The following is a 68,881-nucleotide window of genomic DNA, read 5'->3' on the forward strand; positions in this document are numbered from 1 at the left end:
CACAGCACGTGTCTTACCTCCGCAGCTCTGAGATGATAAATCTGCCCTGTGTGACGCCATTAGGTATGTGGTCATTTGAAATAGAAAACAAACACAGGAGCATGAAAGGAGGACTGGGCACAAGATGGGAAGAAATCCGAATGGTCTAAGGCCAGTGCACGGGACCTTGAGAACATTATGCTAAGTGAAATAAGTCAGACAGAAAATGCTAAGAACCATATGATTTCACTCATATGTGGGATATAAAATTGAAACTTAAGAACACAAACAGTATTGTGGTGGTTGCCAGGGGGAGAGGGGTGGGGGAAGAAAGGGGTCCTAATATGAGGTGGTAGAAGATTTGACTTTCGGTGGTGGGCACATGGTGTTATACACAGACTTTGTAACTTAGAAATCCACACATGGAACCTATATGTTCATGTTGACCAATGTCACGCCAATAAAATCTATAATAATAAAAGCGTAATATGCAAATCGACCGAACCACAAACAGTGGAACGACCATCCGGATGACTATGCTGTGACACCCACTGGCGCCAGGCCAGCCAAGGCGGTTGCGATGTGATTGGTTGGGGGCCTAGTCATCACCCCATGATTGCCCTGCGGAGGGAAGCCCAGGCCACAGGCCGGCGGGCTGGGGCCTCCCTCTGCAGGGGTGATCCATCACGGAGCTCTGACTGGGTGAGTGGGGCCTACCTCTTTGGGGCAATCCATCACAGGGCTCCTGGACTGTGAGAGGGCACAGGCTGGGCAGAGGGACAGCCCCCACCATCAGTGCATGAATTTCATGCACTGGGCCTCTAGTTTAATAATAATAATAATAATAAAAAGAGCATGAGGACAGAAATAGTTGCTGGAGGTTCCTTCTACAATGTGCTGTTCGTGAAACACAGGAGGGCATGTGTTTATGTTTAACAATTGTCCGGGAATGAACAAAAGGATTCAGAAGCCACGAGGATGAGCTCCCAATATTACTGCACTCGAGCAGGTGGTGATAGCTGAGAGGACCCACCTGACACCAACAGCAGCAGTTCGGATCAGGACATCACTGTCGTGGTAAACCACAGTATCAAAGGGTTAAATATATTGCTGATTCTTTCTTTCTGTGATTAGTGCATGTGCTGACAATTATTTATGAATAAAAGAATAATGGACACGATCTAAGTGTCATCATTTGGCTCTCTGTCTATCACTGTTAACACTATCTCCCCTTCGCCCTCCCCCCCCCCCCCCCGCCCCCACGCAGCACCTCTTGATGTAAATGCCAGGAAAAAAAATACAACTCACCATATAGTAGCACAAAACATCTAACTAGCTTAAATTGCTCCAAAAATTGTGTGATCTAGAAAGAATAACTTGGCTATAAAAACCCAGTCACTTCCTGCCAGAATTCCTCGTATTTAGAGCATCAATGCATTGTACAACACATCAGATGGAAATTCTTATGTATTTAGCATGATCCACAAAGGTCCATAAAAACATTGCCCTGAGTTTTCTTGATGAAAATATTCTCAAGCCAGTTAACACAACTCAAAACTCTGAAAATCATGTAGCTCCTCCCTGCCCCCCAGCGCCCCCAACCCGACCCTCCACCCTCACCCCCACTCCCCCCCCCCCAATGCTTACAAATTCTCTGGCAGTAACACTGAAAACAAACAAAAAAGAATTAAGTCTAATAACGTGGGAAGTAACTCCTACTTGCAAAGAGGGAGCAGAAAGTTCCATTTCTTTCCATTTCTCCAATAGCCTATTAGCTAATATATGCCACTTGGTCCAAATATGCTTTAGTCATGGGGTAAAAATGAGAAGGGAAAAAAAAAAGTCTTAGTTCTCCAACGAATTAGTTAGCATTACAATAGAAACTACTCAGATGATTTGACAAATCAAAACGAGTCATTAATAACTTACTGCACTTAATAGTTTCCACCCAAATGTTTGGCATTTCCCGTTGGAAGTCGTAGGTGGTATTTCCATAGGCAACACCACCACAGGGTTCGAGGTTCACTTACTCGCAGGAAATCTGGAATGATCGTCCAGACACGGTGCATCCACGGGGCTCGGCAGTTCCTGGAGAAGCGCTCACATTCCTTCTGGGTCACTAGTACATCATGCTTTTAATTTCATGTTTATTGTGAAGAGTTCCGTTGTAGACTGATTTCCGAAAAGGATTGTGGTCTTAATTCAGCCGGGCTACTGCCAAGAGCTCTCTGCTCACATCACCGGGGCGACTCCTTCACTGTTTTCCATTGCTTTGTCTCCAGGCCAGTTCCTCAGCAGGGAGTGTGGAGTTGCAGATGGCTGGCTGGACAGAACAAAACATTAGGTACTATCAGACCCAAAAGGTTTTAGCCTTTCTCCATTAGCTTTTTTCATACAAGGCCCTAATGGGATTTCCACCTCCCTTCTCCCCCAGCCTCCAATCTTTTAAAGAAACATTAGAGACAGTGCAGAGCAGAGCAGAAAGAAGTAGGGGGCAAGGGGTGGGGGAGATTTTAAAAAATAGCTAGAAATATACCAATCAAGTCAGAAAGTAGCTCCAAACCTTCCTCTGAAATTTGGGACCTAGAACTATGGCAATGAAGCCAAGTGATTTCTTTTTTCAGGGTAACAAAATGAACTCATTCATGCATGAGACTGTCAAACATTAAAACACATTTCTGATTGTTTCTGTATGTCCGCTGTCTTCTGCAGAAAGTACAAAATGATCACGTTTAATAACCTCACCCGCATTTTGTACACAGAGAATATAGTTTAGTAGCTTTGCATGCCTGCTAACCGCAGCATCTTTCTCCGAGTGCAAAATAGGAGGGACTTAGAGCCATGTCATAAAAATAAAATAAGAACTGCACTCCATACGCTGACTACTTTTGCAACAAGTCCCAGAAAACAAACTACTTCCTCTATAAGCAACTATAGATTTTTAGTATGTCCTCGTTTCCATATTGTTTACCAATCATTTTTAACAGGTAGGAGCTGCCATTCTGCCTTTTTTTTTTTTTTTTTTTTTTGCAACTCATGTAACTTGAAGAGAAGGCCCTTCCAAAGCTTCTTAGAATTCGTGAAGTTTGTCTTTAGCTGAAGAAGAAAGGAGAAAAAGCAAGGACCGCTACCTTTCTGCTCGCAGGCAGTAAGTCTAAGTTCTTCTGGGCTGCAATTACTTCCTAAGTACACAGCTGAAGGCGAAGCAAAGTGCTAGGCATGCAATTCTCAGGGCGACAGACTCATCTGGGTCCCCTCGTCCATGCAAATCACATGAAGTCTTCCTTACCGATTGCCCCTCAATATGTAATCTATTATGTTTACCCTTCCGTTAATTCCACGAGTTCAGAAATTGCTCAGCAAGCAGAGTAGAAGCAGGTTGAACTCATTAATGCAGGAGACTGTCAGACATTAAAAAACACACAACCCTCACCGTTTCTGATGGTTTCTGTATGTCTGCTGTCTTCTGTAGAAAATACAGAATGATCACATTTAATAACATCGCCCGCATTTTGTGCTCGGAGAACATAATTTAGGAAATGGTTCTCAGTAACTTTTTTCCCCCTAGGACTTGGATTCTTGGATGGAGCTTTGTGTGTTCTGGACCTGGCTGGCTTCTGGACTCTATTCTTTCCCTTCAGTGTGGTGCCCTCATTCTTCACGAGCAACCTCTGCAGAACTGGGGCACAGCAAGCTCACCCTCATTAAACTTCATTGTCAATGTTGTCTTGATCAAGTCATATGTCTTCACTCTTCTAAATAAGCTTCAGTATTAGCTTGCCAATTTAAAAAGAAGAGTCTTGCTCAGCTGGTGTGGCCGAACAAGACTTATGAACCAGGAGGTCACAGTTCAGTTCCCGGTTAGGGGTTAGGGCACATGCTGGGCTGTGGGCTCGATCCCCAGTAGGGGGCATGTAGGAGGCAGCCCATCAGTGATTCTCTCTCATCATTGATGTTTCTGTTTCTCTCTCCCTATACCTTCTTCTCCGAAGTCAATAAAAAATAAAAGAAAAAAGAAAAAGTGTTAGGATTTCAAAAGTGGAATGGCACTTAATTTATACCCTAATGCAATCACACATGGCATTTTCTATGTGCAAAACACACTTAATCAAGATAATAATCTCATGTGGTAGGCATTATTATAATCACCCCCACTTCACAGATAAGAAAAGTGAGGCCCAGAGAGTTGAAATTATTTGCCTGAATTCACAAAACTGGTAACAGAACCTTGGTTAGAACCCAGATCATCCTGTCTGTGAGCTCAAGTAAATGCTACGCTGCTTCACTATTCTCCAGTGCCAGAAGCCATATAGATTTCATGTGAGGGGCTTTGCATCAGGCTAAAACATTCGGCTGGGATTGAGAATAACTGTTACCGTGGGACCTGGTGCAGCCCTCAACACTGTGTGCAAATGAAGAAATACCTGAAGAATGAATTGGTCCAGCAGCCTGATAAAGAGACTGGTTAAATTTATTCCTAGGTGGTTTTTAAAATGTTTATTATTATTATTAATTATTATTATTATTTCAGAGAGGAAAGGAGAGGGAGAGAGAGAAAAACATCAATGATGAGAGAAAATCATTGATTGGATGCCTCCTGCACACTCCGCACTGGGGATCAAGCCTGCAACCTGGGCATGTGCTCTGAACGGGAATTGAATCATGACTTTCTGGTTCATAGGCTGAAGCTCAATCACTGAGCCACACCGGCCAGGCCCTAGGTTTGTTTTTTAAGCAATTGTGAATGGGATTGTTTTCTTAGTTTCCCTTTATAATAGTTCATTGGTGTATAAAAAATGCAATTGATTTCTGGATATTTATTTTGTAACCTGATACCTTACTGAATTCATTGATCAGTTCTAGTAGTTTTTTGGTGGAATCTTTAGGGTTCTCTGTATACTGTGTCATGTCATCTGCAAATAATGGCAGTTTTACTTCTTCCTTTTCAGTTTGGATGTCTTTTATTTCTTCTTCTTGTCTGATTGCTGTAGCTAAATTTCCAGAACTGTGTTGAATAAGAGTGGTGAAAGCAGACATCCCTGTCTTGCTCCCGATCTTAAGGGGAAAGCTTATAGTTTTTGCCCACTGACTATGATGTTGGCTGTGGGTTGGTCATATGTGGCCTTTATTATGTTGAAGTACGCTCCTTCTATTGGAAGCATCCCGTTTATACAATGGAATACTACTGGGCCGTAAAAAATAAGGAAATTGTACCCTTTGCGACAGCATGGATGGACCTGGAGAGCATTGTAAGTGAAATAAGCTAGCCAGAGAAAAACAAGTACCATATGATTTCACTAATATGTGGAATTTAATGAGCAAAATAAACTAACAAGTAAAAGAGAAACAGACTTATAGATACAGTGAACAGACTGACATCAGTCAGAGGGGAAGAGGGTTGGAGACTGGGTACAAAAGGTGAGAGATTAAGCAAACCTCACCCCAAACTCATAGATACAGATAACAGTGTGGCAATTACCAGAGGAAATGGGGGTTGGGGGATGGAGAAGAGGGTATGCGGAGATAAATGGTGATGGAAGGAGACTTGACTTGGGGTGGTGAACGCATAATACAATATACAGATGATGTATTATTGAATTGTACACTTGAAACTATAAAAATTCATTAACCAATGCCACCCCAATAAGTTCAATTAAAAAAAAAAAGAGTTCAGTGCCCCTGACTAGTCATGCATTGCATGCTTTAAAAATCATTGCTTTAAAGGACACCTCCATGAATAGGAAACCCAAAACAAACCAAAACAAACAAAAAAAACCAATTCATTTGAAGGAATATTTGCTGGTATGTATCTTCTTTTTATATGCCTACATGAGCTGCTGGCTCCAATTAATTTTTCTTAATATAAGCATACTCCCTAGCAGTCATTATTATTAATTGTTAGTTAAAGCTTAAAAGTTTAATGTGGCTAACGTATTTTTCATAACACCTATGACAATATACACAAAACATAGAAAATAAATGTCTCCAAATGTCTCCAAATAAATTCTATAAGTAAAATGCGGCCCCTCCACCCCTTCCAATAAGGCATGATCACTGTAAACAGTGCCCGCAGAAGACAAGAAAAAGGTTTCTTCTACAACAATGTAAATTACTTTTTTTTTTTTCATCTTAAAACACCCGGTAAAGTAACATTATATTCTCAATTTTGCAGTAAACTAAGCAATGGGTCACATCTGTTACTTAAGTTAAAATAAACAGGCAATGAGAGAGAGAGAGGGAGGGAAGGAGGGAGGGAGGGAGGGAGGGAGGGAGGAGGGGGGAGGAGGGGAGGAGAGAGAGAGAGAGAGAGAGAGAGAGAGAGAGAGAGAGAGAGAGAGAACGAGAACTAATTTCCCAGAGACTTTTCTGTTCTTGCTTTTCATCCTTCCTCAGATCCATCTGCACCTCCTGGGTTTTGGCAGATACTTTCCAAAAATTTCTCTTTGTTTCTTAAAAATACAGTAACCAGATTCTACTCGGTCCTATTTGTGCCTTCTTTTATAAGGGGTAGCCCAGAAAGATCCTTTGCATGATATTCATTTTTTACGTGCAGTTGCACTTCTCAGATATATTTTTGGCCTGCTTTCATGATCTGTTAATAGGACGTCACTGGAAACAGGATACGTTTCTTTTTCTTTTCACCCAGCCTGCACATCTGTCACTTCCATGAGGGAAGAAGGTAGGTCCCTAGGATAACCCATCCATTTCATCTAGTCATCTGATTTCATAGTTTCTAAGTTAAGCTTTCCTGTGGTTTTCCAGTTCTCCATTTCTACTTGGACCATGTTTTTTCTGTTCCTTTTTTAAGGTTCCCCTAGCCCTGTTCTTCTGCTCCCATCTGGAAAGTCAGAGTGAGGGCTTTCTGTTATTTGATTCTACCAGTGATCATCCTTAAATGTTGATAAACATATTTGGACATACATTACCCTGACATTGTCAAAAACAATCAGCCTTTTTTTTTTTTTGTCTATCTTCCCCCAGGACCTGCTATATATGTGCCCCCATCATACCCCTTCCAGGTTAGGCCCTTTAGCATATTTGACCTTGAAACCTTAGGTCTGCTTTCTGCTAGCTCTGCAATGCCAGGCAAGTGACCTCTCTCGAAAGCCTGCTTCCTCACCCGTAAGATACAGTCTCCAACAGGGTCATTTAGGATTTTAAATGTAAGATTTGGGGATAGGGTAGGGATTAAAGAAAAAACACATGCTAAGTATTTATCACAGTACCTAATGTTGAGTGAGCACTCTATAAATCCTAGTGATCAGACCCTCCAGAGCCTTGCCGAGCCTGGAAATTATAGGTGTTTTAATTACTAATCTGATTTTAAAAAATCCTACCTCCTTGATTACCTAACATGCATTTTTTAAATTACTTGTGATGTAAGCATAATTTAATATAATTTTTGGTCATTTGTAAATTATCTGAAAAAAAAAAAAAAAACTGTCCGATTTTTCAAGTTCTGTTACTTTGTCATTCCGGATTTTTGGTTTGCGTTTTTGATTTTGACCCTGGCTGAAATGTCTTAAATCATTCACTTTAAAAATAATATGTTTTTGATTTTGACCATGGCTGAAATGTCTTAAATCATTCACTTTAAAAATAATATGTTAACACCCGGAAATAACAATAATATGTTAACATCCCTGTGGAATTGGGCCTAAACTGGCAGTCGGACATCTAATCCGGGACCGCTGGCTCCTAACCGCCTGATCACCCCTAACCATTCTGCCTGCCAGCCAGCTCACCCCCAACTGCCCCACCCCACCGCTCAGTGGTTGAGCGTTGACCTATGAACCAGGAGATCACGGTTCAATTCCTGGTCAGGGCACATGCCTAGCTTTGCAGGCTCAATCCCCAGTAGGGGATGTACAGAAGGCAGCCGATCAATGATTCTCATCATTGATGTTTCTCTCTCTATATTCACTCCCTTTCTTTCTGAAATCAATAAAAATATATTTAAAATAATATTACCATATGATTTTACTTATATGTGGAATCTAATGAACAAAATAGACTGATGAACAAGATAGATCCAGACCCATAGATAGATGGAACAGACTGATAGATCTCAGAGGGGAAGGGGCTGTGAGGGACTGGAAGAGATTAGTCAAAGAACATACATGCATATATGTATAGCCCATGGTTAAAGACAATAATGTGGTGAAAGCTGGGGGAAGAGGGGGCTGATGGAGGGGGTAACGGGGATGATAGGGGACATCTGTAACAGTGTCAACAATAAAAGAAATAATTACGTTACTGCCTCTTCACATCTAGTTTTGCTGAGAATGCTTACATATCATTGAACCCCCATTAACTTCAGCTACTGTCTTTCTCCCATTAGGCTATTTTAGGATGTTCTCTTCAACCACAAGTGTATGAAATGTGGTGACAATGTGCTCAGGTATAGCTTTTGTTTTTGTCTTTTCCCCTTTGTCCTGCATGGCACTTTGTGGTCACTTGTAATCCAAGAACCTGTGTCTTAATTTTTTTTCTAAGTTCTGGGAAATTTTCAGCTAATACTTTGGTCGAATATTACCTTCATTTTTTTTTTCTTTTTAGTCTTTCTATTCTTTTTCCCTGGAAGTTAATTAGGTATTTACCATCTATAGTCCTTGTGTTATCTTTTGCCTATGTACCATCTTAAAATTGGAAAGCCATCCATGTTCACACCACATGGAAACAATCCTTCCAACATGTAATGTTGATTATGTCTCTCTCATAGCTACCTCCACAGTTTTCTGGTTTCTCTGCAGAAAAATATAAGACTTTTGACTATCTGATCCCTGCTTCTCTCTCCAGACTTCCCTTGCCTGAGCCTTTCCTCCAACTCCAGTCATCTATATATATTTAAATATATTTTTATTGATTTCAGAGAGGAAGGCAGAGATAGAAACATCAATGATGAGACTCATTGATTGGCTGCCTCCTGCACACCCCACACTAGGGATTGTGCCCTGACTGGGAATTGAACCATGACTTCTTTGAGCCACACCAGCTGGGCATGATCACTCATTTTAAATGAATGTACCACGCTCTCATTTACATCTATTTGCTCTCCTGGAATGAACCCCTCCTCCTCAACTGGCTTTCTCATGACTCCATCTATCTGCCCAATTTTTACTTGTCCTGCAGGTCTTGGCTATGACCTCTTCTCCCCAGTGAGCCTTCCAGGGTCTCCTGTAGCACACCAGAGTCACTACTGTTGTAGTATGTACCTCACCCCATTTTAAACTAATGACCATCTCTCTCCAACTACGGACTGGAAACTGCTGAGGGGCCGCTACAGAATCTCCTTTGCTATAGCATCACAGAGTCTGGGACCTAAAAGTTGCTCAATACCTATATTTTGATTATTTTGATTTTTAAACATTGAATGTGAGGCAGGGAAGCAAACTAAACCAAACTAAACTATCACTTACTGTTTTTGGAAGCCTGGTTTTGAAAGAAAGATCTTGGTTGGGTAAGTAGCCAAAATGAGTTGTTCTGATCAAGAGTACATTTTTTTTTTAAATGTGTTTTTTAGAAGAGAAAGGAAAAGGGAAATAACAAAAACAGGAGAAATTAAGTAACAGATGGAACATTACTTTTTTTTTTTTTTGCGGGGGGGGGGGGGGGGAAGGGGAGATAAGCAGGGAGTGGATCAGAACCAATACGAGAGGTCAGCCTGAAAAAGGAGAAGGAGAGGATCTTCGTTACAAGAAAAAAGGGAGGTGAAAGTGAGAACTGAGAGAATTTTTAAATATGACAAAGTGAATAAAATAAACCAATAATTATACTTTTAAAAAATGTACTTCACCCCTGAGAGTTGAGACATTTTTCTGTCAAGTAGAAAGCAAATTCTAAGAACAGACCAACAGATGTGCCTGGCAACTGAGGACAGTGTTCGGAGTCTTGAAATAGCCATCAGGGGAAAGTCTGCCTTACACACGTGAGGACTCTCAAATCCTGCTGACAGCCCTACCTAGGTAGGTAGTTCTTAAAACAAAAGGAAAATTTGTGACATTCTCCTCTGAACAAATGGCTCACAATAACATCTGATCAACTTTATCACAAAAATGACATTGAACAAAACGATGTTAATGGAGAACCATGAAAAGCAGGCAAAAATAAAATATTATGTAAAACCAACACAATTTTTTTTTTAATTGGGAGTACAACAGGTGTTTGTGTGTATGTGTGTGTGTGTGTGTGTGTGTGTGTGTGTGTGTGTGGTGTACACGCTTGTGCATACACTTATATAGGATAAAAATCATTTTAAAATAATAGTAAATACCCAAAAAACTGCTGATGAGGTGAAGAGGGAAATCAGCACTCACACAACCATAATACACTCAACAATTTCAAAATCGCAACCAATGCTGCGGTGATTCCCATTTTCAACAGGTAGGTTTGAACTGCTTTTCCAATGCAGGTGCTTGTTCCTTTGTGAGCTGAGGGGCTCCTAACCCTGTGGATTTCAAAACAATCCCTGAAAAGGTTTCAGAGGAAGCTTCTTGGGTCGTCCTTGGGTATTAAAGCAAACTCAGAACCCGGATGTATCATAACCTGGTGTGCAGCAATCACGGCGCCTCTAGCTGTGGATTACATCCCTCACATAGTTCAGCAAGATAACTTTTTAGTGAATGTCATATTTCAAAAAAAGTCACGCTTCAAAAAATCCCAAGTTTGTAGTTTTATTTATTTAAAACCCAGTGCCTGGTTCTTCAGATAACTTCATTAAAACTTTGTATTGCTTTTATCGCCAATTTTCTATTGTCCCTAAATTTGAGGGGAAGAATAATTTTACAATGTATTCATTTATTAACTAAATGTACAAAGTGTACCTAATATCGATGTTGACAATTTTTAAAAATTATATAAAATGCAAATTATCACATATAACAGAAGCTTATAGGACATCAGCAAGGCATGACCGGGCTTCGGGTTTCATGGGTCATCTGAGTGAGAGATGAGTTTCCATCTCATGGTTGTATCAACCTCTTCATCAAAATTTCCCACCTTCTGCTCCTTAGAAAGCTCTACCAATATCTAAATAAGAAACAAACAAGAAGAAAAAAGAATTATCAAGTCGTTGACTATCTTACAGACAGGAACAATGTGTGTTACTGTCACGTGCAATTTACAAAGACCACACAAAATTGTCAAAGTTGGCTCACCTTTTCCAACGTGCACTGAGAGAGGCTGTATTCCTCCAGGTTAAAATTACGTTTCACTGGGGGGAAAAAAGACTAGCAGTAGACGCTTATAACTTATTACCAATAATTTTTTTAAAGTCACATGAAATAAAAATGCAAACCATTCATATAAATGGACTACAGAGCTGAACAAACAAATGCTTGGTGAGAGAAAGAAATAATGAAAAGTCAGAATACAAATACACATCGAATAAATCTTGATATTAGAATCTTACCTTATAATAGACAAATATGCAAATTGACCGCACCTTCGCTACACCCAAGCCACACCCACCCACCAAGCCACGCCCATCAACCACGCCCACCAGGAAACTGTTGCAGGGAAGCTGGAGTGTGGCGGAGCCCAAGGCCGGGAAAGCCGCCTGAGGCTTTCCCGGCCTTGGGCGCCAGCTGGGTGCCTGCGCCGATCTCAGGGAAGCTGGGGTGTGGCGGAGCCCAAGGCCGGGAAAGCCGCCTGAGGCTTTCCTGGCCTTGGGTGCCAGCGGGGTGCCTGCGATCGGGTCGCAGGGACGCTGGGGTTGAGGCGGAGCCCAAGGCCGGGAAAGCCGCCTGAGGCTTTCCTGGCATTGGGCACCAGTGGGGTGCCTGCGCCGATCGCAAGAGCGAGCAGACCTGGGAAATCTGCATGAGAGTGGTCACCAGATTTACATATTCATGTGTTTACAGTTCGTCATTTATACACTGAGAACCTTCCATGAGTGGGAGCCACCCTTAGGTGCCAGGGATAGAGCTGTAAATGAAACAGGTAAAACAAAAACTCCTGCCTTTGTGTAGTATGCATTCTAGTGGGAGGAATATGGGCATTAGGTAAATAAGCAATATATAATAAACATATTAATTTACATAAGTATAATAAAGTAAATGATAGCTACTATTGAAAAAAAATAAATCAAGTGAAATAAATAGGAAATGGAGGGCACTCTTTATAGATAGCTAGGAAGGGCCACAATAACAAGATCATAACTGAGCAGGAACCTGAAAGAAGTGAGGAAGCAGCTTGGAAATTTAGGAAGCAGAATTCCAGAAAGCAGGATTAGCAAGTGCAGAGTCCTGAGGCAGGAAGTCAGGGTGTCTAGAGTGGGAGGAGCAAACCAGAGGTTTATATCATGTCAAGCACTGTTGGTGAGCCAGGCATTGTTCTAGGCTCTTCACAAATGAGCTCACTTAATCCTCCCAACAACCCTGCCATGTGGCACTGATGCTATCCCCCATTTTAGAGATGAGCCATCCAGATGCGGGGATTAAGCAACTTTGTCCAGTGTCTCCTAGCTCGTAAGCAGACACAGGGAAGTTTCCTGTTGCCTTTATTTTATGAGTGAAATATAAAGCAAGGACATCAACTGCGCCAGAAAAGCAGGAAGGAGACAGGTATGCAAGGGGAGGGGGAATGAAGTAAGAATTCAGGACACTTGGTATGAATGGATTGTGTACATGTAAACAAAGCAGACAGGACTAAAGGGTTTTCTGAGTTTAATGTTATGAATTCACATTAAACCAACCAAGCACAACTGTGTGTTTTCTGCAGCTTCCATCTGCACTGGAAATTAACCTCTTTTCAGAGGCTTGGGTTAACCAAAACTGGGGTTAAATCCCAACCATTATGTACCATTAGGATTCTTAAGATCATACATATCCTACAGGACCTGTTTTTTAAAATGTATTACACAATTATCTCCTATTAAATTACTATCCAAGCCTGAATTAATTCTTCAAAAGTTTTCTTGTAAAAATGGTCACTCTTACCTGCTTCTAATTTGTAGAAGGCCTGAGATAGAGGGTAAACATCCGCCATGGGCAGTTTATAGGCCAAGAAGGTGGAATATCTGGAAATAGGAAAATGTCATATTTGACCTTGAGCTTCAAGGAGAAAAAAAATGACCATCAAAATAAATATTGATATTATCAGCAATTTCCTTTTTGAAATATAAACAATGCAAATTAGACCTGGCCAGCTGGCTCAGTAGGTTAGAGTGTCATCCTGTGCACCAAAAGGTTTTGGGTTCAATTCCCAGTCAGGGCACATTACCTGGTTTGGGGGTTCAATCCCTGGTTGGGGGTTCAATTCCTGGTTAGGGCACTTACAGAAGGTAACCAATGGATGTTTCTCTCTCACACTGATGTTTCTCTCTCTCCTTCTCCCTTTTTCTAAAACTCAATAAACATATCCTTGGGTAGCCAAAACCGGTTTGGCTCAGTGGATAGAGCGTCGGCCTGCGGATTCAAGGGTCCCAGGTTCAATTCTGGTCAAGAGCATGTATCTTGGTTGCGGGCACATCCCCAGTAGGGGGTGTGCAAGAGGCAGCTGATCGATGTTTCTAACTCTCTATCTCTCTCTCTTCCTCTCTGTAAAAAATCAATAAAATATATTTTAAAAAAACAACAACAACAAAAAAACATATCCTTGGGTAAAGATTTAAAAAGTAATAATGCAAACCAATGTAGTTCACATATGAAATAAATAATATAATTTATCAATGGACATTTCTTAAAATGAGTTTGGTAGTTGGCTGTTGGAGATAATTCTCCTAGAAATAATCCAGCATAATTATACTTATTCTCAGTTTATACAAACCTTTTTCTTGTTGAACATCGCTATTCTGAACTAATCCCTTTGGTAAATTCAAATTAGGCTGGAATCAATCTCAACTCGATATTTCATCCTTGTCACCAGAAATCTAAGAGAGATATGAGGTTGGGAAAGAGGGGCATAATAGTGGATGGGGTTCAAAAGGTTTTTAACTAAAAACGTCCCTGACCTCTGAGGAAAGAAGAGCCGGGACTGATGTTTGGCATCTTGCTTCCACATGCTACTTCTGGCAGTGTGACCTCATGCCTCATTCTCAGCCCCTTCCTAAACGGAAGTCTGGTGCTCCCAGGTAGCTCCAAAGCTGCCCAGACTTCCAGGACTGGCCCTCTTCATCCCAGACGCTGCCCTTCTAGCCTTACCCTTTGTGATCTTCCCACCTACATCAAAACTTCTCAGGTTTGTGACACCAAAGGTCTAGGAATAGGACTGTTACATGCCCAGCCATAGACCTCAGATAGTGCCATTATATTTACACTGTGCTAAAATGGAAACAGCAGTTATGTTCTGCTTCTCTGGGGTGATTATCTCTCCAAAAAATTTCAAATTCTGGGTGTTCCATTTCCTTGCCCGCCTCCCCACCTATAACACACACACACACACACACACACACACACACACACACACACACACACACCTATCCCCCATTTTGAGTCATGAAAACTTCATTAATGGAAAACTCTTTGATTATCTCAGTTGCTATTTGTTCACTATGAAGGGAACTTACTCTAAATAGTTACATCTTTTAAATTATAAATATTAACATCTTTTGAATATTTACAGGGAGGCCCAAGGAGGATGCCATGAGCCTGACTGTGGCCCTGTGTGGGTTTTAATAATCAGAAATCCCCCCAATTTTTCCAAGTCTTCCGCCAGAGCTGGGGATCAGCCCTGGATGGCAGAGGAGACCCACGAAGGCTGTCCCCAGGCTTCCCTGGGGGATACAGCTACCTGGGTAGCTCCCAAATTTCATAATCTGTAAGACTCAACAAGCACATTTTTGAGGCCCCAACTTTCATTATAAAGTCACCCTGAAGTTCTCTCAGAGCAGAAAAGGAACCACCGAATGGGTGAAAACAACAGGTTTCTCCATAATCAGAAGCTCCATTCACCTTTCCTGCAGGGCAGCCTGTGGGAAAAGCTTCAGAATCTCAGTGTGGACCACTTGAGAAGCTTCTTGCACTTTTAGTTCTAGAATGTAATCCTTGCCAAGTTTGCTTTTCAGGTGTTGGATGGAGCCAATGCATCTATGAACAAGAAGGAAAACATGTTGGAATGAATATTGGCTCTGAAATTTTTTACATCATTCCTAAATTTCAAATATAAGGGAAAGGGCATCACTGAGGGAGCTGAAAAGAACTCTATCTGGTGATTGTCCCTTTTCATAGGGAATCTCGTTTTGGGGGTCAAGTGAAGGCTGTGGAAAGACACCCACCTCAGCCTTCCAGACACCATGATGGCGATGCGGTCACAAAGGGTCTCGGCCTCCGCCAGGTTTTGGGTGGTCAGGAGGGCCCCCTTCTCTGTGTTTTTAATGGTTGACTGAATCATTTGCCTGAAGTAAACCAATAAAATCAACACCATTAAAACAAAGAGCATGAGATGGTGGGGGTGGGTGGGTAATGAGATAAAGGGGAAATTTTATAGGCAAAATACAGTTTATGAATCATAGTTAGATCCTAATTTAAAAAAAAACAACAGAGAAATGTGACTACTGATTAGGTTTTTATAGCATAAAGAAAAGTTTTTAAATATTTTTATTATTAAATTATTTATTACCATTTAGAAGTGATTCTTGTTAAGTTAAAGAAAAATTCCAGCCCAGCTGGCATAGCTCAGTGGTTGAGCATTGACTTATGAACCAGGAGGTCACAGTTCAATTCCCAGTCAGGGAACACGTCTGGGTTGCGGGCTCGATCCCCAGTAGGGAGCATGCAGAAAGCAGCTGATCAATGATTCTCTCTCATCATTGATGTTTCTATCTCTCTCTCCCTCTTCCTTCCTCTCTGTAATCAATAAAAATATATTTAAAAAAAGAGAAAAACTATCTTTTGTAGAAACTAACTGAAATATTTATCAATAAAGGACCTGCTGCCTAGTATTTGCTTCAAAATAATTGGGGAGTGGGGAAATGAAGTGGGTGAAGGTATAGATGAAGAAATATTGACTTTGTATGGATAACTGTTGAAACTGGGTGATGGGTAAAATGTGTTCATAAATGATTCTCTTTACATTTGTATAACAATGTCCATAATAAAGTTCATTTTAGAGGTCGAACAGTCACAAATATAAAAATGAATTGGAAAATTTTATTAGTCTAAATGAAAAGTCTCAGATAGGAAACTAAAAAGAATTTAAAAACTAACAAGTTATATAAACAAACTTGACAGATTAGGTAACGGGGAGGGGGGGGGACAGAAATGGGAAAATTATGTCACTAACTTAATAGTTTCTAAGGAAACAGTTACAGACATCTCAATGAGTAAAAGACAAAATCAAAATACACTCCAAATTGCAATACCTAAAACTCCAACAAAGTCCTTAGAGGGCGTTTGTTTTGCTGTTCTTAAAAAAAGGTGAATACCACATGAGTACACTACATTAGCGAATCTAGAAGGGTTGAGCGGGTGCGGGGGCAGGGTAAGAGATCAACCAAATGACTTGTAAGCATGCATATAAGCATAACCTATGGACACAGACACTAGGGGGGTGGGGCATGTGCTGTGAGAGGGGATAAAGGAGGCTGGGGGGAGGTCAATAGGGGAAAAAGGAGACATATGTTCTACTATGTGTAATGCTTTAAACAATAAAAATAAAAAATTAAAAAAATGTGAATACCACATGAATATGCTACGTTAGCGAATCTATTTGTTCAATATTTGTTTTCATAATAATATGGAGTATCTCCACTGAACTGGGAACCCGTGGATTTGCTTTGCTACGACCAGTTTAAGGATGCAATGTATACATGAGGTTTCTACTGCTGGCTCTGAGGGGGACAGTTCTCACCACATCTGCTGCTGTCCTGTAGGATCCATGCCTGTAGATGGTTCATCCAGGATCAGGATGGGCGAATTTCCCAGGATGCTCAGCACGAAACACAACTGAAATCCAGAGAAACACCTCTATCTGATGCCAGCCCCACATCCGCCCTCGGGATAGCAGCACACACCACACGTACCTTTCTGGTGGCTCCTGCGGTTAATTTCTGCACCGGGACATTCAGCTCTTGGTGCAGTTTGAAGGCATCCACCAATCTGATGGGAAACAGGAAGAGAATGGGGAAAAGGTCATCACACGGAAGAGGAACAGCCTTCAGGGGAAGCTGGGTGCTATTGTTCTCATTAACTCTAGTGACCAAGGGAAAGGACAGTTTATTTCAGAATGGGAAAGATCTTCACCTCGTAAACAGGTTTTAAGAGTAGCTAGAATTCTGTTAGGAACGGAAATGGATGATCATTCATTCACTGTCAAAAACAGCCTTTGTTGCCTGGCTGGTGTGGCTCAGTGGTTGAGCGTTGGCCTATGAACCAGGAGGTCCTGGTTCCATTCCTGGTCAGGGGCACATGCCTGGGGTTGCAGGCTTGATCCCCACTGTGGTGCATGCAGGAGGCAGCTGATCGATGATTCTCTCTCATCATTGATGTTTCTATCTCTCTCTCTCTCTCTCCCCACTCCCTTCCTCTCTCTCTAAATAAATAAAAACGTATCTTGAAAAAAAAAAAAGAAAGTACTGGTGCTGCCAATTCAGCATCAGAGTACAGAGGAAAAGAGTATTTAAAAAAACAAAAAAAACAAAAACACAGGAAAAATAAAACACCACACAGCCCTTGTCTGACATCCCTGCTCTCCCCCTCTAAGAAGGGGGAGATGTCCTTTCTACTCTCCACTCTTTATTAGTGGATTCATCATCAATGGACAGCCTTCCTGCCTCTTGACACAAGGGGGATCACATGACTGTACCGTGTGATGGCGACTGCGGCGTCCGCTTTCCTCAGCCCTTTCACTGCAGCAAACAGGTCCAGGTGCACCCTCACCGTCAGGTTGGGCCACAGAGCGTTCACCTGAGGGCAGTACCCCAGGAACTTGACCGAGCCATCTCCCCAAACTGAACTCCATCCTTTCAGTTCCACCTATGAAAGTAAACTGGTTTTACAAATACATGCAGCCTTTTCTCCAATCACATAATCACTCAAGAAACTGACATGTAGCTAATAAATGTCTACATTTTTTTGAGCATCAAAGAAATATTTCTAGAAATCACTTCCTAGGTTTATGACTAAAAACTTTTTTAATGATTCAAATCATAGCCATACAAAACTATGGTCTATATTTATTGTGAGATTTCTATTCTTGGAATGGATACTGTTTCTTCATTTTTTACTACCTCTCCAGCCGTTGGCTTTGTGACCCCAGATATCAATCTCAGAGATGAACTTTTACCAGCACCACTGGGTCCCAGCAATCCCAGTATTTCACCTGAAAGAGGACCATTGATTATTGGAAGTAAAATAATCAAAACATAAACAGGACATAAATCAGAAATAATCAGAAAATAAACAGACATAAAACTGTTTCTCCAATAACCTTCTTGAATAACCCCTCAGTGCCATTTTGAAATTTATAACATATATGTAATCCATGTCACCAAAACATGTTCTTCAACTCCTATAATTATTTAAGGTATTTGTGAAAAGCTTATGAATTTGATGTCAATACCACTGTTCTTTTTAAAAAAACATTTTTAGTGAAAAATGTGCCCAGATTGTTTCCTAGAACAGGTGATTGATGTGCTGAGTAGATGGGTTAGTGGTTCCTAAACTTGGGAATTCAGGGACATTTTCTCCACCCCAAAGTCCACCGCCTGTGTTCAAGCCATCTTTCATTGGAACTGACACAAAGGCTCTTAACCTGTCCATGACACAAATTTATGAGCAAACAATAGCGTGTTGTTTTGTTTTTTAAAACACAAATTGTGACAAACGCTGGCTGAAAACTCTCCCGTAGCATTCCAATAACTTGATGTAAAACTTGAATTCTGGGCTAGATCTCACAAAGCTTCACCTCATCTGGTCCTGCCCGCCTCTTTGATTTCACCCCTTCCACCCACCAATGCAGCCACTGGCCTCTTTGTATGTGTCTCGACCACGCCAAAGGCATCCCCATGCCTGAGTCCCTGCCTGCGCTGTTTCTTCTGTCTGGGGTGCCCTCCTCCCTTCGTGCTTAACACAGCTGGCACCTTCTCATAACCCAGGGTGTGGCTTAAATGTGGCTGTTCAAGGAAGGTCCTTCCAAACCCTAAGTGAAGGCCACACGTATCATTCCGCATTTTTGCATATTGTACACAGACCTTGCCTATGTGACCTTTGACATTTTTCTTTTTCTTTTTTTTCTTTGACATTTTTCTTAATAGGTTATTTTTTCAAAATATGTTCAGAACAGGTCCAGGTGCACCCTCACCGTTCAGAACATATTTTGAAAAAATAAAGAAAGTACTGGTGCTGCCAATTCAGCCTCAGAGTACAGAGAAAAAGAGGGCTTTAAAAAAACAAAATGGGGCAGAGGGGAAACAGCCCTTAATCCATGAGGACAGAACTTGCCTATTTCCTTCATAATTATATTTTCAGAGCCTAAAAACAATCTTTGGAACACTCAAAAAATAGAGGGTGTCCCCAAAAAGGTATACTCACACTTTAAACAATTATGAAGGCAGTGCTTATTAAAATACATTTCACTTAAAAAATTGGGCCATCCACTGTCACAGTGTTTATGCATTTTTTTTGGGACACCCTATATAAGTTAAATGAACGAATGCTTCAGCAGGTACAGTGGTGTCTACAACAGAGATGTTCACTGGGTATTTCTAAAAATGATGGTGAATTAAAAAAAAAGGGTTCTTCCAAACCTTTTTTAACACAGAAGGAGATATTTCTTATGGCTACCTTCTTCTTCTTCTTTGAAAAGCAATTTTTCTTCGGGCCGGCGTATTCTTTGTGTAGACAGCTAGCAATGATGACAGGTTGCTGGAATAGATGACCATGTGATTTTCCTCTGAACCTTCAGAGACTTTGTGCTCCCATGTTCTCCCTAATGGAGCCCTTCACGCCTTATGCCATGAACCAAATCAGATGCTGAGTTGAGGGTGGTCCTGCTGCTTGTTTCAAATGCAACATGCAGCCTGACTGGCATGGCTCAGTGGTTAAGCATCGACTTATGAACCAGGAGGTCACGGTTCGATTCCCAGCAGGGCACATACCCAGGTTGTGGGCTCCATCCCCAATGGGGGGCACGCAGGAGGCAGCCAGTCAATGATTCTCTCTCATCACTGATGTTTCTATCTCTCCCTCTCCCTTCCTCTCTGAAATCAATAGATATTAAAACACACACACACACACACACACACACACACACAACAACCCAAACAAATGCAACATGTACTCATTAACATTTCGTGCTCCTGAATAGGCTGAGAAAAGCAGCATCATTTCATGGAAGCTGGCTCACTGCCTTCCCAGAACCTCATGGGAATATCCTGGCATCTAAGTCAAAGAAATGAATGACGCTTAAAATTTCAATCTCTATGTAGGATTCTAAAACAAATGTCACTCAGGTAAATTCCTCAACTCATGAAGTTTTTGGTTTTGAAAATGAACGAAATCCATTTTTATCAAAAGAAGAACAGAGCCACTTGCTTTATACACTTCTTGGAGCTTCTAGGACACCCTCAAGAAGTGGGAGTGTTGAGAATGGTTAAGAATCATGAAAATGCACCAAACGCTCAACTTTCAAAGTGAAAACCAGCACATCGACCTCTACTATGGGTAGTTTTTGGATAGTGCCATTAGCATGCCCTCTGTCCCATGGTTTTCTACCTCCTGTATGCTGGAAGTGATCATCAGGGCTGTTGCTGTTCTCATTCTTTCTGCTTGAACATCTTCATCTTCATCGATAGGTTCCTCTGGATTTGGCCGGGCCTCTCTTCTTTGGGGAGAAATTCTGCGGACAAAAGGAAACATATATGCCATGTGATTTTTCCAGTTGTCAAAGGTGGATCGTGAATCAGCCCCCGGTGATATGACCACTGCCCCTTTCTTTCAATAAACTGGTGATGACCATGGCACTGTGCATACGACCTCTGCTTTTGCCCAAAATCCCCATCCTGGTAACCAGAATCCCTTTGTCCGTGTGGTTCCCATTCTTTCAGTTAGCATCGCTGACCCTTTCCAATGTGTTAAAAATCATGTCACCTACATTTTCTCTGTTTACTCTGAGCTCATCTAATCAGCCCAACATTTGCCTTAGCATCTCTTATTGTTCACCCTTTCTGGAGTTCACACACACACACACACACACACTTGTAAAGCACTAGCACTACGTTGTTCAACCAGTTCCATCTCATCTCCTCTGTTCAAGGATGTGTACCCATCCTGGACAGCAGAATGACATACTTGAGGACTCATTAAATTTTGGAGGGTCTGGACGCGCCCTCAGCTGGTTTGTGCTGGAACTCCGCCTGGGAGCCCTGTTTCCTGGCAGTAAGCCAGCAATCTGCTGATCCTAGTGCAAATCAGCATGCTGTTTACATTGCAAAGATAACCCTGTAGTAGCAGGCCGACAGTGCGGCCACTATCTAGGAATATTAAAATACAACATCAAGCATGAAAGGAAGCTTTCCTCCACCTGAAAACAGGATCCTTTCGCATTACTGTCTGCCCACACTTTATTTCCAGGCATCTTAGAACAAAAGCGAACAGCAAAGCCTGAAAGTAAGGCTAGGAGCAAAAACAAACAAACAAAAAACAGTTATATTTAGGTATTTTGTTCACAAATATGATTTAAACATTTGAATTAAGTTGTTGACCTTTGGTCTTCAGGTAAAAGAGATGTGAATCATCTTACACACCGGGGAGAAATCCAGCTGCACAGTGACAATTCAGCTTAGTGGAACCCGACTCTCTTCTTCTCACAACCCACACCAAGTCTGCCAGCAAATGCTGCTGTTTTACCTTCAAAATTACCCAGCATCCAACTAACTACTTCTCACCCATGTCTGTGCTACCCCCACCCAGGCCCAGGTCCTTATCATTTCTCTTTATTATCATTATTATTATTTTTTTAAAAGAACCCTGGAGGTGTGGCTCAGTTGGATGGAATGTCATCCCATACATCAGAAGGTGGTGGGTTCGATTCCAGGTCAGGGCATATACCCAGGTTTCGGCTTCCAACCCTGGTAGGGGACGTGCCAGAGGCATCTACTGCTGTGTTTCTCACACATGGATGTTTTTTTCTCTCTCTCCAATCAATTAAAAAAAAAAAATTACAATACCTTTCTACCTGGTCTCCCTCTTCTCCCCTTGCTCCAAACATCTATTCTTAACACAGCCACTAGAGCTACTCTTTTGAAACATATCCTTTACTTAAAACCTTCCAGTGACTCCTCAGTTACTCAAACTAGGTCAAAGTCCTTATGGTGACCGAGAACACTGTAACCTCTTCAATCCGCCTGCACGTGTCCCTGTGGCTTCTGTGACCTTCTCTCGTATCACTCCCCTTCAGGTCACTCTGCCACAAGCACACTGGCCTCCTGCCTGACCCTGAAACAAGCCAGGTGACTCTCGCCCCTCTACTGGAATGCTCTTGCCCAAGCTCTCTCTACAGCTTGCTCCCTGCCTCCCTCAGATCATTATTTCTCAGCCAGGCCTTTCCTGACCACCTATCTGACATGGTATATATTATCTATTTCATTTATTATCTGTCTCCTTTCACTAAAAAATAAACTCCATGAAGGCAGGGACTTATGTCTATATGTGCTTCTATGCCTAGAAAAGTACTGATACATTATATTCAAAGACAATGCCTTTCTTCAGCCTAAATACATCAACATAATAATTATTTCCCTTTCATTTTTATTAAACTTTTGCTTTTTTATCTCTAATTCAAAGGACTTAAAAGTTATATTCCATCTGTATTTTTAACACGCTCTCTCAAATTTGGAGGGGGCAGTATACATGCTAAATAAACATGAAAAATTAATTTTATATTGAATTCTGGATGTATACCATCCATTCATGCATATAAAAAGTAACTCTAGGGTTTAGAATCATGTTGGAATGTAATTACTTATTCTGAGACTATAATTAAAACATCTTTGAAATTGGTACACTTTAGGCAAGATTGAGTAGTTGTTATAGTAAACTAAACAATAACTATAAAAAATAAATGGTGAGTTGAAAAAAACCTTCTTACTATTAGGCATACTAGAAAATCAGTTCCACTCAGGTCATAATTTAGGTCTTCATTTTGTTTTTCGTACTCATAGATTCTCTGTAAAAGCAAAGACAAACAAACACACAAAAAATGCTAAATGAAAATTCATCAGCTTTACAATTTCCATTTAAGTAAGAAGGAATTGCACATACTGAATGCTTTTCTTAAGCTTGAGTCCCCTATATGCATGGGTGATAAGCAATTCCCTGAAGAGACGTGAGGGGACCCCTACTCAACTCTGAATGTCTCTTTACGAGCAGGTATAATCTATGTTGTCTTCTCCAGTTCCTCTCTTTTCTTTAATATTTTGGTTTAATGTTTGCTGAAAGCATAACAGAGATGCCTTCATCCCGATACATTCTATGGGTCAACAATATTTGTCCTAAAGAGCCATCACAAGCCTTTTCAGGGTCCCTTCCTAGTCCCACAATGGTGACTTGTTTCCACCTCCATAATTAGTCCTATTGTATTATTCTTTCTTCATCAATCAATGCACTCAAAAGAGTGACTCATGACACCTAAATAATGTGTGACAGGTGTAGATCAATGTATTCCATTTTGCAGGTCTACTTCTATTTCAGGAGAAAAATGCTTTACAGAGGAATACATTTTCCATGGAAATCCCAGGCATTGCTCAGCCAATGGAAAAGTGTTCTTACAGGCTCCAAGAACACAAGCTTGGGGAAGCCTTCGCTACCTTGTTCAAAGCTGCTTCATTCAGGATGAGGCAGGGCCCCCGAAATTATGTTCCTGACTGAGCTCTTCTGCCCCCCTCATTGTACATTTCTTTCCATTTGAATCTCATTCAGTTTATTTGATGATTTCTGGTCTTTTCTGCTTCGATGCTTTTGCTTCCTTCTACAGAACATGCTTATTACCTCCCACCCCACTTTCCCTCTATTTAATTCTTTAGGACTGTGTTTAAACATTGCTTCCCCTTAGAAGAATTCTCTGACTCTCCAGAGCACTTTGGCTGTGCTTACAACTCTGCCCTTCTCCTTTGCAACCTTGAAGTCCCTTGCATTGACTACCCTGAGGTTGGCCTTTGTCTCCACTAAGCTCTGTCAAAGGTACAACTGTGTTATCTTGTCCATCAGATGTCGCCAATGACTAGCACAGTGCCTGCCACAGAATAGTGTTTGATATATATTTTGAATGAATGAGTGATATCGCCCATGAGTGTATTCCTACAATGGATAATGAACACCCATTGAATGAGGCAACGTTTTTCAATCTGGAGTTTGTTTAGAATAAGTGTATGTTTTGCAAAGTGCATATGGCAAAGCTTTTTTTAACAGCTTTATTGAGGTTACATTTTCATGTCCTAAAATCTGCCCATTTTAAGTGTGTAAATCAAGGATTTTTAGTAAATGTACTGAGTTGTGAGAGCAACACCACAATTTAAGAATATTTCCATCATATACATTTGCTGTCACTCCCCATTGCCATCCCCTATCCTCTAGCCCCAGAAAACCTGTAGCCTACTTTCATCTATATAGATTTGGGCAAAGCATTTTAACAGGTTGCATATTCATAATTAGTGACACAGTTGATAATATAACTTACCTCTATCATAAAAATAAGAAATCCATTCAAGGCGAATGAGGGAACGAACACCATGGTCAAAAGCGAGGCAGATGACAGGGACTGACTTATTATAACCATGTCTACCAAGCTGGTTGAGGTCTACAAGGCAAGTTGAAATATATTACATGTCAGACATACTCAGTCCATTGATATTTGAGAAAACATTTAAGATGTAGATATTCTTATCCTACATATCAGAATTTTCCTATATGCAGACACACGCCTTTCGGAAGGAAGAGGGAAAGGATATGCTTTTATTAATGAGAATATATATGGCCTTATGAAAAATCCATATTGCCTATCACTTAGACTGAAATTTTCAAATTGTCATATACCTTCTCCATTAATTCACCATTCCAAGTAAATGATTTTTTGGAGATGGTGTATTTTGACTGTAATATACTCATTTTCTTTTAGATTACTGGTAAATGTTGGGGTGGAGATTAAAAATAATACTTTGTTTTTGTTTTAAGGATCAGTTTATCAGTCAATAAGTATGTTTTGAACACTTTATTGAACCTTTGCTGGGTCTTATTAATGTATTAATTATAATAAAACTGGTAAGAATCATAACTACTCGATTCATTGTATATTACACAAATGGCCTGGCATTAAGAAGTGAGCATGCACTGTTTGCTTTAATCCTCACAATGACTCTGCCATGTATTCTTCTCATCCCTCCCCTTTTATATATGGGAAGGCTAGGGTCCAGAGATATTAAATAACATCCCCAAGATGACACAGTTAGTGAGGGACAAAGCTGGAATACAAAACTCTGGGTGGGTGTAATGATTGCTAAGTCTTTATGTCAGAAAATTATACTGTTTTGAGGCATTGTTACGTATATAAAAGGGAATGTTGTCTTTGCTACTAAGTGAATTTAAAGTTTTGGGGAAATGTGTAATCTACCTTACCAAAAACAATTGGGGAAAAACCCAAAAACATATAATCAAGTATTCAGTAAGAAGGGCACAATAAGCATTTTGGATAGCCAACCCAAAAGACTTCTCTCATTTTACAACCGCCACGATCTCCTTGCAAAGGTATTGCACAACTGTCCATGTTTACACATTTCTCTTCTTTTAGTTTCCAGGACATCACACTTCTCTATTTTTTCTCCTAGCTCCTTATTTTTGATAACTATGAGTCCTTTAGTCCACTTAGCTGACTCCGCTTATTCTATGAGGACTCCAAGTTTCTGCTTTTGTGACCCGTTCTTTTCTTCCTTTCTCACCCACTAGAACAAGAGAAGATGCCAAAGTGCGTCAAAGGAAATGGCCCAGTGTACTAAGATGTGCGACTCCACCTCTACCATTGGGCTGAAGTATGGGCTGACAGGGTGCTTCCTCCTTGGTCAAGGGCCTAAGGTACCCATAAAGTGCCACACCCTTGGGGGTACAGGAGTGCATTGGACTCTAGAAACTAACTGTTGACTGTGGCTTCACTTAGTGATGGGAGACATTGCCTATACTGTCCTTCTAAGTAAGCCCAAGGTCACTGAAGGACAACTGTACTGCCCCTCAGCATATGACACATTTCTATATATGATCCGGGGTGTAATAAAAAATTACCTCAGTCCTAAGACTGGCAATGGTTTAAAGTTATACTCACTGTGTGATGAAAGATCAATTATCACAGTAATTAGCCTCAATACCTATTTTGAATGAAATTCTAAGTTCTTTGTAGCAGACATAAATTATTATAAACTGCATGAGGTTTCTGTGAAGATGTATTTTGGCTTACTAAAATCAAGATGTTGATCAATACAAACTTTACATCAGTATTGTCCACCATGTTACTAGCTCATATTTTTTTGACTTGAAGAATAACATAAGGTCTGAGATCTCAGGTTTCTTCACGAGTCTATCACTATTTTTTGTGTGACCTTAAACAAGTGGCTTAATTATTTTCATTCTAAAAATATGAGAAGAATTAAATTAGATAATCTTGAATTTTTTTCAAACCTGACATCTCAATATCCCATTAACATGTAGCTTCTTTTAAACTGTATAAATATAAAATAGACAAGTGCACTAAGATAGATAAATATGAAAAAGAAAAAATCAGAAATTATGTAATTCTTTTACATTTTGAACAAAAATCCTTGTTTTAAAAAGTTGACTTTGCCTCTGCAATACTGCCTTATTTTAATACATAATAATTCAAAAATAGTTGGCAGCAAAGGAAAAAATGGTATTCAATCATCCCATATAATAAAAGGATAATATGCAAATTGACCCTAATGGAGGAACGACTGGGAATGACTGGTTGCTATGACATGCACTGACCACCAGGGGGCAGACACAACACAGGAGCTGCCCCCTGGTGGTCAGTGCGCAACCACAGGGGGAACATTGATCAGGCACAAACCAGATGATGGCTGTGCTAAGGACATCTGAAGCTGGCAGGCGGACATCCTCTGAGGGGTCCTGGACTGCAAGAGGCCACAGGCCGGGCTGAGGGTCCCCCCACCAGTGCATGAATTTTCATGCACCGGGCCTCTAGTGTATAAATATAATTCTGTTTGAAAAATAGTGTTTCAGAGTCTCATGTTCAACTCTCTGCTGTGGTCCTTTATTTGCTATAGTTTGTTCCCATCACAGTGAGAACATCTTAATCCACAAACATTTGTCTACAAACCTAATAGAAAAGGTGTTCTGCATTATCATGACTTTCCCTAGAAACGACGTCAGATTTCTTCACTTGCGCATTTAGGCACTTGCAGCTGGGGAATTATGCAAGAGGAACTCATTACATGAGAATGCAGAACCTATTTTGCCTTCTACCAGGTATTGAAGGAACTTGGCCTCGTTAGACTTTTGCCCCTGATTATATATATATATCAACTATTAGGCAAAATGGTCTCTACTCTATAAGCCAAGAGATGAAAGCTATTGTTCTGGAAGATCATGGTGTTTCAAGTTCTGAAAGAAGGGCCTTCTCTGAGAAAATTCCATCCACAGTTTTGTCCAACCCAAAACATCACTATGGAGCCTGCATCTGTGAGAAGAGGTCCCACTGAAGGCTGAAGAATAAGGGGTGGAGGCATGGTTTGCCTTTTGATGCAAGTGCTCCCCTACCTGAGATGTTGTCAAATCTATACAAACCATGATGAATTGTGAGTATAAGGTAAACCAGGGGCTGATTTTTCACTTGACACAAAGCAAAAAATATATGCATATAGACTTGTATTAGTCCCAGTCTGGAATGGCTTCTATTTAAGGAGAACCAACACAAGAATGGGAAAGACAAAGAAAAAGGAACAATGACTTGAGGCTGCCAGTTGCTTAGGACTGAAGGGACAATAAATTTAAAGAGTGTCTATGAGGGAACTCACTAGGAGATTTCGAGCCTTAGGCTGGCAGTAACAGACATGTCAACAGTCATATTGGCCAATAACCCTGACATTGCTGGAACATCAGCTCTGAAAAAGACTTTCATTCAGAGTTGAAATGACTAGAAAACACAAAGTATGGACACAGATTCCTTGTTAAACTTTGCTGGACATAGAAGAGCGCTGGTGGAAAAGAAATCAACTATTAGACTCTCTTCTGCTAACATCTGTGCTGTCTACCCAACACCTGGGTTTACATTGGACAAAGGCAGTAAATCTGTTGACTGAACAAAACGTTCCCATGCAAAGTATAAAAGCAAAGATGTTTGGCGCATCAGATCTTCATGCCTGCCTCAAAGCCAGTCTTCTGAGTGAGGTATCTCTATACATCTTTCTGTAACTTCTGAGCTTGTATTGATTTGTCCAGATGGTGATAAGAGGTGTAGTAACAGATATTACCTGCTGCATACTGAGAAATACAATCTAGAGAAGCCAAATCAGAAAACTGTCCACGGAGAAGGGATAAGTCAACAGCTGCCTACTGACCAGATAGTCTAAGGCTAATTTCTCACAGAAGTCAGTGGGCAATGTCAGATGTATTTTCTTAGCAGACGGCCTCTGGTTGGGTTCCTCTTGTGGTTTCAGAACTTCAACTCCAAGATTTGAGAGCTATGTTTGCAAGACACACACTCAACCATGAGTTGAGTATGTCAGCTAAAAGGAACCTAAAGTGCTGGGATTAGACACACTGGGTGTCCAGCGTCTTGGTAAACATTTCCATCCAAGTTTTAGTAATCTTGGAATCATTCATTCCTATTTACTAATAAATGCTCTGCTGTAGGTATAAAAACATCTTTGATCTCTGAAATTACTAGCATCTGAGGTTAAAAGACAACTTCTTAAACACTGTAGAGATGATTGGACTGTCAAATTTTATCAAGCCAATTTTTGTCCTAGTGTTACCAGGAAGCCCTGTATTCTGAAGGATTTGTAAACTCAATAGTGGCATCCTGAGCTTCAGTTTTTCTGTAAGGTACTCTGTAAACTCTAGTCAGAGTTGTAGATGAAGTCTTTAGAAACACTGTTGAATCAGCAACATGTTACATTCTCTCTCCTTTCTGTGGTGTAATTTTAAGGTGTTCATTTCCCATTGCTCAGGACAAAAGTGACTATGTTTCCTGTTACATTGAAAGTTGAAAAAAGAACTCTATCTCTCTATTTATATGTTTGTATGTATACTTACAATGAAGAAGCAAAATGACCAAATGCCACTATTTTTTCTTCTCTTGCGAAAAATAAATGATATCACATATGTGAAAAAGATGACAGCAGCTGCATAACCAAATATAATCACAACCTAAAAGGTAATATAAATAATATCAAAGTCAAAAAATAAAATATGAATTGAGGGAACATTTAAATTATAAATATTTTAAAATATTTTATTGAACATACACTTTGAGTGCTTTTTGTTTCCATTTGGGGCAAAATAAAAATGAAAATGTCTTGATTACATAAAATAGCAAATGTTAAAATGTATCACGAACTTACTACCTTATAAGACAATCTCTATGTAATGCATCACTCACCGAAGCAAACACAAGTTGAGTTGTGAAATAACGGTCCGCTACGTTTGCCAGGCAGAAAATTAAAAACGATGAAGCGACAAAGAAAGCAAAGAGGCTAATATCCACCAGGGCCTGCCCACACCAGTAGGCCGAAGGGCAGAGGCCTGAAGTCCATAGCTGGGACTTAGTTCTCTTCTGATGAAAAAACATAGGACATACATAGATCCAATTAAAGTCCAAATCCAGAACAAATGCATTGGAATATACCTAACCAAATACTGTCAAATCTTCTGATAATTTTAAGTATGCATATACTGTTCAATGGAATTTAGTGAATTCCATTAAGGTGACCATTTTTGACAGTGAATACTAGTATTATTTCATTGTGTAGGTTTGATGCACAACACCACCTTAACTTATGCATAATAAATAGAAAAGCAGACTTCACCACGATCCAGGAATGAATCTCCTTCAAAAGAAATATCATTTTTGTGACCTGCAGGCCAATAAATTCTCCATTATCCAAATAGACTGGCTCAGAAGGGTGAAGAATGACTCATTTAAATCTCATTAAGCTGTTTGACTTGAATAATGGACTTAACCAAATACAAATATAACAAAAAAAAAAAAAATTGTATTCCCCACAGTAGAAAGGGGACTCAAGTCTTAAATCTGGTCTTTAATGTCAACATCAATGACTTCTTCTTTGTAGTTAAGAAGTAATATAGTCAAAAGTTTTATAATATTCCCCTTTGAAGGATTAGATTAACTTGAATCCCTGTAAAAATCCCTGTACTTTTCCTTTTATTTTGAAATAAAAAGTATTTTGTGCTTTTAGAAGTAAATTTTTGACTTAATAGAAATAATGCTTAACTACATTATCTAAAGTTAAACTTACGCTTAAATGTTTTCTTCACAGGACTACATTTTGAACACACCGCATTTAAAACACAATTATTGAAGTTTCTGAAGTCTCTTCCCACCACCCCTACCCCACCCCCCTCCACCCCCACCGCCTTTCCTTACTTTGTAATCGCTGACACTGCTCATGGCGATGTAAGGAGAAATGCTGCTAACAACGGAAAGTAGGAAAAAGGAGCCTTCTGGCAGCCCACTCCAGACAAAGAACAAAGTCTGCAAACATAAGAGGCACTGTAAGCTAGTAAATATTTAAGAACATGGAACAAATACGAATAACCATAAAGAATATGCTGTTCGAAATATTTTGAAAAAAACCAAGTGTACATCTAGATCATCAACATCTATGCATGGTGGCAGGGAGATGATTTCTGATCATTTAACATGAGGTTTTAACTCCTAGAAAATAAAAGGGGAGGGGAATAAAAAAAATAACTCAGGGCCCACCCACATCAGGGTATATATGAAAATGAATCAAAAGTAGGATCTCAAAGATATATCTTCTCACACACTTCATAGCAGCACTATGCAGAATACCCAAGAAGCAACCCAAATGTCCATGGACACACAAATGGATAAACCAAATGTAGTACATACACACAATGCAATATTATTCAGTTTTAAAAAGGAAGAAAATTCTGGTACATGCTAGGATGAACTTTGGAAATTATCCTGGCATATGGATGAACTTTGAGGAAATTATCCTGGGGGAAAGCCAGTTACAAAAAGACAAATACTATACAATGGTCATTAATGATGTATCAAAAGTAGTCAAATTTTATACGAACAGAAAGTAAAATGGTCATTGCTAGGGTCCAGGAAAGGGAGGAATGAAGAGTTCTTGCTTAATGGGCATAGCATTTTAGTTCTACAAGATGACAAAGCTCTGGGGACCTGTTTCCCACAATATGAATATACTTAACACTACTGAACTGTACGCTTAAAAATAGTTAAGGTGGTAAATTTCATGTTATGTGGATGTTTTTTTAATCAAAATCCAAAAAAAAAAAAAAAAAAGATTCAAGAATTAGGGTCCTAGAGAAACAGGTAGTTCAGGCTTGAGCAGCAGCAGGTCTTCCTCAGGAAACCCAGCAATGAATCCGTGCAAAGTACTGCAGCTGGCACTATGTTATGAAGCACAGCCCCGAAAGAACAACTCGATACCACCGAGCCCATCTTCAAGGAGATACACTTTAAATCACCACCCCCACGGCCCAGCCGGCATGGCTCAGTGGTTGAGCGTCAACCTATGAACCAGGAGGTCATGGTTCGATTCCCGGTCAGAGCACATGCCCAGATTGCAGGCTCGATCCCCATTGTGGGCGTGCAGGAGATAGCCGATCCATGATTCTCTCTCATCATTGATGTTTCTATCTCTCTCTCCCTCTCCCTTCCTCTCTGAAATCAATAAAAATATATATTTGAAAAAAATAGATCAAAATTAATCATGCCATGGTTACATGAGTGGGAAGAGCAGAGAAGCCAAGGATGATGATGTGAGAAGCCACTGTCACCCCTGGGGTGGAGGGATAAGGGGAAGGAGGGATGTGACTGAAGGCCAGGGGGAAGGATCCTTCTGCTGACCTAGCCGAAAGCACTGCTTCCAGCTGGCAGGCCACAGTATAGGCAGAGGACAAAGAGTCATGAGAACACAGCCTGTGTGTACCAGACCCCATCACCCCAATGCAGAGCCACTGTGGGTGGGTGAAGGAATTCATCAGAACGCATCTAGCTGAAGAACTGGCAAATATTCCTTCAAATCAGTCAATCGACTACCCATTTAGTCAATGAGGGGTTCACCAACAAACTATATTAGAAATATAAGATTCTAAAACAACTGGTCCTGATTTCCAAGTCAGTGTGTGCGTGCACACGCGCACGTCTCATTCTCTCTTCAGTATACTCGTGCAATCAACTACGAATCTTTTTAGAAGACTTTCTGGGAGACTGTGACATATTATGGAACAGTATTCCCCCTTAAGAATTCTCTGAGCATAATGAAGGGGGAAAATCAGCAACATGTTAGATACAATCTGTTTAGAATATAAGGCCAAAGTTAATTTTTTAGGGTTAACAATCAATTATAAATATGTAAAAGCTAAAGAAGGAACACACACAGGGGACTTGTCAAACTTCTAATTGTTTGGAATGAGTAAACCCAGTACTTACTAAAGGGAAGGAGCTTCTTATAGTTCGAATCTGTTGTGTATGGTTAAACATTCCAAGCAGCCCATTGCTGATAATATTCATAAGAATAGGAAAACACTGCAGCCTCTTGGTATTGCATACAACTGAGAATCTATAATCCTTCAAATAAAATAAAACAATGTTAATTCTAAATAACTAATGAACAAAGAAAAAGGTTTTGTATATAAAATCCTAACAGTGCCATTTTCTAGCTGTGTGACCATCCTCAAATTAACCGACTTCTCTGAGCGACAGCATCCTCATCTGTGAAAGGGTAAATACAATAAATGGACTGTTGTACAGTTTAAAGGGGACAATGTATATTAGGCCCTAGCACAGTCAGCAATGTGAATCTTTATCAGTATTACTAATTTTAGAACATTTTGTCCTCATTTTGTTGATAAGGACATTTCAGCTGATGGGATGGATTTAAACGTGGCCCCGATGAGGAAACACGGCCCGTTTGCAGTGAGCAAACAAAGGAACCCTGTTTTTGTGGACAGGAAATAAGCATGAGGTTAAGTATTCGTGGCTACACGGCCAATGGAGCATTTTCACACTTTCTAGGACAATGTTTATGTTCTTCAGGTTGATGAAAATGTTCACACGTTCATCCATGTTCTTTAAATATTACCAAGGGTTCATGTAATAAATATGTTGGAGAGTAACAAATAAAGCAACTACCAGGCAATGCAGCATCCCACACTGAGATTACATTTTGCCTGGTGGACTTAGTTTAGATAGAACCGAATTCAATGCTATCTCTTCAAAGGCCTTTGTTTTCTCTCCTTGTGGCAAGAAATAAAGAGGGAGCTTCACATAATTTGGCTCCGTTTTTCATTGGAATGCAAGGAAGACTGAGTTTCCTTATGATTAGAATGCATGTTCAGTAGTCTTGCTCCTGGAAGGATCTCTATGATAGAATTTAATATATTTTCTAGTCAGAACTTTTGAGTTTGAATAATGCTATTATATTCAGCCACTTTGAAATGTAAAAAAAAAAAATCATCTAATTCAAAAGTTAAGATAGAAAATGTTTTAGAACACTTCTTTAAACTTCACAGATTATTTAATAATGACCCAAATGTGTTTGAGTCCAGTTGCTGGGTTGACATTCCACAGTGTTAAGACAGTTAAAATATAGCACTTTATTGTTTTTCATGAAAGCAGAACCAAGAAGCAAGAGGCAAACACACCTTTTGTTTCCCGGCAACTATGATGGCTCCGTTGTAGGACAGTTCATCAGGACCATTTCTATTTACAAAGTCATCGATTTCCAGCAGTATATTCTGATGATTCAGTGACTGTATAAAATCTTCAATGTTGGATTCTAGTATTACATCAACAACAGAAGGCCACAGAAAGCAAGAACATATATGTCAATTTTAAAAAATAAGCCACATACACAATTTATATTATGTATAAAGGCATGTCTCCTTGGGCATCACAATAATAATACTGGCCTATAAAAGAAAACCCATTCTATCATCTTCTATTCATCGAATCTTACTCTGTGATGAGTTAGCTTTATGATCCTATTTCATGCAAGTTAACATGTCACCATTAAGACAATGTAATTCTATTTTATGACTCTTGGTTAAAAAAATACAATTTAACTCAACAATTTGTGGAACTACAATAAATGTACGAGGAGTACTTCAAACTGGCTAGCCTAAAATACTTAATAATAGCACTCCCCTTGCTCCCTTATTCTCCAGATAACAGAAAAAAGCATTTAGCTGAATGTATGAATGTATTTTAAAACATGAATGTATTTTGCGTATTTACATATGTATTACATACATATATATTACATAGATATATTTTTTTGTTAGGAAGTGGGAAAGGAAAAGGGTGCCACTCTCAGGACACAGTTGTCAATAGGCCCCTAACGAAGAAAACAGATAAGTAGGAGCTGAGAAAAACCACAGCCTAGCACACACAGGAGCCAACAACTGTAAAGGCTGCTGTAACGAAGAGGTCTCAAAACTGAGTGGTTCAATCAATACATAAGTTTCTCCTTCACATAATAGCTCAGGGTCATCAGGCAGATAAGCGGCTCTTCTCTACCAGGTTACGTAGTGACCCAGGATGCTTCTACCTTGCCCCCTCATCCCCAGCACCTCTAAACTCAGAGCAAATGTGCACAGTTCCTCAAATTTTTTTTCCTTTTTTTTTTTTAAAAAATTATTTTTATTGATTTCAGAGAGGAAGGGAGAGGGAGAGAGAGAGAGAAACATCAATGATGAGAGAGAATCATTGATTGGCTGCCTCCTGCACTCCTCCTACTGGGGATTGAGCCCGCAATCGAGGCAGGTACCCTGACTGGGAATCAAATCGGTGACTTCCTGGTTCATGGGCTGACACTCAACCACTGAGGCACTCAGCTGGGCTAGAAATTGTTTTCTATTCATAAAGACTAAATACACATATTCTTCCCTTACGATTTGCTTTCCTCCCTCTACATAAAAATAACTTATTTCTAGATTTAAATTGTGTTTTTCTGTTCACCTGTGTTATTGATGATCAATAAGCTGGTAAGAGGATCTTGGGGAAGTTGCCCAGGAGAGAGGAAATACAATTCAGGTTTAAATTCCCAATCACTCTTTTGACTTAATACAGCATCAAATATCAGTTCCACAATCCATGGGAGCAGTGCAATTCCAAATACCAACAGTCTACCAATAAAGAAAAGTTACCATATTAATCAGTAGCAATTTCACTTATTCCGATAGACATTTCACAAATATTTGTAGAATATCAACTTTTATGCTGGCCATAAGGATGAATAAAATTCTGAAAGTCATACCTTACATTGCCCCACCATACAAAAGGTTTTTCTATATAAACACCAGGTGATCAAACTATGAAGCCTAAACAGACCTGTGTATAAGGCTAATCAAATGCTCACATTCCCACTGGCAGTAAACCCAAAGGCTGCATTTATCTATCCTCTGGCAGGAATGTTGGGTATTTCATTCTAGCTTTAAATTTTATTCTGGTTTAACCCTTTCTTGAAACTCACTATCCAAGAAAACCACAGCACTCTGATACTCACAGGGTCAAAAGCGTTTTCTTTCCACATTTTAACTTTAAGAAACGGAGCCGTGCCACTGCACAGATCTGCATTCTCCAGAGTTCCAAGTCACTCACAGGGAAAGGAGGCTGAGCCGGCTGCATCTCTGGCAGGCTTTCTGCATCTCTCACCTCTGCTTGTTCAAAATAAACACACAGGCATGCATGCTCGTGCACACACGCACACGCACACGTACACACAAGTACTAATTATTAATGACATGCTTGGGTCATCACAGTTTTCTCTTTTTAGAGAAAAATGTTTTAGGATATTTGTGGTCATAAAACAAACAATATAAGCACCAGGTTATGTTCATCATGTCAACATTTAATAAACTCACTGATAAAATACTCTGAATGCTTATCAAAAGAAGACTTCAGTCAAGGGTGAACTCATCATGCCCAGTCTTTAAAAAGGCACAAAAAATCCTATATGTAACACTATTCTGAGAAATTTCAAGAAGTTTTCTCCAGAGAAGTAGCCAAGGTACATTCAAGGTACATTGATTCCTAAATGTCCATTATTAAGCTATCAATCATTTAGAAGTCCAGGTGCAAAACCGCCAGCTCTGAAACCATAAGACTGGCACCTGATTTCCAAATATATGACTTACAAGTGGTATAACTTGGGGCAAATCACTGAACTTCTCTTAGTTCTGATTTTCTCAGGTTTAAATGGTGCCAACGCCACTTGTTTGAATGGTCCTTGTAAGGACAGCAATGCCATTCAGCCACACATTGATCAAAGTGTCTGGCATAAACCCTCCGTAAATGAGAGCCCTTACTATGATCACCCATTAAAATACACAAGAGCTGATCCTAGGCCTTTCCTCCATTGAGACCTTACTGAAATTTTGTCTATGAACAAGCTAAGAGCAATTTTTATAAAATATATCTGCTTAGAGTTCATGACCTCAATTGAGGGCCTTTCACATCCTCAAAGTATCTAAGAAGTGAGTAACAGAGGATAGAAGAAAACTGCCACAAAAGGAAACAAATACTTATAGTTTCTAAAGAAAAATTTGGTATATTCCAAGAGGAGTCTGTGTTCAGTCCTAGTAATGAGGAAATAAGGCCTGCTCTTCCCAAACAGCAGAGTCAGATTTGGAATTAGTCCCTTTCTTTAGTGTGAATCAGGTATAAGCATTATAAATACTAAATTGCTATATAATCATTGGGAAATTGATTTTATATGAATTATACAAATGAATGTACCTTGCTCGACAGTTGATATTCCTTCCACTTTCATGAAGACTTCATTCAGGGTTGACACAGAAATGTCATAACGCACCACACCCTGGACAGAACCCTTATCAAGATCACTGAAAAGGTCTAAGGCAACAGACAGGAGTAGATACATTTGAAATAGCATATGGATAACTAAACCTAGTGAATTAACATATTTAAAAGATGATGCAGAATATGGCTCATAAAGTTTACATCTTTGAAATATCCCAATAAGGAAAACCAAAATTACACTGGAATGCTCTTCCCCTCTGAAATGAATGTCAGACTTCTCCTTTTATCCTCACACTGTCTGCACTCTATCTTCTGTTCTCAGCCCATGAACTTCCTGCAGATATCTTTTAGGAAATACCTCCTCTACGTCACAAATCAACGTGTAGTTCTTCTCCTATTCTGGGTCTTTCTTCTGTACAGGTAGAAGACTTGTAGCTGGTCCCACCAAACGCTACCTCTTGACTTGTGCTCTTTGGACATCCCAAGGACTTCCTAAAATAAATCTGCGCTCTCGCTCGCTCTCTCTCTCTCTTCTCTCTCTCTCTCTCTCTCTCTCTCTCCTCCCTCCCCCTTTCATTCTCCTCTCTTCCCTACTGGTATTTCTAAGCATCCGTTACCAAATAAATTGCACTAAAATCCTCATCTCAAGTGCTGCTTCTTAGGAAACCCAACCTAAAATGAAATTCAAGTCCATTAAACAATAAAGTTGTAATAATAATGTAAGCACTTATTCCCAAATTTCATTCTATTGAAATCATATTTAAGTTACCTGGAAATTTATCTGTCCTTTCCACAGGCAAAGTATACACAAGCTTTTCTTTGCTTTCTGTTTTTAATTTAGCATCCGGGACGTGATGATTAATGAAAGATGTTATTCTTTCTGGATCACATATTTCATTTCTGTACAAACTAATGTTTGAAAGAAAAGACAAGTCATTTGTGTTTCCTCCAGTGCTATCACAAAAGAAGAGCTTTCTATTGAATAGCTAACCTTTGAGTACTTTACTTGGCTTTTAGGGAACAAACAAAATGAGTAAATAATAATAATAATAATAATGCCATTAGTTAGAAAAATCTTCTGATTTATTCAGAGAAGGTGTATAAACTCAGAACAACTAAATTTTACAAACAAATGCATGATGGATTTGAAAGCTGATATATATCAAGTAGGAAGACAAACAGAGGGAGGTGAGGACATTAGACAGAAGATATTTCTTAGGAAAAATCATTAATACACTAGACCGTGCAGATACCAGAAATTAGTGCCTAACAGAAAAACCTGGCCAACGAGCCACAGAGTTTGTGTTTTAAATGCTTTCTGCCTGCAAACATTTTCTCGGTAGACATAGTCCTCTTTACTCACTGCCACCAGACTGACTCCCATTTTTGATACTAGCTTCTGATATTATTTGATTTTGTACCCTATGAAAGAAGGCAACGATGTCACAGGATTGTATGGATCAGCTGAGGAAACTGGAGGGTGGAAAGTGGTCCATGAAGCAGCCCTGCTATGATCTATCAGCCTGGGCTGATAATTTTGCAATTTTGATTATCACAATGGATACAGTGAAAACATTTGGGAAACACTGATCAATACAGGTTGGCAGAGCTAAGCACAAGGCCAAATCTCTCTCATAACTGTCTACCTTTCTGATATACTAATATTAAAATATCTATGTGTGTGTGTGTGTGTGTGTGTGTGTGTGTGTACATGTAATTTATCTGCAAATTCTTTACCTTAAGTGATATCCAAGACCCCATTTTCTCTTCAGAAAGCCAGAAGAGCCTGCACACTTCAATCTCCCATTGGACATAATCACTTTTCTATCTGAGTAAAAAGCAAGAGAAAAAGGATCATAGGAGTCATTTCTTCCCTCCCTAGAAAACACAGATGAGGACCAATGCTCAGATTTCCAAAAGAAAAGCGTTCTATGAGGCATTGCTATATCAACGATCCATTTAAAATGTTGAAATACCCCTTAAAATGGATGCATTTTAAATGAGCTTATGAGTTCCAGTTCATTTTAGTATTCTCCAAAACGTAAAGAAGAAAAAACAGAAATTACATGGGTGCATTTTCTTTTGTTTTTAATCCTCACTGGAGGATATTTTTCCCTTGATTTTTAGAAAGAGTGGAAGAGAGAGGGAAAAACAGAGAGAAATATCGATGTGAGAGAAACACATTGATTGGATGCCTCCTGCAGGAGCCCCCATCAGGGCCCAGACTGGGGAGGAGTCTGCAACTAAGGTACATGCCCTTGACCAGAATCAAACTGGGACCCTTCAGTCTGCAGGCTAACACTATCCACTGAGCCTAACAGGGTAGAGCTACATGGGTACATTTTCTATGGGATGCTAAAGAATCAGTGGATATTTTCAACCAAGTATATATATTAAAGAATAATTGGATGTTTAAATTAATTGAAAGCTGATCTGGAAAAAAAATCACAATTTTTTTTTTATGAGGTCAAAATCTAGCAATCATATAGTTGGCGAGGAATTCTACAGTGGGAGTCGGCTCCTGTCATCCCCCAGATTGGTAAGTAACATAGGCACACCAAGGCAATGAGAGCAGGGCTCTGGGAATAAGTATTGCCCAAATTCTTTATTGTGATACTGAGATCAAATCGACACTCACCAGCCAGGATGTCAGCCTCATCCAGGGAACTGGTGCTCAAGAGGATCACACGGTCTGCTTTGCGCTCCTTGAGGAAGCTCCACACTTGCTGCCTTGAAAAGGGATCCAATCCAGCAGTTGGTTCATCCAACAGCAAAACCTACCGAGGATGATGATATATAAAATATGTCTTTCTCTCATGTTACCGATTTCCTGATGATAGCATGAGTAACCAAAGCAAACAGACAAACAAAAACCTATCCAACCATTTATGTCCAATATACTCATATTCACAGTTAAACACAGCAGATTCTCTCTTGGTACATTACAAGGAAAGCACTGCTACTTTCAGAGGTAAAAGAAGAGCTTGGCTTTTCATTGACATTCCATCTGCATTCCTCCCCGTGCACAGCGGCGCTTACTTTTGGATCCCCTAAAATGGCAATTCCAAAGGTCAGCTTTCTTTTCTGTCCTTCACTTAAATGTTGAGCAGGGTTATCCTGAATGTTTTGTATGTCCAATTCCAATAGAATTCTTTCTACCTGTAGAAGAAAATATATGAAGGTTAAAATGCCATATGACTCACATTGTGCAATTTTCACTGTTCATTATAGCAGATTTTTTTTTATAGAACATCAATGCCTAAATGCTATTCCTAACAGGACAGGTAAATCACTGAGGGGAATTCTGTGGTCATGATTTAACTTGATAAATGGTAGACAGTTTAATTAGTCCCAAGCATGCCCATCTACCTCTTGATCCACTTCCTGTGGCAGAATCCCTTTAATTTTAGCAAACAGCCTGAGATTTTCCTTCACAGTAAGTATGTCAAAGTGAACATTGAATTGAGGACAAACACCAGTTATCTTTCTAATTTCATCCAAGTCTTGCATTTCAGAGAGATTTTTATTGTAGATGGTAACTGATCCTAAAAATAGAAGTGAGAAATAATTTGACTTCACAATTTATTAACAACTACTAATTATTCTTAACCTAAATGTGTGCTCAGAGTAGTGTCTATTTCCCCTGGAATATAATGTATCAATGGAATAAAGATAATAATTTTCATAAAAATTGGGAAATATATTTAAAATTATGTATTTCTGGTCAATAACTTTAGATAAACAAACATTATTTTCTCTTAAGGAGACAACTATAAACCCTGAAATGAGAAAGGCTACATATGACCTCACTCTATTATCAGACATCTTGCCTTTGAGGAACTTCTTTTTGCTCACCTTCTGTTGGAACAGACAACCCATTAAGGATGTTTAACAATGAAGATTTGCCAGCTCCACTGTGGCCCAGAATTGCTGTGATTTGACCTTCAAATATATCAAAGAGCAAACCTGTTTGTAAAATAAAATATTAACATCTAAGAGAGCATTAGACAAGGCTGGTTTTATAGACAGAGTAAGAGACATATACATTTACATATTCATATATACACATGCATGTACACTGGAAGTAAGTAGAGTGTTAATATTTGGAATTAGAGTTAATTTTATCTTCAAACAAGAGGAAATCCTTGCAGAAGTTGAAGATGTTTAGACTTAAAAAGTCTACAGTTGTTGATGAGTGCAAAAGTATTACATAATGTGCTCTGGAAACTGAAATAATAAATTTAAAAATAACTCAGTATATCCTTGGCCAAAATTAAGAAAGAAACCACAAATCTATAGTGTTTGATGAGAAAAACCTGGAGTAAGAATACACTTGCTGATACAAGTACATTAAATTATCAAATAAAGCTCTAATCTCAAAGAAATAAGTAAGACTGAATGAAAGGGTGCTGCATTTGCTAGAAAACAAACACAAAGGACAGAGAACTCTCCACTTTTGGGAAGATCTATGGTTTACTTAAATATGTGTTACAGAAAACTGTATTTGTTAGGATATTTAGTGTAAGATATGTTTGGCTCATTCAAAACTATAAACTATGTCATAGGATACTGGCTTGTGAAATTTCATTCATGGTTAATGGTTTTACTCATCTTGTTTTAGTTAATCTCACCAGCACATGTAAACTGTGTGATTTTCTGGTTAGTATAAAAAATTGATCAATTATTCACATTGATCTTTCCCAATTAAGTGCTTTTCTTTACCTTTCAATGCTTCTACTTTTCCAGACTTTTCTTTATATTCTTTTTTAACATTTCTGATTCTGAAATGACAAAGAGGTGCTTACTTAGACAACACAGAAATAAAAATGATACAGATCAGGAGCAACCCTAGACAGATGCAGTCATCCACTTGGTGTGAAAGAAGGGATGGCTTCCCCAGTCTACTTGGGAAGACAAAGACTTGTTTTTGATAAATCATTTCCCCATGAAATAGAACAAGTTTCTTTGGAAAGCTGTGATTAAATTACTAGTGTTTTGCTTAGAAAAGTAGAACGCTCTGTAATCATCCTCATTTTCTTCCTTTAGTCTTAGAACATTGGGTGATTTCCCCCGTCTAGATTAGCACATGTATCTGCATTCTGTAACCATCCTTTCCCAAACCCTGTCACCTGTATTTTCCTGAGAGCTCCTATTTGGCCAGGAAATCTGCTTTAGATATGACTGAATTTCTCTCCCTAATCATAAAACAATTCTCAAAATGAGAGTGCAAATTTGACATGTCCACTTCCTCCCTTCTCACTTCCTCCTCAATCAATTGCGCTCTGGATTCTGAACCCATTACTCTCGTGAACCACTTCACAAAGAAATTATTAGTGGCCTCCTAATCACCAAATGCAACAAGTACTTATCCATCCTTACTTACTAGGTTATGGGTTATGAGTTAAAAGTGCTTACTTTCAAGGTCACATTCCATTTTATTGGTTTTCTCTATGTATATTATTGTTCATCTCATTCTAGACTCTGCATTGGTTTTCATGGTTTCAGCACCAACCTAATGTTGACTCCGTCCTTGACCCTGAGATTTAGGCTCACATTCAAAAATTTGCTGGATTTCTTCACACAATATCTCTCTCACACACACACACACACACATGCATGCGCACACATCTCTAAATCAGTGGTTGTCAAACTTAAATGCACCTTGGAATTCCAAAGGGAATAACCTGTACCCATACATTAATTAGTGTAAGTGTAATTACCTGATGGCCTCCTTTCCTTGAAATTCTGGAGCCATTGGTTCAAAATCGTCATCAGAGGTATGCTCCAGATCTGTTTCTTTCTCAATTAGGTTATCAGTCCTTTGGTGTTGGAAACAAGATGATGAGTTCAGGAAAAATAATGGAGAATAACGGCGCTCATTTCCATCTAATTAATTAAGAAGCAATAAAAATATTGGATCAGTAACATTAAAACAGTGAGAGAAGAATCCTTGTTCAGAATAATGCAGAATGTCTTAGACTTTTAAGTGTCATAGAGAAATTCTGTTCTAGCTTCCTATTACTGAGCATATTATCAAGAAAACTTGATAATTAAGAAATGAAAATCTAAAGAAAGTGACATTATCACAAAAGTTAAAAGATAGAACATTCAACAAAGCATAAATCAAAGGCTTGAATAAAATATGGTCTAAAAGGTATTCAGAACAATGAATAAAACCAAATATTTGGGGGGGAAGCCTTAATATGGCATAAAATTAATTGCAAACATACTTGTGAATTTAATGAAGCATTTGACCACAGCAATATGATTGAACATAATACTGAAATCTGTATGGTACATGAATTAAAAGTACATAGAGTAATTATATTTGTTCAGGATGAATATATGGTCATTTTCTAGATTAAAAGAAAAAAAAAACAACAAAGTAGCATTTGTTACTAAGGGCCTTCAAGATATAAACCAGAAGTGATAAAAAGACAGGTATACATCGAAACAATCTTAACTACAGTCAAAGTGGAAGGAGTATAAAAAATAAGATAAATAAATAAGAAGACTGTGCAAGCATAAAAGCATTCTGATTCTAGTGTATGTGAAGGAATTCTGGGCGTATGTGACATTTTTGGTTGTTTGCGAGATTAAGGAAATCTAACTGGGCAGTATGCTTCTGTAAGCATGAACAATATAGGAAAACTTTTCACAAAGACTCTGAAAATGTCCTAATGTTCATTTTGTGATTTCCTTAAGGGGCAGATATCTCCCTTCTGAAATGTGAGGTACACACTGATTAGTTCACAACCGAGGTCTAGTTTTACTTAGTTTACAATCTGTCCCACATTCTTGTAAGAAAAACACATTTTTATTAGAAAGTACTTCCACTGTATTATGACCCTATACTGTGTAAGTCCAAACCATCTGAAGAACTAAGTTATTTCAGCTAGTTCTAAACAGATTCTAAACATCATTATTTGAAAACACTTTCAGGGATTCTTGAAAAAAGTAACATTATTTAATACAATATAGTTATAATATGTATTAAAATGATCATCACTGTCTATTTATAATGTGTATTATATTAAAGTCAGAATTATGATTGTTTTTACATAAATATTTTTTCAGACCATTAAAACCATGAAGTAGAAATAAAGAACACATTCAGACTGTGATGGGAAATAATTGTTATTCATCATTTCTTAAAACATATTTATATGCCCTTAAGAAAAAAATATTTAATGTGATCAGAGAAAAATCCACTATTACTTACAGGGTAAGATTTTGTCAAAGTATAATGCCAATACCAAGTACCAAAAAGCATCAAAAGCCAACATGAAAAAAGTTGCTATCATTTTATATGAGTCTCCCGATGGGTCAGGAAAAGTTACACCATTCATATTATAATCCATGTGGATAATCTAAAATTCAAACAAAAATAATAATAAATACTTAAATTAAATAAATAAAAATAATGCAGTGAAGTAGCAAGAATTATCACTTTATTGGGTAGCTCTTTGAAGAAGCCCTTTAATGAAGTTATTAGGAAACTATTCCTATTTTATAGCAAAGGGACATTAGAAAATACTGATTTAAAAAATACAGTGGATATTCATGCAGAAAAAATTAATATTACCTCTACCTAGAAATACACAAAAGTTATTTTGAAAAGGATTTTACATCTAAATATAAAAGAGGAATCATTCAAGCTTCCAGAATAAAAAGGTAGAAGAATATCTTTATAATCTTGGGGTAGGCAATGATTTTTTTTAAACAGGTACAAAAGTACTCTATATAAAAGAAAAACTTGACAAACTGGACTTTATCGGAATTAAGAACTTCTGTTCATCAAACAAAAGCACCACTATGAGAGTAAAAACGTCAGCAACAAATAATTGCAAAATGTCACATATTCAGCATGTCTAAGGAATTCCTACAGAGCATCAGGAAAAGATAAAAAGGTAGCAGAAAAATGGCGAAAAGGCTTGAATCATCAATTTATAAAAATGAAAATGCAAAAATACATCAATCCTCAGGGAAATGCAAATCAACTCAGTGATGATTTATCATAATCTATCCACTAGAATGGCTAAAATTTGAAAGACTGAAAATTCGTCTAAAGATGGAGGACGTCTAAAGACTGGATGATGTCTAAAAACAACATTCAATAAAAAAGCCAGACTTTCAAAAATACACTTGTAACAATATCATTTAAAGGTGAAAATAGGAAAAACTGAAAATTACATTTAGGTTCACATACTTAGGTGATAATAAAAAAGTAAGAAATTAATTATCATACAACTAAACTCAAGGAGGAAGGAGTGTTTAAAGGAGCTTCTAGGTTTGGGGCAATGTCTATTTCTTGATCTAGTTCATGAACTCTTGGATTTACTTTATAATTATTGGTTCAACTCTGTATGTATGCCTCGAAAGTTTTTCATATTTGAGGTTTCAAAAAGAGGTTTACCCAGAAATTTAAAAAAAAATAGCAGAATACCTTATGTGAAGCAAAAATAAATTTTCTATCTATAATAATAAAAGCATAATATGCTAATTAGACCAGATGTCCTTCCAGAAGACCTTCTGGATGAAGCCGGGCTGCAAGGGAAGCCCGGGGCCTGGGTGCCTGCTGGTGGCCAGAGGGAAGCCCGGGTCCTGAGTGCCAGAGGGAAGCTGGTGCCGGCAGCTAGGGGAAGGAAGGCCTACTCTTGCACGAATTTTGTGCATCGGGCCTCTAGTATAGAAATAAGACAAGAAAAGACTTCAAATGAAAATATATCTGAGATGTGAGCTGACCATTTTTTTCCTATAATGTAATAACATTTTCAAATTTAGCTTTAGAGTAGAACTGTTTAGAACAAAAGCTCTTCATCTGAAAGTGTTGACTATACAGAGTCATGAAGTATCAAATTCTTCTGAAACTTTAATAATAAACCAATTAACTATCCTCTCACCTGGGCCATTCCAGCAGTGAAGGCAAAAGGGCTAAAAATACTCAAAATCCACTCCAAAGATGAAGGAAGTTGTCTATGCAATACAGAGAGTCCCACACCGCCCCAGAAGAGAGTGAAGAGAAGCACAACGAAATTGGTGAGGGCAGTTTTCTTGAGCACCACACTCATCAGGAATGTTAAAGCTATCTGAAAGAGAGAGAAGACAGGTAGCTGTTATACAGAATCAGTTCACTGAGAAACATTGGTAGCACAATTAACTAAGGGTCATAACATCTTTATGAGTGAGTCAGTGATGAAAATATTAAGGTATAATTATGCTCAGTCCTTCTTTCTCAACCCTTTTATATATATGATCCCTTTTTGTCCTATTCAAATGTTGGGCTTTTGTTGCTGAGGATAGGGTCGGGGGGAATTGGGAAGAATTGCTCAGGGAAAGGGTGGAGATGCAGACTTGCAAAGATGGGAAGAAACTAAAAGTATTAAAGAGCGTCAGCATACCTTCTGCAGGAATCACCCCGAAAGGTGGGAGAAAATAGAGGCTGTTGTTCAAAGAAGGGAGAGGAGACTGACAGATATCATGGCAAGGTGGGGTATTAGAAGGAGAAGACTTGTGTAAAGCTACCACGTGATTGGGAAGTTTGGAGAAAAAAGATGGGTTCACTCCTCAAGTGCATCCTTGTTAATTGTCTACACAAATCTTAGATAATTTAGCCAAACATTTTTCTTTCTTTTCTTTTTTTGTTAATCCTCACTGGAGGATATTTTTTTCCTTGATTTTTTTTTTTTTTTTAGAGAGTAGAAGGAAGGGGAGATGACAGAGAGAGAGAAACATCAATGTGAGATAGACACATCGATTGGTTGCCTCCCACATGCAGCCTGACCAGGGCCAGGGATTGAGCCTGCAACCAAGGTATATGTGCCCTTGACCAGAATCCAATCGGGACCCTTAAGTCCGTGAGCCTATGTTCTAACCGCTGAGCCAAACCAGCTAGGACTATTTTTTTCTTTTGGATGCATTTCATTAATTAAGATCTCTATGTAAAAGTGAGGTCCAACTTTATTTAGGTTACATCATTTTCTCAGTCAGAGGGACTTTCTCAAATACATGTACACACAAAATGCACATGAAAGAAACGACTGCTGAGACAATTCTTGCTACATATAGCTAAGACCTAAAACAAAGAAAGTGGTCGTCATGGCATGAACTTACCAAGGATAAGCCATATAAGAAAAGAAGTATAAATATGATCATGAAGCCCGTCATGACTATCATTTTGGTGGATGTTATGATCATTGCAATGAATATGGAAATAATTAAGATGAAGCCAGCATAGATTAAACCCCAGGAAAACCTAAAGACAAAAAGTTATTGCAATTATTTTAACTTTAGTATAAAATACTGGAAACATAAAGTATCTAAAGAATAATGGCATGATTGCCCCAGTGCCTGCCACCTAGATTAACTAAAATATCACTAATAATACACTGGCATGGCTGTATCTACTGGGTAGGTGTTAGCTCTATATTCACATACTGTATAAATAGTATGAACATTGCATAAATATTATCATCTTGTATGGATTCCTCTCCAACTTGCCTTTACCAATCAACATACACAATAGTAAATAGTGCTATATAATCTTTCATTAACCCTTTGCACTCCGCTTGCTTTTTTCTCGATTCCTTTATTCTAATGCTACCCGTGTCGAGTCACACTCGACATCCGAGTGCAAAAGGTTAATGACTATATCTCCAAGTTCTCCTACTCATAAATATTTTGGGTATTTCTTTTCTTTTTTTCTAATGCAATGTTTCTAAGAGTATTCTTCTACTTGTCTTTTTCTGGGGGAAAATGCAAAAACATTTCTCTTGGGTAAAATTGCTGAATTAAAGGGGATAAGCATTTTGTATCTTCAGCTTAATTATATATTACCAACATGTTATAACTGTAAAATTGGAAGGAAACTTGACAGCTGCCAAATCAATTGAGTAACCATGGAAGCATTGGGGGCAGATGATAATTTGACCATTCTTGAAATCTTGGCCAGTAGCAAATTCCATAACCCCACTAAGCCCATTCCATTCTTATCATGCCTATTCATAATTCTATCTAATAAAAGAGTAATATGAAAATTGACCATCACTCCAACACACAATATGGCTTCCCCCATGTGGTCAAAGATGGCCACCACAAGATGGCTGACAGGGGAGGGCAGTTGTGGGCGATCAGGCCAGCAGGGGAGGGCAGTGAGGGGTGACTGGGCCAGCAGAGAGGGCAGTTGGGAGGGACCAGGCCTGCAGGCGAGGGCAGTTGGGGGGGAATCCAGGTCTGCAGAGAAGGGCAGTAGGGGGGACCAGGCCTGCAGGGGAGGGCAGTTAGGGGTGACAAGGCTGGCAAGGGAGGGCAGTTGGGGGTTACTGGAGCAGTAGGGGAGGGAAGTTGGGGGCAACCAGGCCTGCAGGGGAGGGTAGTTAGGTGCTAACAGGCTGGCATGTGAGGGCAGTTAGGGGCAATTGGGCTGGCAGCAGAGCAGTTAGGCGTTGATCAGGCTGGCAGGGGAGTGGTCAGGGGGTGATCAGACTGGCAGGCAGAAGCGGTTAGAGGCAATCAGGCAGGCAAGGGAGCAGTTGGGAGCCAGCAGTCCTGGATTGTGAGAGGGATACCCGGTGGGATCGGGCCTAACCGGGCAGTCGGGCATCTCTCGAGGGGTCCCAGATGGGAGAGGGTGCAGGCTGGGCTGAGGGACACCCCCCCCATGCACAAATTTTGTGCACCAGGCCTCTAGTTTATTTATATAATAAACTGATATAAATTACGGTATGCCTTAAGAGTTCATACTGTTTTGCTTTAGATATGCTAGTGGTCACATTTTTATGAGGTGGTTATTAAGAAATAGTATTCAACCTTAGACCTAACAAGCATATAGGGTGTTTTAGTCCAAACTTCTCTTTTTACAGCTGAGTAAACGCAGTCCCTATTAGTTAATGGGCCTGTTCAAGGTCAACAGAGTAAAACAGTTTTACAAAGCTAAGATGAAGCCAAGGGACTTTGCTCAGTCCAGAGCTCTTTCCTCTACATAAAATTGCCTAAGTAAAAAAGAATTCAACAGCTGCAAATAACAGCAAAAGTATTAAAACTGGAAACTTGCATCAATATGTTCCAGTAGAACATGTTTACTGCTTATCTGACTTTGTTTGGGAAGTTCAAGATTTACTTTTTAATTGAAATTATTGGAGTAACATTAATAAAATTATATAGGTTTCAGGTATACAATTCTCTAACACATCATCTGTATATTATACTGTTTTTTCACCTCTCCCACCCTCCTTTCCCTCTGGTAATAACCATACTGTTATCTGTGTCTATGAGTTAGCTGTTGTTTTTTTGTCTTAATCTCTTCACCTTTTTCATCAAGCCCCCACAACTCTCCCTTCTGATAGTTGTCAGTCTGTTCTCTATGAGTCTATTTCTATTTTGTTTAATGTTAGTTTATTTGGTTCATTAGATTCCACATAACATTGCAATTATATGGTACTGTCTTCGTCTGACTGGCTTATATCACTTAGCATAATGCTCTCCAGGTCCATCCATGCTAGCACAAAGGGTAAGATTTCCTTCTTTTTTAGTCGAGTAGTATTCCATTGTGTAAATATATCACAACTTTTTATCCACTCATCTACTGATGGGAACATGGGTGGCTTCCAAATCTTGGCTATTATAAATAGTGCTGCAATGAACAGAGGGGTTCAATATATGCAATATCATCTTTTGAATCAGTGTTTCAGGTTTCTTCAGATATATTCCCAGATGTAGAACTGCTAGGTCATAAGGCAGTTCCAGTTTTAATTTTTGAGGTAACTCCATACTGCTTTCCACAATAGCTGCACCAATCTATATTCCAATCAACAGTGTATGAGGGAGGGAAACTAAGGAGAAAATAAACAAATGGGACTACATCAAAATAAAAAGCTTCTGCACAACAAAAGAAACCACCAACAAAACAATAAGAAAGCCCACTGCATGGGAGAACACATTTGCCAATGTTATCTCTGATAAGGGTTTAATCTCCAAAATTTACTGGGAACTCATACAACTTAACAAAAGAAGATAAACAATCCAATAAAAAAATGGGCCAAGGACCTAAATAGACATTTTTCGAAAGAGGACATATGAAAACATGCTCAAAGTCACTAACCATCCGAGAGAGGCAAATCAAACTGACAATGAGGTACCATCTCACACCTGTCAGAATGGCTTATCATCAATAAATCAACAAACGACAAGTGCTGGTGAGGATGCGGACTGCTGGTGGAAATGCAGAATGGTGCAACCACTGCAGAAAACAGAATGGAGTTTCTTCAAAAAATTAAAAATGGAACTCCCACTTGACTTAGTAATCCTACTTCTAGGAATATATTCCAAGAAATCAGAAACACCAATAAGAAAGGATATATGCACCCCTATGTTCATAGTAGCACAATTTACAATAGCTAAGATTTGGAAACAGCGTAAGTGCCCATCAGCAGATGAGTGAATTAAAAACAGTGGTACATCTACACAATGGAATACTACACTGCAGTAAAAAAGAAGGAACTCTTACCATTTGCAACAGCATAGATGGACCTGGAGAGTATTATACTAAGCAAAATAAGCCAGTCGGAGAAAGATAGATATCACATGACCTCACTCATTTGTGGAATGAACAACATAAATTGATGAACAAAAATAGAGCCAAAGAAAAAATATATTTTAGAATATAATAGAAGTAATCCTATTATTTGCAGATTTTTAGTATTTCCTACAACTTTTGTGATATTATACTATTTTAGTACAGTTTTGGTAATATGGTAATATTTGAAATCTTTTTTTCCTTGAAATATTAATGTTTATTGCATGTAAATGGCTAATTATTTTGTATCTACAATATGGTAATAGATTTGTATATTGTATAAAAGTAAATAAAAATAAAAATAATAAAATTTCTAAAAAAACAACAGTGCTTGAGGGTTCCCGTTTCTCTACATTCTCGCCAACACATGTTGTTTGTTGATTTGATGATAGCCATGCTGACAGGTATGAGAAGATATCTCATTGTGGCTTTATCTGCATTTTTCTGATGATCAGTGATGTTGAGCATATTTTCATATGTCTATTGGCCATCTGTATATCCTTATTTGGATCCTTTGCCCATTTATTAATTGGACTGTTTTATTTCTTTATAAATTTTGGATTTTAACCCTTTACCAGATGTATCTTTGGTGAGTATGTTCTCCCATTCAGTGGGTTGTCTTTTCATTTAGTTGATGGTTTCTTTTGATGTGCAAAAACTTTTAAGTTCCATGTAGTTGCATTTGTTTATTTTTTCTTTTGTTTCCCTTGGCCAATGAGGTTTGTCAGAAAACAATATTGCTATGAGACTTCTTTTTAAAATTCATGTCTTTACAATGATTCAGCCTGACTGGAAACATCAGCATTTTTTAAAAAGCATAATATGTTCTGCAGAATCCACTTCCTGATAACATAAGGAACTACAATAGGTAGGAATTGAAAAACCACAGGGTAGGGGAATTACAAGTACAGGAAACGCAAACATTATCTAGAACAAGGAACTCATGGCAGAGTTGGGGGTAGGGGGTGAGAGAGATGTTATTAAACTCAAGAAAAACTTCAGCATGAAAACAAAGCAATTCAGACAACACATTTAACTCATCTGTGGAATCTAAAGAACAAAATAAACTGATGAACAAAATAGATCCAGAGACACAGAAACATGGAACAGATTACCCACCTCAGAGGGAAGGCAGGGTTGGGTGAGTGGGTGGAAAGAGATTAACCGAAGAATTTATATACATATATGCATAACCCATGGACACAGACAATAGTATGGTGAAGGCCTGGGGTGGGGGGTAGGTGTGGGCTAGAAGGGGTCAGTGGGGAGAAAAAGGGAGCATCTGTAATACTTCCAACAATAAAGATAAATTTTGTTTAAAAAAAGAATACTGATTACATTTCACATTCACAATGTATGTTTTTAAAAGCTGTCATAAAATTTATTTGCAGTAGACATCCTATACTTAATGAAAAGTTTCAGAATCTATTGCCTTCTTAGTTTTCAGTTACATGCATACTGGGAATGCTTTTAAGAAGCATTTATCCTGAGAATGAATCCCCATGTAAATATCCAATGCCTTTCCGATTCTGATCTAGAGTTGACTTGGTTCTACCTATTTCAGGTGACTGCAGAGGTGCTGTTCCACAAGACATGGCCTGGACTGAAAGAGTGTCTTCATACAGAGCTCCCGTGTTTTCCCTCCTCACAGACTCCATCTATTCCTTTCTATTTCCCAAAGTTCCACTACAAAATACTCTTCTCCTCTTTCCTTTTTATTGAAAGACCCAGTTTTCTCTTTTTCTATTTCACATGTCATATTACATATCAGAATAAAAACTCTCTGTTAATAAAACACAATTCATAGGAAATGTCAAATTTCCTAGATCATACTTTTCTTTTTTTAAAATTTCTTTATTGATTAAGGTATTACATATTTGTCCTTATCCTCCCATTGCTCCCCTACCCCCTCCACTCACGCCCTCACCCCCCTTGTTGCCTGTGTCTATTGGCCAGGCCTATATCATACTTTTATTTCAGAGGACATGTGGCTTGCAAAAGATTGTTCAATAAATAGTTCCTCATCTATCCCAGATAGTTCCACATTCCTAAACAGTATTTTCTGGACACGAGAATTACACAGAGACATATCTCCCAGGTTTCAATACTGAAAAACATCAGGTGTTTTTGGAGGTAAAATTAATTGACCTTTTTTCTTTTCCTAGAGACTATGGACTTTATAACTGATCGTATTGCAGAATTCTCTGTTTGGACTCAGCACTTAGAGCTTCTATGATTTGCATTTTCATCTATCAAATCTTACCTATTAATTATTTTGCTAGGTCTTTGCTTCTATTCCTCAATTATTTGTTTTTATTTTATTATTATTATTTTTAATCACCACCTGAGGAAATGTTTATTGATTTCAGAGAGAGAGGAACATCAATCAGTTGCCTCCCATATGCACCCTGACAGGGGATTGAACTGCAACCCAGGTATGTGTCCTGACCAGGAAACGAACCTGCCACCTTTTGGTATATAGGACGACGCTCCAACCAACCAAGCCACCCAGCCAGGGCTGTTTTAATTTTAATACAAACACACACAGATACATACACACTTGTATTTCAAAATTTCATAATCACTTTAAACTATTCACGGCATAGGGCAAGATATAAATATATCAATATATGAAGAAAATGCTCTTATTAAGCCCTGCTATGTGCCAGCCTGTGTTGTGTGTGCTGGGATCATTCCATAGGCAATCTCTTTTAACCCCAACATATGGTATTCAGTTGCTCAAAAAAATATATTCCTGATGGCCCAACCTCTGAACACAAGCTAGCCTTTATTAGGTCATACTTTCATCAACACAAGGAACTGTAAAGAAATCAAATGACAACGGTGGGCAGATCTAGCCAGAGAGTTGCAATAAGGGCACCTGGATTGTAGTCCCAGCTCTGACAATCATTGGCCAGTGGATACTGGGCTACTCTTACTCTCTTTGATAAATATAACAGTGTTAGCTTAACATACTCTGGCACGGAAAAAGTGCTCAGCAAAGTAGGGTAACTGTTTTGCATGGCAAAATTTAACAAAGACTAAATAGAAAAGTCAGAACAGAAGGAAAATGGCCAATATATCGAGTTTAGATCATAATGTCCTGAAATGGTAACACTTTCTCACTGCTTCTTCATGTCTCTTACTCATCTGTGCTGTGTGAATCTGTCACTCACCAGAATGCTGAATCTTGTAGACCCATCATTTTCATCAAATCCTTACTCTTTTTTCTCTCTTTGGTAACACCGAATGATGCAAAATATATAAATGAGGAGAAGTAAAGCAAGCAGTAGAAAATAAACATCTCATTTTGAAGGAAGTTTTTAGCAATAAAAGGTAATGTCTTCATATTTATAGCAGTGACTGACATCAACTCTTCCATCACAGAGTGATCTGTTAGGATCTTAAAAAAGAGTTTAAAGACACAAAATCACTTTTTAAAGTCAAGAATCGAGAAATCAATTAAGCTATGGGGATTGTACCAATGTCAATTTCCTGGTTTTAATACTGTCCCATGGTAATGTAAGACATTACCAGTTGGAGAAACTGGGCGAAGGACACACAGACCTCCCTGGACATTGTTTTTGCAACTTCCACTTATTCCACAACTATTGGAAATTTTAAAGTAAAAAAAAAAAAGCAGCAATGTGTTCCTTTGCCTAAATCCCATTTCACCCTACGTATACCTGCTTACTCATATAACCATGTGGAAACCTCAGTATGTATCACCTTTCATCAACATTTTGATGCTTCTGGCATTAATTTGCATTGTTTATTAGAACTTTTCTTACTTCTATAATAGCAGCATTAATTGCAGTTTGTAAAGTCACAAATCCTGAACGCCAGTATTTGGCCAGTGAACATGATGGCTCATTTCCTGCATTCCAGCAATGAGCTGTAAAGCACAAAGAAGGGCAGACTCAATATTATGGGATGAAGGCACTTTGAGAACAAGAAACAAGAATCCAAGAGAAAACAATCTAGAAGGGGCTCCACCAGTCAGGACCTTCAACCACATAGGAAAAAAAAAAAAAAGAAGAAGCAGCAACTGAAAGTTCTCAATGAGGCAAGTTTATTCATGGAGACCATAGCATGCATAGGGAGCTTAGAAAAAGAAAATGGAAGCTTCACCCATACTGGATCCCTTGCTGTGCCTGGAAACACCAAATGCACTCCAAGGCTAGAACTTCTTTTGTGCTCAAACACTCTTACTCTAGAGCAGTGATGGCGAACCTATGACACACGTGTCAGCACTGACACGCGTAGCCATTTCTGATGACACGCGGCCGCATGCCGAGGATGAAACATTTGTTGTTCCTGGGGATGAAACATTTGCGACTAGAGTCCTGGAGTTAGTTTTTTCCTCAAAGTGACACACTACCCAAGTTATGCTCAGTTTTTTGGCGAAGTTTGACACACCAAGCTCAAAAGGTTGCCCATAACTGCTCTAGAGGATTTCATGGTGCACTCCTTCCCTCCATCCTGCCCTCTTCTCAAAAGTGAACTCATTATAAACGTCTTTTCTGGCCACCATAAATAAGAATATCTAAAATAGCTCTTTCAGGCTCTATCTTCTATTCCTGCTTTATCTTACTCTGTGCTTTATCGCCACCTGACTATAATGATCCGTGCTAGCAGGCTTATCTAACTATGTTTTCTTTACTTCAATCTTTAAGGCCAAGAAAAATGCAGAACACACAGTAGACCATCAGTGAAGGGATGGAAAAAACCGAATTCTATTAGTCACTTCGATTCTGCTTCTAAGGGGTCCTCAAATATCTTCACCTCTTTCTAAGCTGCCTCCACTCTGGTCTAAACCCCCATCAGCTCACTGGTACATTTTACTGCATTCTCCCTGACTCCTCTGCAATCCATCCTCAAGGCTATATCCACACTGTTACCTTAGACTCGGAAATCTAATCACGCCTCTCCCCTGATTACTGTACCTGGATGGCTCTCCATTGCCCTAGGATTAAAGGACCCTGCAGGATCTAGACCTTGAGTAATTTCAGCCTCATTCTCCCATCACATTCCTTCTAGTGTTCTCTATTCAGTTACACTCCCATTCTTCTGTATATATAAGCTGATGTCCTTCACCTCCAGGCCTTCACACTTGCCCTTTTCCTATCTAAAAAACAATGCCCCTAGCACTGTACATGTGCTATTCCTTCTGATGTTTGTTAAAACATCATCTCCCCACATATGACTTCTCTAATCCCAAGCATATTAGAATCCCTTGGTCCAAGTCCCTTCAAGGACTTTCCCTTGCACTTAACATTAATGTTTCTCAAAATATGTCTGTTCTGCTAGATTGGGACCTATCACTCTTAGTCACCCTCTGCATCCTTGCAGTATCCACCTGAGAGCTCACTATATACAGATGTTGGGTGACTCTATAATCTTTTGTGCACCATTCTATAGTGGGATAATATGCTTGACCTTGGGAGAAGGTTAGCAATAACATGTGCTTTTGAATGTTCTCATAAGCCATTGAAAGCATCTCTGTTGACCATGCCAACCTGTTCCTTATGTGAAAAACATGAAAAACATCATAATGATATTTTATAGGGAAAATCACCTGAGAAATATTCTTCCTTCAAAACTGGAATGCCAAATGTATGAAAAAATTTTAACTTGTAAGAGAAAGTGTCACTAAAGATGATTCCCACTGCACTTGGGAAATGGTTCACAAGTAGTTCGTCCATAGATTTTTGATTTGGTGCCCCAATGACTTTTGTTTCTGTGAATTACAAAGCAAAAACAGATAAGAGAAGATTGTTAGAATTTTACTAAAACAGAATGTGATATCCAATTGTATCATCCTATATTTTCCATTAGAATTAAAATAAAATCTTTTTCCATTTACATAAAACTTATGCCAAAAGGCAAGGGGGAATTTTTTATTTTAATGTTTTAGATTATAGAATCAGGAGACATGCATGAGAAATAATGGTAAGTCTTAGGGCAAGTTTTAGGTACATAGAAGTTTATACCAGGATAAGTATGCATAAGAAAGGATAATTGGTATGCATAAGAAATCAGAGTTACTGAAGCAAAGACATCTCTCCTATGATCTTTGCTTTACTTAGAAACCAAGAGCACAAAGTGACTCTATATCTAACAGCCAGGAGTTTTACCTGTTAAAAATTAAGGGTTAAAAATCAGGTACCCAGCTCACCCATGAATGAAATACACATGGTGCTTATCTCAGTTATATGACAATCTCATTTAGAATGAAGGCCTTGAAAGATGCTTACCAAAAAAACACCTGATACAGATTATCTTTAGACTATCCATCCTAACTTACCATAGTTTTTGAAATTATTATGTAATAACTATGGCCTAACTTATTTTATTTAGATGATTATTTTCCCTAAGTTACATAAATCTTAATCATTGTATTCCTGAGTAACACCCACATATTCTTCCTTGACACTATTCTATAAATCTGGAATGACAAATGTATTCCTTTAGTTAAATTCCAATAGAAATGTAGGCCTCCCTAAACTGGACCCCCATCAAGCTGAAAAAGGGATTAATAGGCTAATTGTTGTTAAAGAAGAAACTAACCAAATTTACATGCTATTTTAATACCTAAATAATTAGCTTAATGGTTTACTGTAACTTCAAATTTAACATATACACACCTTCCCCAAAATTTAAAACTTTATCAGTAATTTCTTTGTCTTTAGTATACTTACCTTTCAAAAAGGGAGCAGATACTGTTTTATTCATTATCTGCATGGTTATATTCGAGATTGGTGTATATACAGCAATCATTAAAGAGCTATTATATTTATCTACCCTTCCCAGGTTCTGAGAAGGCCTTTCAGGAAGCTGGTGATTTTCTTTTGCATATGACAATAAGCCCATATATAGTCCTAGAAGTACTGGAAAGCCCCATTCCTATAACACAGAGGGGAAAAAAGAACCAATTTATATTATATTCTCTTAAAGAGCTCAATTGACACCAAACAACTAAAGACAAATTCTAATGTTGCCACAGCATTGGCTTCTCTTTGCTCTCCATCAGAACGAAAGGAACCCAATGAAAAACACATACTGAGAAAGTTGCCACAGATATCATTCTCCACTAATAGAACTACACCTTTTCACTAAATCATGAACCAATGGAGAGGCCGTCCTATAAGATAAAAGGATGACAATCTCTATGTGTGGGCATCAGATTCTAAAATCTATGAGACACCAATTATCCCAGGTAAGTTTTATGGTGGCAAAGAGCAATATCCTTGTCAGTTGTCAAGGAAATCAAAGAAAATGAAAAGGAACTGAGTGGTAGAGACTGTCTATTATTTCACCATTATCAGTAATCTCTTCCTGCTTAGCACAATGCTAGACCAGTGGTCGGCAAACTCATTAGTCAAAGGAGCCAAATATCAACAGTACAACAACTGAAATTTCTTTTGAGAGCCAAATTTTTGAAACTTAAACTTCTTCTAACGCTACTTCTTCAAAATAGATTCGCCCAGGCCGTGGTATTTTGTGGAAGAGTCACACTCAAGGGGCCAAAGAGCCGCATGCAGTTTGCCGACCACGGTGCTAGACTATATTTCCAGCCTCTCGAAATCAAATGGGACCAAGTGAGTCAGTTACAGCCAATGGAATGTGGGCAGCAGTGATACAGGACACTTCCAGGCCTGGGTCATGGAACACAACCTAGGTCTTTCTACTCCTGATCTTCTGACTGGATGCACTGGATCCAGTGAAGGTCTCCAAGGCCCAAGGAGAGGGCAGAGTCCCTAGATGAAAGCCTGGGTTCCTAAATGACTGTGTGGAGAAGATCCCTTCACCTATCCAACCCACTTCACTTTCCTGCCAACCTTACTTAGGCTGTAAAGCGTGAAGTCACTGCGATTTGGGACTGTTACCTGTAGATAGCCCACCTACCTAATTCAAACTGACAATCAATGATGTTCCTTGGTCATAATTCTTAGAAACAGTCTCTATGTAGATGATTCATGGCCTTGAAAATAAATCCCTAAAATTAAAATTCTTTAATTTCTGCCAGGCACTACTTTTATTCTTTCTTGACTCTAAGTGTATTACATGCAAATTATAATAGCTTTAATAGTTGTTGCACTTTATCACATATTTAAATTTTCACTTAACCTCATTTTTTAAAAAATGAGTCAATACTTTGTCTTTACAACTTTACATTATTTTTTTGGAGTACTGTGAGTCTCATAATTCAACAAATACAACGAGAGACAACTTCAAAATCAATACATTCAGTCTGTTACTTAAAATATAAAATGAGAATCGTTAAGTAATGAAATACAATAATGTTGACTATAGAAAGAAGAAAACTTTCAAACATACCAGTAAGCTCTCTCTTTTCATTCTCCATTTCTTAAGAAAATTTTTGCACAGAAGTGCTTGAGTTTGTTGATACACATTTTTATTTTTCCTGTGCATTTAGCCTATTCATTTAAATGAACAAGAAGAAAGTAAACATTGTGGAGCATAAACTAGAAAAAAAGGTGTAATAAGAAAAACCTTGATCATATGGGTTGAGGAATATTTTCTACCTTTAAGAAATAAAAAAAATGGATTTAAAATATTTGAATAACTCATGATTATAAAATTATACATCAAATATACGCACTGTAAGTTATTTGGTGGGGAGGTAAAATGATTATGATCACAATTTTACAATAATGAAATATTACAATGGAAAAGACATCATTAGATACCAGAACCTGTAAGATACTTCACATTTTTGACCTTTCATAATAGAAATTCAACTATATGAATAGCATATCTGAATTGTATCTTATATGACTAGTAATTTTTTATTCTTTGCGTTTAAATAGAAATTCCAGTGTTCACATCAAACTTCTGATTAAATTCATCTGAATAATTATGTCCATGAGATGTAACCCCAATGAAATATTTTCTTGTGGCATTTACCTTCCATATTGACTTGAACAACTTTTATCAAAAGAGATAGGCCATGGATAATAATCCAGACACAAACTACCTGACACTTGATTTTAATACATAGGAAGAGTGAAACAATTTATCTCAATTTTCTGAATTCTGAAGTCCCTGAATAACTGAGGAAATAAACTACCAAGTATATTTTAGAAAAAAGAAAGAAAAAAATCACATGGGAAAGTAATTTTGCCCAAATGTTTGCAAGTAAACTAAGAGATAACTTTTCTCAGTTTTTGAAATCTCAAATAAATTTTAAACTTGCATATTAAAATATTCAGACAATTCTCTCTCCACTAGCATAGAAGCAAATTTTTACTATTTTCCTATATTCTACTCTTGTGTCTATATAATAAACTTGGTTGGGAAAAAATAGAAAAATTTTATCATAAATCACATAAGTATCTAGAATAACATCTGAAAAATAGATTTATTTTTTTCTTTATTGATTAAGGTATTACATATGTGTCCTTACCCCCCATTGCCTCCCACCCCCTCACTCATGCCCTCTACGCCCCTGGTGTCTGTGTCCATTGGTTAGGCTTATAGGAATGCATACAAGTCCTTTGGGTGATCTCTCCCCCCCATGTCCACCCACATATTTGACATAACACCACAAAACAGAGCTTTACTTACTGAAAAATCAGAAGTACTCTGGAAAACACTCTCAAAGCACTGTTCTCTTTTTGTCTAAGGCAACGATTAAAATTTTTTGATTGTCACTTCTTCATTTATTCCTTAAGTGGGTACCTACTCCCAACAGTTCTTAACTCAGGCTGATTTCTGAAAAGGGGTGTAGTCAGACCAAACTGCACATGATGAACTTGTTTTCTTTTCTTCCTTACGCCAATTATTCTGCACGGAAATGACTGTTCTGTGGTTGGTTGAGAATAAAACAAACCCTGTTTTTGTGCACTTGGCCTTTCAACTCCAGGGCTCTGGGGGACAATGGTAAACAAATGCAGCGAGTCCTTCAGACGTGATGAATAAAGATGGGGGGGGGGGGGGAACAGCATGATGACTGAGTAAAATCAATAACTAAGCAAAGTAAATTTGTATAAGGACTCTTTAGCTATGTTTTTCCACTCCTAATGCCTAAACACAACTGCCAATGATATATTTGACTATTTTAGATGAAATATGCACAATGTGCTGGAGCCGAATTTCAAATTTTTGCCTAAGAAAGCTAAGCAATCCATAGTTTGTCATGGAGAAACACCTAAGTTAGACAAATGAATAATAAACAAAGTCCCTTCCCCCCCTCGGTTCATAGTGAATGTCAAATTTCATAAGGCAATAGAACATAATAAAAAAATGGATTTCTAGGGACTAAAAAACATGGGTCAATTTTTATGACAACCAGGCAAAAAACTTGAAATTTGTTCAACTGTTATTGCATAGTTTATCTCTCCCTGTAAAGAGTTGCAAACTTTTCTTGACCCAGCAAAGTAAATGACAAAACAGGAAACCAAAGTCCATGAATTGGGAAATCTCAAATATTGGACATGGCTCCTAATCCACAGATGTTAATAATCATAAAACTGAGAGATGTTTTGGAGAAAAGGTGGATCATTTTAGTTCTACTTTTATAAATAATCAAGTGAAATATTATATGTCATTTACATTTAAACTTGGCAAAAACAAAGGTAATAAAAATGTTCTAAAGTTCTCATAGATGGGTGCAGAGGAGCAGGTCATAAATACTATTAAAATTTTGTATCAGTTACAGGTCACGGGTCCAAACAAAAATGCTAAGTTTGTTTTAAATCACCTGAAATATAGTTCAAGTTTTTATCCATTTTGTTATTGCTTTAGACTCTATGTACTCTATTTTAAAAATCATTTTTCCACTCTGCCTTTCTCAAAATTGTATTAAAATTCACAACTACTATGTCAATAATTATTCAGATTAAGTATTTTACTAACTTCACTTTTTATTATTGATTTTTTTGTGTATTCTTTGTGTTCCTCTTTCTTGACTTATTTATTGCAATTTATTTTTTGGGGGGCATTTTTTCATAACTTCCCCATAAATTTGACCTAATTTGTTAAAAAAGTGTCCAACCTCCAGCTAGAAGCACATTGAAATGGTGGGTAAAATATATCCAAAATAGATGTTCAGATATATAATCAAAACCTAAAAGAAAAAGATCAAGAGAAGAAAATAAGAATCAACAAAAGAAACAAAGAGAAAGAAAAACACATTCTCAGGTGTAAAAAAGGGGAAGGGAAATTAATTCTGGAACCGTGAGTATGTTAGAAATCCAGCAGTCCAAAGAGGTGTTTTCATACCCTTGTGACCTGAGCATGGTGCCTGGCAGGTTCTGAAGTTGGCCTCCTGTCTCCACATGGATCCAGAAGCTTCACAAGACTGTTCAGCGTTAGAAATTGAGACTAGAAAAACTTCACCTACTACTCCAGTGGAAAGTAAGGATGTATTATTTGCCAATCTTTAGATTAAAAAACCAACAAATGTATCCTCCATAGAAAATGGAAACCCAAGCATATGTAGCAGATGTCAGATACAGGACACAGGAGCAGGAGCTGAATTTATTCTCCCTGCATAGCAGCATGTTTAAGAACAATAAAACAGCAGTTAGTGGTTGTACTTGGGTTCAAATTCTGGCTATGCCATAGCTGTGTGTCCTTGTATCATCTATTTAACTTTTCTTCCTCAGTTTTTCATTCATAACTATTGAGATAATAGCCCAGCAAACATGCCTCAGTGGTTGAGCTAGACCTATGAACTAGGAGGTCACGGTTCAATTCCTGGTCAAGGCATATGCCTAGATTGTGGGCCAATGATTCTCTCTCATCATTGATGTTTTTATCTCTCTCTCGCCTTCTCCCTTCCTCTCTCTGAAATCAATAAAAATATTTTTTTAAAAATTGAGATAACTGTATATATGTATGGTTATTTGGAGGATTAAGTTCATTAATATAAGGAAGATTAATATAACAGTGCCTGGGAAATTGTAAAAGCTCAAAGAATAAAACACATCACAACTACATTACTTGTTGCCAAAATGCCTCTTCCTCCTCCTTTCCCTCTTATTACCACTATTATCCCGAAACCCCACAGAGATGACAAAAGAAATCTATAAAGGATACAAGGCACACAGATATAGCAGATAAGCTCAAAATCAAAAGTTAACTATGAAAGATCATCAGCAGACAAAAATAATGGGACTATTACCAACCTCAAAAAACAAATAAAAAATATTATGCCAAAGACTATAAAATATATAAATTATTAAAGAAGAAAAACAGGAGACAATGAAAAGAAAAACTAATAGGAAAATAACCCATTAGAATTTATAGGAATTTAACAAAGGATTAATAAAGCTTAAAAATTTAGTCGGTAAGTTTTATAGAAGATTAGACACAACTGAAAAGAATATTACTAAACCATAAATATATCTGAAGAAATCATATAAAATTTAGTGCAAAGTGAGAATAAAATGGAAAAATATTTGAGATGTTAAAGGATATGAAAGATATAATGAGGGTGTCCAGAACATGTCTAACAGGTATTTTTAAATGAGGAAAACAAAGAGTAAGTAAAAAGAATGCTCAAGGATAAAATGTATAAAAAATTTTCAGAATTGATTTTTAATTCCAAAGGGTCTGGGTATCATTGACCTTATCTATCTTTTACCTTTTTCACCCATTTGCCATTTTAACTATTTTAAGTGTACAAGTCAGTGACATTAATGACATTCACATTACACAACCATCATCACTATCTAGCTCCAAAACTTCATTACAGGAAATTTTGTAAGCATTAAGCAATCACTTCCCCATTTACCCCTCTTCTTCTTCTTCTTCTTGCCCCTAGCAACTACTCAACCACTTTCCATCTCCATGAATTTGCCAATTCTAGATATTTCATATGAGTGCTCATATTAATATGCATGCCTCGTTTATTTCAAGAAAATTTTAGGTTATATTTCACCAGTTTAAAAAAATCAAATGGATTGAGACATTGAAAATTCTGGGCAATGAGAATGGCCATTCATTTTACTTGCAACCGTATGTTTTACCTACTCAGCTCTTTCATGGCACGTGCTTCTGTGTTCATTCCATCAGGATTTTGCACTGTTCTGCCTCAAACACTGCCTGTTGCAAAGATTTCTAAGTAAGCAACTGCCTGTGCCCTCTGCCTCCACCAACCTACCGTCTGTCTCACCGCTGTTTCTGACGTGGCTTTCGGGTTGACTTCTCTGCCAGTGGCTCTATCTCCTTGATCCCTTCATTTCCCAAAGGATGCCTAGGTTGTTTTCACACCTTGGCGATCATGAGTAATGCTGCCGTGAACATGGGCATGCGGATATCTTTTCACTGTCCTGCTTTCATTTCCTTGGGTGATATACCCTGTAATGGAATTGCTGGAACATATGGTAGTTCTGTTTTTAATTTTCTGAGGACCCTTCCTACTCTTTCCCAGTATGTACCAATTTGCATCATCCCCTCTAACAGTACACAGGAGTTCCTTTCTCCACAGCCTCGACAACTCTTACCCTCTTTCATCTATTTGACAATACAGGCTGACTTTTTCCATCTGGATTCGTGAACCCCATTCAATTAGTATAAATTCTATCCCCAACCACTTGAGTGCGGCGCTCTGACTTTTCTTTCTCAAGTTCAGTGTCCAGGGTAGCTTCTTCAAATAGTGGGTACTGTGCATCACATCCCCCAGTCAACTTCAGATGCCTTCTCTGATCCCAGTCTCAGTCTTTGGGATTTATATCCAGGTTCAATATCCTGCTGGGCCACAACACAACACAAGCCGGAGCTTACTGGTGGTGTTAAAGTGGTTTTGTTCTATTTTATCCAGAATTTCATGTGTTGCAATGGGAGGAGGATCTGTGTTCAAAGGCATGAACTATGTCGGTTAAACTCCATGTATGGATTTTATGGAATATGACAAGCATGGGGCTAACGATTTTCATGGGAAAACAGCCCTCTTGAGGGATGAAGGCTCCAGGCTGTTCTTAATGAAAGGCTGACCATAATTTGTATCATGGAAACGAGACCACAGCACATTTCATCCTATGTGTTGTTGACTGTAAAAAGCTCAGCTCAGTCCAGCCAGCGTGGCCAGGAGGTCACGGTTCGATTCCCCATTAGGGCACCTGCCTGGGTTGCAGGCTCAATCCCCAGTGTGGGGCATGCAGGAGGTAGCCAATCAATGATTCATATTCTCTCTCTCTCTCTTCTCTCTCTCTCTCTCTCTCTCTCTCTTCCTGCCTCTCTGGAAACAATTTTTTTAAAAAGCTCAGTTCAAATAGAGACAAAACCAATCAAAAACTTTGGCTCTCTGGAAACTGAACTGGGAAATACAGTGGATTCCACAATGTGCACAGGGAGGCAATGAGGCAGGAGGGACAATGGAGGCCGTGGGGGAAGTGCAAGCCAGAAGTGAACAAAAGCTCTTAAGTAAGCAAAAGCAGCAGGTTGAGAAAAGCTGTACTAGGCAGTGGATGCTAGAGCCAGTTGATTGGGGGGAGGAGTAAGTATTGATAAGCATAGCAGAAAAAGAACAGATATTTTCAGGAAATTTAAATTTCTCATTCTTTGCATTAAGATCAAGAACATCACAGGGCATGAACATTATGCAATATATTTCAAGTTTGTTAATATCATGGTTTTATGAGAACTACTTGTTCCATCATGCATACTTTAGGACAGCTGTTGAAGAAAAACAAGGACTAAATGAATATCAATTTATACATGAAATATGCCTACATTGTACTTAATGTTCCACAGGGCACCCGGGGATAGTCTATGAGTTGGGATAAGACTTTTTCTCTGATAATGAAGTCGGCTGAAGTTACTTACAACACTGCTCTTGGGCAACTGCAAACAGATCTCTCTACCCGCCAGCATCTTTATACAGAGGTCTCAAGTGAGTGGTCAGAACACCATCAGATGGTCTCAACAACACAGGGCTCTCTCCAGGCTGTGTCCTTGAAAATGGCTCTCACTGTGGGAACAATGGGCAGAATGTACATTCCAAGGATAGGGACCAAGTGAGGAGTCTCCAACTTTTTGTCCAGCCGAGGGTCAACCAGCAGTCACATCTTCTTGATGACCTCCTTCCAACCATATCCAATTTTTGCATTTATAGCTTAAGAGAATTTGCTTTTGTATCATGTTGCATTTCCCCTCCCCTAATATGACAAAACTGTTTATTTGGGTCACTTTTATGACACAGATAATCACCTGTTAGCAGATGAAAATGCTCGGAAACTGCCAGACTGCAGCTGCCAGCTTACTCTTTAAAGGAAGATCTGGGTTTTACGCTATGTTGGTACAGTTACATCACAGATAGCCCTTAATCAATTCCAATCATTAATTGAACAACCTATCCAGCACTCATTTCTTACCTCAAGTTATCAAAGCGTAATCTTCTGTCACCCAAGATGGCTCTTTTACTGGTAAATGTGTAACCTTAGAAAAGGCATATATGTAAAAATTAAAAAAATAAAAATTACTTCCTATTACTGTATTGATACTTTTGGGAATTCTATATTAATCCAAGTGTGGTAGTAGGCCTTCTTCTAACATGTAATTTTCTGTATGTTGTCTATTTTGAAGATGCTTGAAATTGTTAAAGAATTGATTTGTTTAATTTAAAAGGTTTGGCTGGTATGGCTCAGTGGATAGAGCGTTGGCCTGAGGACTGAAGGGTCCCGAGTTCGATTCCAGTCAAGGGCACGTACCTTAGTTGCAGGCCCCTTTCTCTTCCCTGGACCGGGCCCTGATCGAGGATGGTACAGGAGGCAACCAATCGATGTGTTTCTCTCACATTGATATTTCCGTCTTTTCCTCTCTCTTCCACTCTCTCTAAAAATCAATGGAAAAACTCCTCGGGTGAGGATTTGATAAAATAAAATCAATAGAGTTGCAAGAGTTGCTTAGATGCGTGGGAAGAAGTTGTTCATTAAATTTATAATCTTTTTTAAAATTTTATTTTTCAATTGCAGTTGACATACATGTGTACAACACAGTGATTAGACATTTACATACCTCACAAAGTAATCAGACCAGTAAGTCTAGTAACCACCTGATACCATACTATACATAGTTAGGGCCTAAGTGTTTGAGAGAACCAAATTTATTCAAAAATTCTAAGAAAGTTGGTAAGTATGTAAGTAGTATTAAATATTTGGAAATAATTTAATATGTTAAATATAATAAACACATTTACTCTGTACTTGAAAACAAAATTACTAACAATTATAGGGCCAGGTTTTTCTTCATTTTTAATATGAGCCACTCATTTTCATTTCTCAATACTAAATAACAAAGAATTCATTTTATACAAAATAAAGGTTGTCTTAAATTTTCAGTTCTTAAAGCTTATTACTAATAATATAATCAATTTTTTTCTTAAAGGGCATCATTGATACTTACATACAACATGTTACGAATAAAAAATAAGTAAACTTTTACCTTATAAGAATAGCTGATATAAAAATTGTCCACCCAAGAATAAATTCTTTCATTTATGTTATATGTTCTTTCAGAAAAGAAAATAAAAAATCAATGTTAGCAATATTAAAAATACATTAAGGATAAGCATCTCTATTTTTTAAATAATTAATGCCTATTTACGCATTACATAAAAATACAGAATGGTATTTCATCAAATTCAGAATACAATCAAAATGAAATATTGTGTTATCAACAGAACAATAAAAACAATGACCAATTACCCTAGGCAGAATTAATTGTGCTCCAATAAAAGTGTCAGTACCACTAGTGAAGTAGTTGTCATATTATATCAAAGTTAGTTATATAAGGATCTATCTTCCACCTATTAGATTATAAAATCTTACAGGGCCAAAATTGATAGTTGTTCCTATCCAAAGAACCCACCGTTTGAAACACAGTTACTAATAAATCGTTGCATTAAATAATTCTAAAATTATTTTAATGATAAAAATCAAACTACTGGCTTAAGATAGCTTGCGTCAATGTAAAGGAAAAAATGTTGTTAAAGAAAACCTACAGCCTTTTTCTAAGAACAAACTGGGAGGGGGGGGAAATTAAGATTTTTTTTTTTAAAGTGAAGTGTCAAGTACACTTACTCATATGTTTTTAATTGTTACCAACTGCTTGATTTCTAAGTGCTGCAGACAGAGGGTTGCCTTATTAGTCAGCAACCACAGTCAATCAGCGAAGTCCAGCCTTTACTTTTAAAATGTAACTATGGACAGAAAATATAAACTAGGTGATGAATTTTTTCCCAACTTTGCCCAATATATGCATTTATATGTATTTGCATGGCTATAAAAATATTTTGAGATCTGTAATTTAAGGTATTTTTAAATAAAGTAACATATATAATAATAAAAGCGTAATATGCTAATTAGACCGGACAAAGCTGCCGCGCTGGGGTGAGCCCCTTGCACGTATTTCGTGCATCAGGCCTCTAGTATTCTATAAGATGAACAGTACACTGTAAATAAACATAAATTTCATATTTTACTTTCTGTCTTCTTTTCTTCCCACCCTACTTACCCTTGCTTTCCTAAGGATTAGTTATACTTCTGAATAGGAAAAATTGTATTACTGTGAAAAAGGGAATAGTACATGCCTACAAATAATTTAATTCATGACCAAAATATTCGCTCTATGTAAAAATTAAAAAAAATAATTCAAGTATCTTTTAAATAAAATGCCTATAGGAACAAAATAATAGTAAAGAAGCTGAACATAGTAGAAAAGAACATAACCAGCATAATCTCAACTTTCACTTTGTATTTTTCCTTTCCATTGATCACACTTCCCAGATGGTAAAGTGAAGGTGACCAAGTCAATATGCAAAAACAGGTAGTGTTCTGTATTAGTCATGCTCTGCTTTAAAATAACACATCCTCCCGGGTATGAAAACTACCTTTTCAGTCACTGTCCTAGTAAACCATTAATAGTTTTATTCTTTACACTGTGAGTGTAACTGTTAAAGATAATGCATAGCTACAAACACCCATCCCAAAGACAAGTCCCTGGGTATTTATGTGGATATCGGACACTAAAAGATAGCTCTTCAAATTTATGACACCACTTAGCAATGGCTTGTTTAGTAAATGCAATGTACTATTATTAACTTATCTACAAAGGTAACGATTTTCTTTCAAGTGTGTCTGGAATTGTATTCATCATGCAGTACTTAAGTTTGGTACTAAAGTCCTAAAAGTAAGATTCTCAGATGAAGAATCCAAAAGCGTGGTATCATGAGGCAAATGACTGTCACTTAATAATAAAAGATTAAGGACAAGAGCCAAATAAACCTTACAAGGAGAAATAAGTTAGCTGTGGGTTGTAAAATCCAGGCAGAAACCCGGAGCCAGCTCGGATTAGTTAGAAGACCTCTGAGATAGCTGGTAAAGTGGGCACCTTTAGGAATGTAGA

General features: G+C 38.3%; 1 protein-coding gene across 5 annotated transcripts; it reads right to left on the bottom strand.

The window, feature by feature from the left end:
* Positions 1 to 10,644: 10,644 nt before the first annotated feature.
* LOC103299440 (ATP-binding cassette sub-family A member 6-like) lies at positions 10,645 to 60,216 on the bottom strand. Of its 5 annotated transcripts, none has more exons than XM_054709342.1 (39): positions 60,098 to 60,216; positions 58,847 to 58,947; positions 57,208 to 57,412; positions 56,085 to 56,246; positions 54,298 to 54,401; positions 53,683 to 53,909; positions 47,047 to 47,188; positions 45,837 to 46,022; positions 44,156 to 44,303; positions 42,654 to 42,819; positions 41,656 to 41,714; positions 40,789 to 40,899; positions 40,303 to 40,478; positions 39,973 to 40,092; positions 39,572 to 39,710; positions 38,671 to 38,761; positions 37,703 to 37,842; positions 36,910 to 37,026; positions 35,678 to 35,828; positions 35,131 to 35,297; positions 33,816 to 33,949; positions 32,602 to 32,739; positions 30,541 to 30,648; positions 29,536 to 29,709; positions 29,190 to 29,303; positions 24,592 to 24,711; positions 23,017 to 23,082; positions 21,439 to 21,530; positions 20,631 to 20,754; positions 19,664 to 19,781; positions 18,146 to 18,237; positions 17,722 to 17,891; positions 16,940 to 17,015; positions 16,768 to 16,862; positions 15,194 to 15,313; positions 14,871 to 15,005; positions 12,918 to 12,997; positions 11,136 to 11,191; positions 10,645 to 11,007 (listed from the first exon to the last, which is right to left on the bottom strand). In XM_054709342.1, exons 2-39 carry the CDS (start codon positions 58,940 to 58,942, stop codon positions 10,906 to 10,908), a joined length of 4,821 nt encoding a protein of 1,606 aa, XP_054565317.1. In that variant the 5' UTR covers positions 58,943 to 58,947; positions 60,098 to 60,216; the 3' UTR covers positions 10,645 to 10,905. The 5 variants fall into 5 exon arrangements, with proteins under 5 accessions (XP_054565317.1, XP_027988096.2, XP_054565318.1 ...); XM_028132295.2 differs by having other exon boundaries at positions 23,005 to 23,082; XM_054709343.1 differs by lacking the exon at positions 58,847 to 58,947 and having other exon boundaries at positions 23,005 to 23,082.
* Positions 60,217 to 68,881: the final 8,665 nt, after the last annotated feature.

The sequence above is a fragment of the Eptesicus fuscus genome, chromosome 20 (genome assembly GCF_027574615.1).
Source record: "Eptesicus fuscus isolate TK198812 chromosome 20, DD_ASM_mEF_20220401, whole genome shotgun sequence".
Lineage (NCBI taxonomy): Eukaryota > Metazoa > Chordata > Mammalia > Chiroptera > Vespertilionidae > Eptesicus > Eptesicus fuscus.

Excerpts from the sequence above, each read along its gene's own strand:
- LOC103299440 (XM_028132295.2), bottom strand. The coding sequence starts at position 58,942 with ATGCACAGGAAAAATAAAAATGTGTATCAACAAACTCAAGCACTTCTG. Across the intron at positions 23,083-24,591 it reads TTCTTATTTTTATGATAGAG|AGAATCTATGAGTACGAAAA; the intron begins GTAAGTTATATT and ends TTGCTTTTACAG. Across the intron at positions 21,531-23,004 it reads ATTTTCTAGTATGCCTAATA|CCTTACTTTCAGGCTTTGCT; the intron begins GTAAGAAGGTTT and ends TTTTGCTCCTAG.